Raw genomic sequence first — 72,089 nt, 5'->3', positions numbered from 1 at the left:
CACGAGTGGAAAGCAAGATTTGCTGAAAGCTCGAAAGAAACCATTCAAGAAGTTAGAGAGCGGACTGAGTGGTTCGTCTAGCTCCAGTGGTTCCAGCCCGAGTTGTACTAGAGTATATTGCAGAACTTGCGGAGGGAGACATTCCACAGAGCAATGTCAGGGAGTGACTGGTAGTTGCCATATTTGTAGACAGCCGGGACACCTTGCTAGAGTTTGTCCTCAGAGAAATTCCCGAAAATTTTAGGGAGCAGAAGACCGAGGAACAGACATAGGACACACCTGATGATAGAGTGGCAGGTATTGTTCTTTTATGATTATATTGCATAGGTATTGATATATACTAATGCATTCCCTACGATTATCTTTGACTGAGTTTCATTGAGATATGCTGTATCTGTTGAGTCTGATTGTACTGTAGTATTGATTCCCTTACTTGTTGGGAAAGAAAGATTGATATCGGAGATTTCTGTGAAATATTGTATACTACAGTAAGATGAGAATAAGATTGAGTTAGATTATGATGTACTTGTGTTTTCTAAGTTGACTGCATTATTGATATTAATATGCTGAACAAGTACAGAACTATTATAGATTCCTTTCAGGAGATTATAGAATTCAAACCAGATATGGCTGATGAGTAAAGATTTCACGGTAAGGATTCTAGATTTAGAATTCCTCTGATTTCTGTATTGTCTATGACTCGATTGATACAGAAAGGAGCAGATGGTATCCTTATGTATTCAGTAGATGTACTGAAATCGAGCCTAACATTGGCAGATTTGCCAATAATGTACGAGTTGGCTGATGGTTGTCCAGATGAGATTCCTGATTTGCCTCGAATTGAAAGATAGACTTCAGAATTGAAATGAGATCAGGTACTGTTTGTTTTATTAGAATTCAGTACAGAATGATATTGAATGTGCAGAATGTCACTGAATAAAGTGAAAGAATTGAAAGATCAGTAGAAGAGTACGGGCCAGGAGTTACATTTGATTTAGTGTTTCTCGGTGGCATATTTCAGTATGTTCAGAGATATTATGATGATTTCATGCTCATTGTATCTATGACATTTTGATATACTTGTAGCATCTGATTGATTGAATCGAATATCTGAAGATTGTATTGAATACTCTGAGAACTGTGAATATTGTATACAGATATTATTCAGATATGAATCCTGCTTGAAACAGATTGTATGCAGAATGTGCGATATCTGAAGTTAGTATACCGATTGATTTTGACACAGTTGAGATCATGATCAGTAGATAAGAATAATACCGATATCAGAAAGAGCAGAAATGTCAGAAATGTCAGAAATTTATGTTTGGTCTGAATTGACAGATTTTCGTATACGATTGTTGTTTTGTATCTGCCTGAGTATGTTATTGTTCTAAAACAGTATTTGATACATATTGTATTGTTTGGGGCATATTATGTTGTAGATGATATATAGCAGCTGATCTGAGCGATATGAAGATGTGATTGATTAGACAGAATTGACAGTATTGCCAGAAATTGCAGTTTTATGAGTTTACTAAACTCACCAGATCAGTATAGATTATTGATATTTCGAATCTGATTTGATATTACTGTTGTTCTGAATCCGTATGTGATACAGATTATTGTGAACCGTTGAGATTATATACAGTTCAATCCGAATCAGAGTTGAATTCGAGAACTTCAGTAGATCAGAAATATAATCAGAATGTTCAGAGCTTAATTTCAATAATCAGAACAGAGCATCGATCAGAGTGACATATATGTGACTTTACGGAATGAGAATAATTATTTTGTGATGTCAAATGTTTCAGAATTGTACAACAGAATTTGATATCGACAATCAGAACCGAATACCAGGTAGGTGTTTTTCTTTAATTTATATTATTAACTGATCTGTTTGTACCAAATAGTTCGAATCTGAAATGACCGATAGTGTCCGAAACACACCGTAGTGGATTCAGTTTTCATTTTGGTGACTGAGAATGTATGATATTCGAACAGATAGTTCTGACCTAGACAGATTAAACCAGTTGTGACAGAATTTGTACTGAAATGTCTGAATCGCCAATAAATGAAGGTAGAAAGATAGAAATCAGAAGAGTTATTACAGAATTGGTATATTTCTGACTAGACATGGGGAGTATAATTCGATGAATTTCGTAATGAGATTACTGCAATACTTTCCAAATTGTAAATATGATATGATTGTGATTGACAGATTGTTCAATCTATATTTATTAGTTTGTACAAGATGACGTACAAACATGACCAGAGGACAAAGATTGATGTCAAAGAAATGGTCAGATTGACCAGAATGTAGAACTAGACTATATAAGATTGTGATTTTGATTGAGTTTGTAATTGTGGCAGAACGTACCATGAACTCATTCATATATTATCCACCGACTGACAGATAGCCAGAGCGTACTATCCAGATATTAGAAGATAATTATGGAGTTGTAGTGCTGATGCTAGCACTAGTTAATACGACATATTGTCACCCTATGAATTATAGTATGATAATAGCCATCAGAAGAGTAATGAGATAGTTGCAGATAAGATATTGTACAGTGAGTACCACAGATTTCTTTCATGTAGAGATGATATCTTTGAGGTATATGAACTTTAATCTAAATTGATCAGATATATGACAAAGAAAATGTAGCTAATTCAGAAGAAAATAAAGATAGCTCAGACCAGACAGACTTAATACACCAAGGTCGGATGATGACGATTGGTATTTGGGGCCGAAGATTTAGTATATCCTCGACTGGGATAAACAGATCTGATATCAGCGAAGAATATTGATTTGGTATGAGCTGTTGATTGGTATATACGGATATTGTATAGCCAGTATTTTGCGATTGATTCGAGTAAAATGATTTCGAGTGGTATTATGATTTTATGCTTCTTGAATGACTACTCCGGTCTGGAATCAGAGATCCGTGAAAGGAAGAAAATTTAGAACGAAGAATATTCTACTGTTGCATATACAGTAAAGTCGACGAAGCATTAGAAATATTCCTTGAAAGACAGAATCGGATATGAGATTAAGATTTCAGAATGGACTCATTGAGATGAGTTTTTGATTTAAACTCTGTATACATTCCTTCTGATATGTCTGAATTGATTACTTGCGATTTCGAGGACGAAATCATTTCTTAGAGGGGGAGAAATGTAAGGCTCGAGATTTATTAGTCTTCATTGATGTGATATTCGGAAGATATGAGTATGCATGACATGTAATGAGAAGCACTAAACGGGATTATGAAGTGGGGCATAAAGACTAGACCGCACCCGCGGTAAGGAAAGGACCGCACCCGCGGTTGAGCTCATGAATTGTGGAAGAATTACAGTAGCATGAGCGCACCCGCGCTACGAACAAGACCGCACCCGCGGTTGATGGACAGAGAGTTGGAGATTAATTACAGAAGTGACACCGCACCCGCGGTGCTAGACAGACCGCACCCGCGGTTCTACTACAGTAGAGTCAGCGCACCCGCGGTCGCTGTTTCTGAAATTTTGGATGATGATCAATACGCCTAGCGCACCCGCGGTGTGAGAAATACCGCACCCGCGGTGAAACGTGCAGTAAGCACATTCAGCCATGTGCCTTACATGCAAGGTGATCTATATATATATATATATATATACGAAATCTTCATTCTTCCTTAAGCAAGAAACGAGAATTCCCTCAGAAATCTTCCAAGTTTGATGTGGTGCTAGATTGGAGATTTTATACCAACCAGTTATCAGAATTTAAATCCGAGCACAGTTCTACGATCCTCTTGGCGACAGCTACAACTGGACGTAAGTTTTGTTACGTTTAGACATGATTTGAAATTATGTTAGTGTCAGAATCGAATATGAATCAGATATGATGTTTCTGATACAGTAAACATCGTATATTTGAAGTCAGATTAAAGAATAGATTGGTTATGAAATTGTTATGATTTTCGAAATATATTGATTGAGATTTGAAATCAGAGTAGTGTTGTTACTGATTTTGAATATACCAATATTGAAAATATGAGTTGTACTGGTATTGAGTATGAATTATGGTACTATATTTGTGATGTTGGGATTGACGGGATTATCGAGGTTTCATTGTTATGCTGTTAAAGCATCAGTTGATTTAGATTGATCAGATTCAGTAATAATCTCGAGTGTATCGTGATATCATTGATATGAATTAGATTGTACCTTGTTCAGATATGGATCAGACTATATACCGATTTGAGTATTGATCAGAACAAGTTCTGAACTGAGTTATATACTGATACTGTATTTATATGATTGTCATTATCAGATGTGGATATGGACCGATTGGAATACAAGACTTCGTCTTCGTCAGACCGGGAAGACAAAGGTATAATTCATGTGAATTCGGGAGATATGACTCGAATCAGACTTGGTTGGAGTTTCCCTAAATCACATACTAGATTTATTATTTATATTTGATTATGATTATGTCTTGTTTATAGATTTATATTCAAGCATTGAAATAGGAGAGTCATTGGCAGACTTGCTAAACTAGACGTTCGGTGGTATCGACGCTTCGGATCAGATTCAATCCGATTGTAGACATTCGATACAGACAGGACCGAAGTCTAGGAATAAGACGAACAGTTACCCCGATTGGGAGGGTAGGTGACAGACAGTGACGTCTTATTCACACTGGGATCCCTAGAGTTAGAGTCGAGTCGAGTCACGATATGAATTGAATTGAGTTGCATGCTTATGTTATTTTGATTCCAGAGATTATGGAGTCCATTGTTACTGCATGCTTATTTTGATTTGGTTTCCTAGACTATGAAACCTATTGTTATGAATTTTATGCATGATAATATGCTTTATGATTTATATTGTGTATATGCATGTATACATGTTTTATACTGGGATTTATTCTCACCGGAGTATCCGGCTGTTGTCTTGTTTTGTATGTGTGCATGACAACAGGTAGGACAGGATCGGGGTCAAGAAGATGATGAGAGAAGACGAGTTTAGAGTGGTGACTCCGGATTTATTGTAGACTTGGTTTAATACTTGAAATTTAGTAGTTAAACCTTAAACTAGTTTGAACTAGAAGCATGTTGTACAAGACTTGTATTATTATTACTGGTTTGTATAATAGATTGATTCCATTACCTTCCGCATTTTAAAAAAAAAATTTAGACCCTGTTTATCTTAATTGATAATTTAATCCCAAAGATGATTAAGAAGATGATTAGCGTCCGGGTCCCCACAAGATTCAACTACTCTGATACCACTTATTGGGATCGGTTGATTGATTGAGATGTGTTTAGAAGGGTGGTTGAATAAACACTCACGATTTTAGAATCTTTTCGAATGAAGTGTCAGTTTTGTGACAAACTGAAACTATGAATCTTGTCAGTCAATAACAATCAGTTTAATTGATAACAGTTGCGGAAATAAAGTGACTGAAAGATAGAATAAATAACTGAAGTAAGAACACAAAAAGATTTATGGATGTTCGGAGATTTCAAATGCTCCTACGTCACCCCTTCTATCGCAAGGATAGGATATGCACTAAAATACTTTATTCGATACAAAACTTGTACAGACCCACTTCAGTTTGGACTTAACACTGCCAAAACTGAAACTCTTAGTTTACAAAATATCTCACAGTTCTTCGACTGAACTTAGCACAACTGATCTAGTTGAAGATAAAATAAATAACAAAACAGTTTGTGCTTATAAGCTCGAAAAGTTGTCTCAAATGCTACAAATATATCCGATAAGTGTGAGCTTTTTGATTCTTAAGTAAGAACGATAATTTCAGCAGGGTAACAGCAAGCTTAAGAGAATAGATAGATCGATTGTTTCCTCAACTACTCTTCTCACCTATTTATAGGCTTCTCTTCAACGGTAACATTAAATATAATTTGAATCTTTATACCCGTTGATTGCCACGTCAATATTCCTCTGACATTCGTACACTGTAAGCTCTGAAATGCGGCGTTCCACTATGAGTTGCAGTATGCTTTGTACAGTTGTTGGTTGAATGTCTTTTTTGACATTTGATGACATGTACAGCTGAATGATCAGTTGATAAGCAATCGCTGGTAAGTTCACAACTGAATATATCAACTGATCAGTTTCCAACTTATCAGTTAGTTTTCTTCGTAAATTCATTTCAGCTGGTTTCAATTGCCTTCGATAAACTGCGCATTAATCTTCAGTTAGGCAACTGTCAGTTGATTTATGTGGTTCAGTTACTTCAAGCTACTTTATCAGTTAGTCCAATAAATTAAACACTTAGTTTTTCAAACAACCGAAATTAAATTTCCAACAACTATATTCCATGATATGATTGAAACTTTTCTTGAAATATTTATAGATGGCTTATCTATTTTTGGTGCAACGTTTGATGAGTGTTTGCAGAATCTGAACTCGTTGTTGAGGAGGTGCGAGGAGACAAACCTGGTGCTGAATTGGGAGAAGTGTCATTACATGGTACAAGAAGGGATTGTGCTGGGGCACAAGATTTCTGAGTAGGGGATTGAGGTGGATAAGACTAAAGTGGAAGTCATGAAGAACATACCATCACCGGTATCAGTAAAGCGAGTTAGAAGTTTTCTAGGGCACGTCAGTTTTTACCGACGTTTCATTAGAGATTTTTCTAAAATTTCTAAGCCCCAATCTTCCCTACTTATGAAAGATGTGTTGTTTGATCTTAATTCTGACTGTCTGCAGGCATATGAGAACCTAAAGAAGCGCTCGGTGATAGCTCCTGTTTTGGTGGCACCAGATTGGGATATGCCTTTTGAGGTAATGTGTGATGCCAGTGATACTGCGGCAGATGCTGTTCTAGGCCAAAGGTGGAACAAGGTATTTCACACCATATACTATGCAAGTAAGACTTTAGATGAAGCACAATTGAATTATGCAACAACTGAGAAGGAATTACTTGCAGTAGTATTTGCACTTGATAAGTTCCATTCATACCTTGTTTTATCAAAAGTCATTGTGTTTACTGACCACTCTGAATTTGAGTATTTACTTGCTAAGAAAGAGGCGAAACCACGATTTCTTAGGTGGATTTTATTTCTTCAAGAGTTTTAATTGATAACTAATTTATTTCCCTTCCTAATCATATTTTTTTCGTTTTCTTTTATTATTTGAGTTTTTAAGATAGATTTGTGTTTTTTTGTTTATTATTTTTGAAAAAAAAATTAAAATAATAAACTTATTTTCGTGTTCGCGACCAAAGCGGTAAAACTCTACCACTCGAGCGCGAACACCACTGCACAACTACAATTTACAAAACAGTCAATGCTTGGGATGTAAAATCTTACTGCTCGGGCGCAACTGCCTGTAAATACGACCTTCCCCTTTTCTCTTTCTCATTATGCGCGAACCCTTTTTCCCCAAACCCAAAATTTGTTCTAAAAATCGCCTCCATTTTTCTTCTTCAGCAGAAATCACTCCAATCCGGCTTCAATTGGCATTATTCTCGCTACTTGGCAAGGAATTAAGAGGTCTCCACTCTCTGGTCACCATCCACACCACCATTCATCATGCCTCCAAAGAAATTGAAAGGTACTCTCGGTTCTTCCTCTTCTTCATCATTTGATAGGAATCGCTTTGTGAATGAAGCTGCTAGAGCATGGTATGATCATGCTAAACTTCATAGAAATCCGACGAAAGGGGCTTTCGTAGGTAGATGGAGGATAGAATTCTAGGGCCTGTTGTAGGTTTGATTAGGCGGGGATGGGAGAAATTTGGAAATCAACCCAAAGCGGCTGTTGTGTTGGTTGTTAGAGAATTTTATGCAAATGCGGTGGAAAGGACAGACGGAAAGGCTTTTGTTCGAGGTAAACTCATTTCGTTTGATTCTATCACTATTAACACATTGTTAGAAACAGCAGAGGTTGATGATTCCCAATTCGAGGCATTGGTCGCTGCCCCCAATTATGTTATGATTCTCGAGACACTGTGTCATCCGGGAGCGACCTGGAAACCATTAGGGGGGCTGCCGAGTTGCTTTGATGAAAAAATTTTGAAGGCCCAAAATGGCCTATGGTATCTATTTTTGTCAAGAAGGATGATGCCAATATCTCATAAGAACTAGGTGCAAAAAGAGAGGGCAGTAGTGCTTTTTGCTTTATCCGAGGATTACAACATCAATGTGGGAAATCTCATAAAGTCCCAAATCATGGTGAGTATTCACAATAGCCACATTGGTTTCTTCTTTTCCACTATCATCTTGAAGTTGTGTGCGAGAGCGGGAATTGTCTTCCATGATGACGAGGAATGGCTACAGTCGATGAAGGCCATTTGTGTGGAGGACCTACAGAAGAAGAGTGCGAAACGGCAAATTGACTTTCCCACTCATGAAAGGGATGAAGGTGGATCGAGCACAATCGCACCGCGCCGCCTACAGTCACAACCCCGAAGACGGTTCCAAAATGATAAGATGGATGAGTCTCTCACCTTCATGGAACATTAGAACCGAGTCAATGCAAACTTTAATGACCATTTTGCCTACGTTGTGTCTCTGATGCCCACCATGCTCATCCAAAGGGGAGCTGACCGAGCGGCCATACCACCACCTCCGCCTTTTATTCCCTCATTTCACTTTCAGTATGACTATCAGCAGCATAGGGATTCACTTGAGGTACCACCGCCAAAACATGAGGAGGACAAGCCTTGATCAGGGGAGTTCACTCTTTCCCCTTCTTTTCATTTTTTTTTCTGCTGCATTGTTTTTTATCATCGTTATTTCATTATGTCATTTACATTGCATTAGTTTATGTGTTATGCATCTATGTTTAGTTTGTGTGTTTCAGTCATTTGTTACAATGGAGACATTGCACGCTCTTAGTATGAGGGGGTCAAGGGTCAGTCAGTTGTGTATTGCATGTATTGTCAATTGATGGTGAAGTAAGTACGTTGTTAGCCGATGATGATTTTGGGTGGATGACTTACATATTTCTTAGTCTTGTCACTCGTTATTGATACCCCATCTGGTAAAAGCATGCATTTTGGCTTGAACTTTGAAATTTTTTTTTTAATATTCACACACAGTGGGTTTTGGTAGTTGTGTGAAGGATAATTGAGTTCAAAAATTTGTGGGGGAAATTGGAGGGACATGAGATGTAAGTAAAACTTGAATGAATGTCTACGAGAAGGAGTGACTAACCAGTAGCATGAACTCGAGTAGAAACCCCAATCCTTTTAGACCACTTGAACGCAATTTGACAATACTCTCTAAACATCGTTGTGCAACCATGAAATTCTACTGCATTGTGTTTACTGGTTGGTCACGAATAGAAACGGAACTCAAGAGAGTGAAAACTTGCATTGAATTTTTGATTTGGTGACTCGCATGATTTGAGAATGAAGTTATATGTAGCACAAGCTAGTAGAACCCACAGCCCACACACACACACACACATTTATATCCAAATAAAAATGCTATGTTGTGATTTAAAAGGGGTGTTAATGGATGTTGTGATTTGACTGATGAGATATATTTCGAAGACCCGCAGAGGCATGAGACAGTATTTTGTTGTTTACCATCGATTTGGTTGTGTTAGTACTTTTATTTTGGTGTCTTGTTTCATGTCGTAGTTATGGTCTATGACCTATTTTGCTTGAGGGCAAGCAAAAGATCAGTATGAAGGGGTTGATATGTGTCATTTTTACGTGTTTTATTGCATTAGTTTTGTGTGTGTTTGCATGGTGTGTGTATGCATTTAATCTACATTTTGTTCGTTGTATAACTTTCATATGCATTTGATCGTGGCTCACTCGTATTTGGTGAATTTGTAGGTGAAATGGCCAGGAAACTGAAAAAGGGGGGAAGAATCAAAGCTAGAAGAGAATGTTGGGAAATTGGCAGAAAGGTTGGCACTCGAGCGGCATGATGTTACCGTTCGAGCGCGAAGATTTATTTCAAGAGCATGGAGACAGAGAGGTTGGCGCTCGGGCGGTAGAAAAAAAGAAGAGAAACAGAAGAGTCGACGCTCGAGCGGTAAGATTTGACCGCTGGGACGCGATTGCTGAGAATTGTAAGGAGCAGGACAGAGGAGGCGCTCGGGCGGTAGAATATTACCGCCTGAGCGAGACTCATATTTGGAAAAAAATTATACACCTGATTTCTTTCCATCCGATGAAGTTTACCGATTTTGGGGCGGAAAAGTGGCATATGGGCGAGACTAGGGCAAGGAAAAGAGACTTTTCAGCAGCCACAAGAGTTGGAGGAGAGAAAAAGGCTTGGAGTGAAGAAATTCAAGATTTTCGAGCACCGTCTTCTTGTTTTCGCCAAGCCTAGTATTTCTAGTTTAGAGCTTCTTGTTTAAACATTGTTTTACTTGTTTTTATCATGAATTCTAGGAGCTAACTTTTCTTATTTATTGGGATTTAAGGGGATCCTACCCCGAAACCGTGTTTAGTTAATTTACTTCTCGACTTTTGATTTATTCTTGATTGTGCTATTATTTTCATTGCATTATTAAAGCGTATCTAACTTTAATAATAATCTAATATCACAAGTGAGTTCAAGAGAATAACTTGTCATCTGAACGAGTAGAATAGTCCGTGGATTTACAATTTGCAGAGAGATATGAAGTTGGATACACGTTGATAGTCATAGTCCAGTAGGTCGAAAACTAGGGAATTTCATATAGCGACGTGCAATTCACCTTTGATAAATAATTAAAGGAATTTAATCACTTCACTGAGTTGAATATTTGACTCTATTCAATGTAGAAGAACTGTTGCAATTAGTTGATAAAGACATTCAAATGGAATATACAGATGATACAGCCGCTGATGAAGTTGTTGTGGCATCAATGATTGTAGATGCAACAGTCTCAACAACAGAAGCGGAAGTCCAAACTGAATCAGTTCAGTTATCAACTGAACCATCTATCACTCCAACAGTCCAGGATTCATTAGCTTTGCCAAAACCGATTCCATCCAACTTGGTGTTTCCTGAGTCTTCTTCATGACCGAAGCTACTCTTCAATTGTTCTCTTCTCAGACGACTTCTCAGGCATCCACTGCTACAAACCGATCATTAGGATTAGCCTCATAGACTATCAGTTCAAGAAGACATAGTGGCAGAAATGGCAGAGGATGTAGACCAAGATGCTGCTCCAAATCATCTTGCAGTAGTGGAATTTACACCAAAGGAAAAAGGAAAAGAAAAAGTTCACACTGAAGATTTATCCCCTGAACTTCAACTAGCAGCTGATGTGATGCTGGACAGTATTTTATCAGAACTGACAAATCTTGGTTCCAGTATCTCTCAAGTCAAATCTACTCAGCTGCTATATTATTTGTGTCTAAATATCCTAAAAGATCACACAATGCAAGACTTGAAGAAACTGATGAAGGATGTAGCTGCTCTCTTTGAAATAGTTGAGAAAATGAAAAGAGAAACAGTTATAATACTTATTCTACTCTCCTCCCAGGAACTACTCAGCAGGATTGATTTTGTACACAAAAGTCTCTCAAAGAAAATTGACTTAGTACAATATCAGCTAGCTGAAGTATCTGCTCAAGTCAGTTCAGCAATTGTTTTCCTCGCTAGATCAGCAGTTGTTGAGAAAAAATGGAAACAACACCAGTAGGGACTAGGAGCAAGAAAAGGAGCGAATCAGACAAACCAATTGACAAAGGGCCAGCTGAGAAGAAGTCCAAGAAATGATCAAGTGTCTTAATTAAGTTGCTAGTCTATTGGACATCTGTATTTTTTACATTTTGAAATGTGTGTACGAATATGTACTTATCTCTTTCAAACTCAATTAAAAAACATTCTTGATTATGTACGAATCTATACATTATTTTATCTATAATCAATTTCTCTATTTCAGTCTATCAAAATAATCAATTCATCAGTCCAAGATATCTAAGTTTTGTCATACACCGAAAATGAGAAAATAGTTATAATATTATAAGTTTCAGAGTTTAACAAATAAATCCGCAAGAAAACTGAAGAACTGAACTGATCGGACAAATTATAACTGAAAGAAGATTTAAAACCGATGACACAAAGTTCAGTAAATTAGAACAAAAGACTTCGCTTAGCTGAACTGGAAGAATCTTCATCAACTGAAGTATCCCAAACTGAAATGACATCAGTTTGAACTGAAAATGTCCAGCTGAACTGATTCGCCGATCAGTTGACTCTTGACCAGTTAGCCACGACATCAGTTGTAGTATCAGCTGACAGACTGACAGTTCGTACAAAATCAAAACAGATGTAACAGAGCAAAACAGTCTGATATTTCGTACAACTATCAAATAAAGTCAACAGCTTGAACTAAACGATGATTCAACTGATATTTGTCATTAAATGCATTCAATATGACCGTTGAGATCAAAGACTATATATAGCTGATCAACTCAATTGAAGAAGGTTGGTGAGCATACTGAACACACTATCGTCGATCATCAATCAGTTGTGATACTTTCTTCGAGCATTTTCTAAATCTGCAAATCGCACACTTATGCTCTTATTTTCATTGTATTTATTCGTAGCATTCAGGCTACATGTTAAGAGCGAATCAGTTATTTGTAGTAAGGAATTTGAAAAACTAAGAGTTTTAGTTTGGCAGTGTATAAGTCCAACTGAAGTGGATTATTACAATCTGTTGTAATGTATCAATGTCTTTTAGTGAAAAACATATCCTTGAGATAGAAGAGGTGACGTAGGAGCATTTGAAGACTCCAAACATGTCACGCCCCGAGACCGCAACGTCGGTGACATCTGGCATTGTTAATCAAATAACAATAAGCCTCGTAGCAAAAAACCAAATAACAGTATATTTCATAAATTTTCCATTGTCTTTACAAATGAAGAAAAATACAGAGGTTGCAGAAGCTAAAAGTACGAATATTACTAAGAAAGACAAAGGAACACTATTGGACTTGAATATCCAGAACTTGAATTACTTCATTCTAATTCTTTACCAGCCCCAGAACTGCTTCTGCTCCTTTTCTTCTACAAGTTCTTCATTCTCATCTGGAGATGGACGTAAGGGGGGTGAGCGTTTTGGGAAAACACTCAGCAAGTAGAGCCGATCGAATATCAGAAAACATTTGATACATAATACTTTTAAAACATTCTTCTTTTACATAACATAGTATATCAGATTTGGATGAACATCATTTAATCATTGAACAAATTAGAGTTTCAGAGTTGGATGAACAGAAATCAGATTTAGAACAATCAGAACTTCGAATCAGAACATTTCATAACAGAACTTATCAGACAAACAGATTATAATGATCATGGGCTATCTTTGATCTTGGGCTCCCTCTAGGGCCTTCTCCTGTAAATGGGCTCCCTCTGGGGCCTTCTCCCACAGACAAGCTCTCTCTGGGGCCTTTTCCCTCACATGCTTTCCCGATGCACCATTATCAGATTCAAACAAATAATTTGTCATTCGGAGACAAATTGGTTCGAGCAGAATGACACCAACATAGAACGAAACAGAGAAGCATAAACAAACAAACAGACGGAACGAAACGAAATGATTTGAAGTAACTTAGTGATTTTTGAAATCCACACTTATTCACATCATGCAGTAGATGATCGAATTTTAAAACATATAAACCTACTTACCTGAAAGATTGTTCCAAAAATCTTAGAATGAACAAGTTGGAACTTGACACTGAAAAACAAGTCACTTTGCAAAAATGTTTGCGCCTAATTGAACCGTTGGATCGATCTGAATTTTGGATATGTTGCTCCAAACACGTGTAGGTATATTTTGAACGGTGAAGATCGGATTTAGTCGTGTAAAACAATGAGCAAAACCTTCTGAAATTAGGTAGAATATTTGGCACTCGAAAATTGCAACTTTTGGAGAAAACTTTTGATGTTGTTTTGGTGTGATTTCACTCATTCTTTTGCCACTATTTATAGGGACCAATATGACTTTAGGCCTTCCTCCTCCATACCAAAGGTTGCATGGTTTATGGCATTAATCACCAATGTAACTTTAGGCATTCCCCCTCCATGCCAAAGGTTGCATGGTTTATGACATTAATCACCAATGTGACTCTAGGTCTTCTCCCTCCATGCCAAAGGTTGAGTGTAATTTATTCTCCTCCATGCCATAATTCATCTTCAACGCAAAACAAAAATCAACTTGGTACTTTGTCTCTTTGTATAATAAAATTTTGGGTCTTCACATCCTTCCCTCATTGTTTAATGTTTCGTCCTCGAAACTTGAATTTTCTTTGTCTTTGAAAAGGTAAGGATAAAGTGTGCGCATCTTCTCTTCTAGCTCCCATGTTGATTCCCGTTCAGTATGGTTTGACCATTGTACTTTTACGTAAGGGATGGTGCGGTGACGTAGCACTTGTTCTTTGGTGTCCACTATACGGATAGAGACTTCTTCATATTTCAATTCTTCATTCAGGTTGTCGTCGAGTAGCAGTGGTGTAACCTCGAGAATATGACTCGAGTTGGGAATGTATCTTCTTAGTTGCGAAAGGTGGAAGACGTTATGGATTCGTGACATGTCAGGCGGCAAGGCTAGCCGATAAGCTAGGGTCCGATTCTTTCCAGAATTTCGAAGGGTCCGACGTATATTGGGTTCAATTTTCCCGATTTGCTGAAGCGGACCACTCCTTTCATAGGTGAAACATTGACATAGATCTTCTCTCCGACTTAAACTTCCAACGGCCTTCTCTTCAAGTCAGCCCTGCTCTATTGTCGGTCCTGAGCCGCTTTGAGTTTCTCCCTAATGATGGCTACCTTCTCAACCGTGATATGTACTAGTTCAGGCCCGGTGATGGCTTTCTCCCCGACCTCGTCCCAATACAGGAGCGATCTACATTTTCTTCCATAGAGTGTTTCTTAAGGGGCCATCTCTATTGTAACGCCCCGAATATTTAAAGGTCCACGCGAACCACATGCATATAAATTATTAAATTCTCCTGTATTTTTAATTAAATGTTTTAGTTGCATGAATTAATTATGTTGTGCGTAATTGTATGTTAAAAATATATTTTCTACATTGTTGCATTAAAATGGTATTTTTAAGGAATGTTCAAGTGACGATCGAGGAACGGGGACCGAGGGCTGTAAATGAAATGTTTTTGTTAAATAATTATTTTTAATTATTTAAAATAAAGTTGATGGTTTTTCATATTTTTGAAAATAGGAGGTTTAGAGGTGATTTTATACGCCGGGACGTAAATTTTATCGGTGTTGGCTTTTCAACTAAAATGCGAACTTTTTGGCAACCCGGCTATTTAATCCATAAACTTTTTACCAAAACTTTACTAATATATTTTATTTAATTCTAATTAAAAGACTAATGGGCTTAATTGTGGCTTGATAGGCCTAAAGCCTAGTTAGTAACTTAATTAGAGTTTATATGAGATTAAAACACCTAAAACCCTAAACCTTGCACACAAAACAATCGGCCACTTTTATTTTCTGAAAAATATTCTCTCCCAACTCCACCTATCTCACGGCACACACACAACACACTTGGAGGAAGGATTTTCGAAGGATTCAAGGAGTAAGTAGCCAAAGTTTCTCCCGTTCTTCGTCGTCAACGATTATTCGAGCGTATAAATACGCAAAGGCACGCCATAAATCTCTTTTTCTCATCTATCGCACCATATTACATGTTTTAATTATGTTTGCATGGAAAATATGTTGATCTTTTATGTATTTTCGTTTTTAGTCCATATCATGTCAAAAAACTCATGTTTTCATGATCCAAACTTATGATAACTTTGCATTAAGGGGCTGCCATGTTAGGGGCTTCATAGGGGATGTTTTTCCACTGGATTTAGAGTCCTTAAGGGCATGATCAAGGGCTGGACAGGACCATGTATCATAAGAAACGAAAATTTAGAGTCCTAGTGGGTTGGGACTCTTCGGCTAGGGTTCATTAGTTCTCTTGGCGGCTTGCTGCTGTTAAGATCGCGACCAAGAGACTTAAGGGGAGGATACGAGGCTCCTAAAGTGTTTGTGCAAGGGTAGGAAGCAACTGAGTAAGGGGCCGCACGGTGGAGGAACCCGAGAGGCTAGCCGCGGCCGAGCGCAAGGAAGAGAACCAAGCACGTCTTCGTGCATGGCTCGTGAGGACTGATCTCAGAGGGTCTTAGAGGGTTCGGGTAGGGTTCTAGGAGGGTCTAACAGGGTCTGGATTAATTGATTAAGGGCTGGAACCAAAATAGGAGGAGTTAGAGTCCTATTAGGACTAGAACACCCATGCAGAAATATCAGCAGCTGTAGGGGCGGGTTCCAGGGATTTTGTGGGCTTGAATTGAGTTCAATAAGCCTTAGTTATGTTTTAGGACGCTTTGGTTAAATTTTGGTAAGGTTTGGAGAAGTTTCGAGTCCATACGAGTCAAAACCGGGAATTACGTCTAAGTTTAAAAACGAATTGGGAAACACCTAGTTTAAGCTTTATAAAATTATAAAAAATTATATTTAAGCTTAAATAATTATTATAAGCCTAAGTTTTTGATTTAGGAATTTTATATTAAGTTTTGGTTTAATTCGGGATTAAAACGCATTAATACGTCACATTTAAAGATTAATTTAAAAGTCATCGAATTAAGCTAAATAAACATATGAAAAAATTTATGTAGGCTTAAATAATTATTTGGGACATGTTAGAGTCATGAAATCTAGATAAAAGTCGAAAACGTAAAATGTCGAGTCTAGGGGTAAAACGGTCTTTTTACACCTAAAAATTAGTAAACGTCATGGCAGTGTCCTGAATGCTGTTTTATGTGCTAATATTATTATTTTCTATAGTTATGGATGTTTATGGAATTTTTTTATGTTAAAATGATATTTTAAATCTTTATGAGATTTTATATGTAAAATGATATTTTAAATGATTAAGGAATTTTAGATGGTTATGATTTAATATGTAAAAATGTTATTTTACATGTTTTGAGGGTAAAATGTCATTTTAAATGTTTATGAAATGTTTATGATTAAATTATGATTTTTTTTAATGTCCATGGGATTTTTATGAATTAAGGAAGACATTTAGAAGACGTGTTGCATGCTTGGTTTCAAAAACAAAATATATGTTATGCACGATTTTATAAAGTGATGAGAATGTAAATGTTGAAGGAAGTGAAGTGATTGTGACTAATTCGTTAATGTTGGCGACGTCGTGAGGGTTATGGTCCCAGTGGAAGCCCGACGATCGTGTTTCCATCATTGCGAATATGTGGTAACGGTTTTGTGGTAACGGAAGAATGGGAATATCGTGAGGGGAAAAGACCACAGAGGGAACCCATTTATGGGAAAAGGCCTCCGAGGGAACCTCGACGATCGTATTTCTATTCAATCATGATAGGCCAGGGCCCAGTTGACCGGTGAGAGTGTTGCTGGTGTCCCCCGCCGCCCAGTACTGCGGTTTCACGTAGATGGATCCATCGATTTTCATGTCATGTCATGTCAGGAAAGTCACAATTAACGATCTGAATTCAACAAAAGGGAAAAGAAAATGTTTATGATCATGTTAAAAAGGTTTTATGTCATGTCATGTTGAGGAAAAAGGAAAAGGTTAAGGTTTATGTTATACATGTCATGAAAATGTTTATGCTTAAGTTGATGCATCATTATGAAAATGTTTCTATTTAAAGTTTATGCATCATGAAAATATTTATGAAAATGGTCATGATTGAAGTTTTTGCATCTTCACGAAAACGATATTTTAAGTACAAATATTTTTCACTGTTATATGTTGACTGTATTACGTATTACTTGCTATAAAAATGATGGTGTGTTGAGTCTTTAGACTCACTAGGTGTGATGGATGCAGGTGAGGTTGAGGGAGGTCTTGACGGATTATTTGACTGGACTGATGGCGCACACAACCCGATGACCAGCGCTTCTACTTTTTCCACAATTATGATTGATGACTCATGATTTACGACTATTTATTTATGCTTTTTGAGAGGCTTTTGAGAGGTTTAGTATGGGCTATACTTTTCAAATAATGTTTTTAGGTTGGTAAAATGTTTGACGATTTTATGCTTTAAAATATTTTCCTTTGGATTTTTAAATAGTATTTGGATGTTTATTTTTAAAATGATGTCAAAAATATTTTATAATTCGGCCGATGCTAAGTGAGGTTTAAAAAAAATTTCTAGTACTTTTAAATAAATAAAAAGGGCAGGACGTTTCATCTATGCTACTGTGGTAGCTGTTATTGTATGCGAACTCTATTAGAGGTAGATGTTCAATTCCTTCTTTTGCTTCTCTCATTATCGCTAGATAGACTTCTTAGCCATACTCCATGGCATTCTAAGTCTAAGAAGAAGAAAGGAATGATTTATTTTCCTTATCCTTTCCATGAAATACGATTTATTCTTATATTGGAGTTTGGCATTCTTACCTCGACAATCTACCGTTTCAGGATTCTTGTCCAATCAATCAATTCCCATAGTACATTGTATGAAATCGCCACCGAATATATGCATATCCATACTTATTTTATTCTATCTTAAAATTATCACGATTACTATCTCAAAACTTAAACTAATATAGAATCTTAGAACATAACTCCTTATCATCCTATTGACTCAAGTCCCAATATATTATAACCTAGTTAAAATTTCTTTCAACCTTGCACGGAAGAAACTAATTCCTCAAACAATTCTTCCTTTAATAAATCTTCCTTTAATCAAGACTATGATCCTAGCATGCTTTAACACGAACAAGTTTCGTTGGATGTCTTTTGTTTTGTACTATAAGAAGAGTCATAACTTATTATGTATGCTACACTTTTTCGATGCCCATCAATATCTTACTTTATTTTCATAAGAAAATGATCTAAAAATAATATAAATTTCTTAATAGATATTATTTCTTACCTTCATAAGATATTACAAATCCTACATATTTAAATTTAGCACTTAGCATCCCAAATTTAATGTACATACCATTAATTATTGACACAAAAACTAACTTCTACATCCGAATATCAAAGCTTATATAAGTTTTATCTCATTTTTTCATTAATAATTTATTATCTGAGAGTCAAACATTTCATCTTAAGTCGGAAGCTTATCTTCGATAGGTAAATTTCAAAAAATGTAAGTCAACTTATATCAGATATGTGTATTCCCAAAAATATAAGTCAAATTATATCTAATAGGTACATCCCCAAAAATATAATTCAAAAAATATATTTCAACTTATCTTTGTACAATCCCAAAGAAATGTTACACTTCTTTGTTTTCGTATTATATCCCCATAATACCAGTCTACCCTACCTTATCATCTCTTCGTCATCACTGTTCTTTTTCCACTACATCTATAGGTACTTCTTCTTCCATGTTTTCGACGACAAAGTGCATATAATTATTTTGTTCTTGTAGTCTATCCATAGTGCCATGAAACTTGGCGATATAATGTTCTTGCTTGCTAACAAGGTCTTCATGTTGATGACGAGAGCGGTTAGCAAAATCCTTCTCAGTTTCAATACTTATTATCAACTTTCGGTTAGGGGAAACTATTCGTACCACGTGAGATGGACGTAGGGTTAGGGCGAGCTGGCTCTCTGCTCGATCAAGGTGATGGGTGAAACGATGTATATCAGTTTGAAGTAGGGTTTTGGCTTCCATGAGCTCTTGTTTCTCCCTAGCTAGTTGAGCCTTTAGAGTATCAATCTCACGAGTTTGGTTATCGATCGTAAGTTGAGGCATGCGAAGAGCGGCTTGAGCACGAGTGCGAGAGGCAGTCATTTCTTAGAAAAATCGAATGAAAAAGGTTTAGAATCAAAGTAATGGCAAAAATCAAAATTACCGCATCGGACAAGTAAAATAATTGGATTGAACAAAATCTTTCGTTGGATTTTTCACAAGTGGAAAGAAGGGGTAGTTTCGTATAGATTGAAAGCAATGACAAGATTGAGTTTCGAGATTCTATGCAGAAGAATAAGTCATCCAACTATGGAGACAATTTGAATTTAAGGATTTAAACAAACGGAGACGAGTATGATGTATCAGAATAATTTAATTAAAAAGGCATGGTCATCTGCAAAAATTTGACTTCGTCAAATTTTGTCTATAAAACTCCCAGCCGGATTATGAACCTGGCAGCTCTGATACCACTTAAATGTCACGCCCCGAGACCGCGGCGTCGGTGACATCCGGCAATGTTAATCAAATAACAATAAGCCTCGTAGCAAATAGCCAAATACCAGTCTATTTCATAAATTTTCCATTGTCTTTACAAATGAAAAAAAATACAAAGGTTGCGGAAGCGAAAAGTACGAACATTACTAAGAAAGACAAAGGAACACTAATGGACTTGAATATCTAGAACTTGAATTACTTCATTCTAATTCTTAACCAGCCCCAGAACTGCTCCTGCTCCTTTTCTTCTACTTGTTCTTCATTCATCTGGAGAAGGACGTAAGGTGGGTGAGCGTTTTGGGAACACTTAGCAAGTAGAGCCGATCGAATACCAGAAAACATTTGATACATAATACTTTTAAAACCTTCTTCTTTTACATAACATAGTATATCAGAGTTGGATGAACATCATTTAATCATTGAACAAATCAGAGTTTTAGAGTTGGATGAACAGAAATCAGATTTAGAACAATCAAAACTTCGAATCAGAACATTTTAGAAAAGAAACAATCAGACAAACAAATTATAATGATCATAGGCTATCCTTGATCTTGGGCTCCCTTTGGGGCCTTCTCCTGTAAATGGGCTCCCTCTGGGGCCTTTTCCCGTATTCGGGCTCCCTCTGGAGCCTTCTCCCATAGACAGGCTCCCTCTGGGGCCTTTCCCTCACAGGCTTTCCCGACGCATCATTATCAAATTCAAACAAATAACTTATCATTCGGAGACAAATTGGTTCGAACAGAATGACACCAACATAGAACGAAACGGAGAAGCATAAACGAACAAACAGACGGAACGAAACGAAACGATTTGAAGTAACTTAGTGATTTTCGAAATCCACACTTATTCACATCATGCAGTAGACGATCGAATTTTAAAACATACATAATCTTTAAAACTTATAAACCCACTTACCTGAAAGATTGTTCCAAAAATCTTGAAATGAACAAGTTGGAGCTTGACACTGAAAAACAAGTCACTTTGAAAAAATGTTTGCGCCTAATTAAACCGTTGAATCGATCTGAATTTTGGATATGTTGCTCCAAACACGTGTAGGTATATTTTGAACGGTGAAGATCGGATTTGGACTTGTAAAACAATGAGCAAAACTTTCTGAAATTGGGCAGAATATTTGGTACTCGAAAATTGCAACTTTTGGAGAAAACTTTTGATGTTGTTTTGGTGTAATTTCACTCATTCTTTTGCCACTATTTATAGGCACCAACATGATTTTAGGCCTTCCTCCTCCATACCAAAGGTTGCATGGTTTATGGCATTAATCACCAATGCATACCAAAGGTTGCATGGTTTATGACATTAATCACCAATGTGACTTTAGGTCTTCTCCCTCCATGCCAAAGGTTGCATGTAATTTATTCTCTTCCATGCCATAATTCATCTTCAATGCAAAACAAAAATCAACTTGGTACTTTGTCTCTTTGTATAGTAAAATTTTGGGTCTTCAGAGAACATCCATAAAATTCTTATGTTCCAATCCTTTATCTATTCAGTTTTTGCAATATCATACACTCAGTATTCAATATATATTTCGGTCTATTTCCACACTATTATTAGTTGACTGATTTATATCGACAAACAAGATTTCAGAATCAGTCAAATAAAAGACTGATTCATACTTAAAAAGATTTCAAAAAGCTCGAGTGTTTATTCTACCCCCTTCTAACACTCTAACTGTATCAACCGATCTTATTAGTGTCTATACCTATATTGTTTGTACATGTGTAGATGTATTAATATATGTATTATTTTATATAGAGATATAAAGATATGTATATAAGATAAATATATCATGCATTATCAAAACTTGATTAATACATGATATAATAATAATATGAGAATTTTAATTAATGAAAATTAAGAGTCCTAAGGACAATAGGATAGGACTTGTGTATTCTAAATAAACAGGCTATCAAAGTTTGATAACAGATGAGTTTTACACACAGCATAAAATACACAACACAAAATCCTCTGCTAACAAAAACAATCTCTCGGCCACTGGAAAATTTTGGAAGAAAAATTTCGGTTGTGAGTCTTCCACCGCGTCGCTGTCCGCTGTCGACGTAGCGACTCCGGATTTCTGAAATTCATGTGTCATAGTCTCAATGAAGAAATTGTTTGTGATTTCTTGAGCAATCCAAACAAGGAATATAGTATCTAATCGTGGACTTAATTTGACGATCAAAGGCGGGAGATTCGTTCGAAAGGATATACAAGAATGACTATCTCCGCTTAAAATCCGGTATAGCTTGGTGTCCAGCGTTACATATGCGAAAGCAATAATTCTAAATACCATATGGATGTTTAAATTCATAAGACGCCCAATATAAGTTTCGAGCGTCAAAACTAAAGATTTAAAACTTCTGCTGTGTTTTGGGTGCGAGAAAACGATACTCGAACATAGTAATAATGTGGTTGCCCTTTAACTTGTTTCGATGTTCAAGGATTGAATCGTTGAAACATATGCTTCTACTTTGGTAATTGCTGTTAGCACGTGAGAAACCTCCTATCTGAGAATCCATTTGTACAAGTATCCTCGTACAGATAGCATGCTGTCAAAAGCAAGTCTATAGAGTGTTGTATTGTTGGGAGACTTTGCATTCAGTCCCTGTTGAAACAAAACTTTCTCTTAGCTCCCCTTCTTCCCAAAATACTCTCAACCTTATTTCTAATTAATTGATTTTATTTTTAAAATTTAAAGGCCCATCATGCTTCCGTAAAATAAATTAAATCTTTTACCTCTTTGACCGGAGTACCACTGGGTTATATCCACCGTATTTTACGAACTGCTCCTCATAGTCCAACCACACGATCGCAACTGATGGTAACAGACGCAGATTCCTTCAGCAGTACTTGGCACAACTCTAATTCGTTCTCTACCTTAGAGTGTACAATAAAAGATAAAATTTTGAAAATAATACATGAGAGGGGCTATAGCAAAGATCTCTTTTATTCAAACACAAACATTTATTTATTACATTGAAACCTCCTGTAGAGGAGGAGAAACTTGTTTAGCTACTTATAGTAGTCGAACTTGAAAAACACATAAACTAGAAAGATAAATATTACAATTTATTTGTTGAAAAAAATGAAGAAAATGTTCGATGATCTTCACTTCTTTCTTCATGCCTTATTTATAGAAGGCTTCTTCGGATTTGAAATTCGGATTCCAAGTCTTGATAAGCCTTTACAGATTGTACATGGACCATGTAGTGGTTGAGTGGTCTCTTGAGATAGTCCTTTCTTGAACTGTCTTTTTCTATATTATCAATTTAGAAATCAACTTCTCATCTTATTTTATTTCTCCGCAATACCAGTAGAGATGAGTTTGTAAAAGATCTGTTGTAATATCATTTCTTTTTTCTTTAAAATGTTGAACTAACCATCTAAAAGCTTCCAGCTGATCTCTATTTTTCTTGATTCTTCTATTTAAAACCTTTAGATATGTGTAATACATTTTTTTTAGGTTTCTTTCTGGTGTGGTTTACTGGTTCCCAATTACCCTTATTTATAGTATGAAATTTGGGTCTAGTTTTCTTGTTTGTTTATCAGATTTTCTTTATCTTTAAAGATAAGGAATCCAATGTTCTTTGTCATTTTCCATCGATTATCGGTGGTCCTTACCTTCCACTAACATTGTGGGTTTCCTTTTGGTACTGGGTTGATCACATGTCCACTTTTAACTTTGTCGAGGAATCTTTGGCTTTTTGTATCCTCGAGGGAAATGTGATTGTGATCCTTCCCTACTTGTCCTTGTTTCGGTAAAATGTTTCCGATCAAATCTCGGTTTGAATCCTTTACCGAACTCCGGTTCTTTCTGATTCTGGCATTCAGGGTAGATGTTTTCTGACCATCTTCCTACATGTGCCATATTACAGAATTTTCGGCGAGTTTCTTTACTTGCTGGCAGCTTGCTGTTCCACAGAAAATTTCTTTTCATTTCAAATATTACTTCTGCAAAACTTGTAGTTTTTCCTGTAATTGTATTTAACAGGAACGATCCATTTAAAGAATTTTTGTAAAACTTAAATGAAAACTTGACTTTGTCCATCTCAGTGAGACAGACCCATAAACCCCATGCTCTTCTGGTTGAAATATCGTCTTCAGTTATTGAAGCAACCAGGGGTGTTTCTTCTGTCGGAGGGTCCTTGATAAATTTTTGAATATTTGTATCTGGCCTCCTTAACTTAATGAAATGAAAGGCTTCGTGTGAGCCTTTCCCTGCTGGTTCTGGTGCTGAACTGAAAAAATATAGCTCCAAAACAACTCCTCTGGACAAATAATCGTTATTCGCCCAAGTTTCATGAACAGCTTCCTGAATCCATTTAGGTAGTCCTGAAATTTCTGGAAAGCTGGGTGATGTAATATAAACTGAGGCAAGAGCCCCGAATTCATACCAGGCTTTGACCTCCTTGGGATATGAATTAGGTTTCATCCATACCCTAGGATATTTCCCTGAAACATCAACCCTATTGTTAGCTGGGTTAATGCCAACTCTTGTTTTTAATTTCTCTCAGTTCTGTTGGTAAACCTGAAATGGAGAAATTGCAACTTCATTAGTATCAACCTTAGATTTGCCCATGTCAGTACGAGGCCTAAGGTTGATCTCTCCCTCTTCAATCCCCGAGGTGAAGGGTTGACTTGAGGACTCAAGATAAGGATCAGGAGTCTCAATTTTTGTTTCAGCCGACTCATCTGGAGATGATCCCGACTTAACACTTGTGCTAGGGGTATTTGAATACCCTGCTCCAGGTATAGAGTCCTGTACTCGAAAACTCTCCATTTTGGAAACCAATGGCTTCTCAATGCCTTGGAGAATAGGCCTTTGCATTACAGACCATAACTGAGTATATGCCTGTAAACATCCTGTAATTCGGTAAGAGACAATTCTCTTATCCGCTTGTTGAAGCCTTCCCGCAATTTCTGCATTCAGTGCTAACTTGTTGAACTCGGTTTGAAACATTTCAAGGTGTTTCCTCAAATGCATCTACATCTTGATGATAGCATCAATGTCAATGTTGTCCATCTCTTGTTAAAAATATGCAAGAATATTTTCATGAGATTTAATAATAATTATATCAAAAATATAATTCTGACATAAAGCTTGCCATCTTAATAATCTTGCCTTCTCAGGTTTAGATTCTATTCTATTCCTTAAGAAAGCTTTTACATGTGTGTTATCAACTTTCAAAGTGAATTTCTTTGCAAGTAAAAATAATGGCCATTTTTCAAAAGCTCTTTTTACTGCATAGAATTCTTTCTCGTTGATATGCCATCTGGTGGCTTCTGCATCGGAGAATAAACCACTACAATACATGTATGGTTGTTCTCCATCTGTTGTGGGCTTTGTTAAAACTGCAGCCCACCAATGATCACTGGCATCTGTATATAATACCAGATCATCTTCATCTTGAGAAATAGCCATTTTTGGAAGATTCTTACAAATTTTCTTTAAATAGACAAGTACTTCTGTGTGTTCTTTTGTCCATATAAATCTTACGTCTTTCTTTAAAAATGGACTAAACACTTTCCTGTGTTTTGCTAGGTTTTTAATAAACATTCCAGCAAAATTAACAACTCCCAGAAAACTTTGAAGTTGTTTCTTTTCTTTTAACTCATTTGGAAAATTTTGCACCTTTTCTACAATATGATTTTGCAAAATTATTCCAGACTCATCGATTTCTATTCCTAGAAATTCGATCTTTCTTGTGGCAATGACTGCTTTCATTTCAGATAAAACCAGTCCTTCTTGTTTACAAATATTAGAGAAAATCTCTAAATGTTTGACATGTTCTTCCATATTTTTAGATGCTATTAAAACATCATCAATATAGACAAACATAAATTTAAAATAATCTTTAAAAAAATTATACATCTTTCTTTGAAATATCTGAGGTGAATTAGTCAATCACATTGGTAAAACTTCCCAAATATAATGTCCTTGCGGTGTGGAGAAAGCTGTGAATTTCTTGCTTTCTTCATGCATCCGAATTTGATAAAATCCAGACTTACAGTCGAACTTAGAGAATATCTTAGCATTGCGTATGCAACTAAGCAGATGTTCTCTGCTAGGTATAAAATACCCATCAAATTCCATAATTTTATTAATTTCTTGATAATTAATAACCAATCTGGGTTTTTCTCGTTTTATTTCACCATGATTTCTTACCAGGAAACCTGGACTGCTATATGGTGACATTCCTGCTTTGATTAACCCAAGGTCCAAATGTTCCTTGATTATAATCTGCATATCCCTTTGATCAATTACGTTCATTGGGATAGGCTTGCAATGGACAAATTCATACTCTTTGCCCTCCTTAGTTTTAAGGCAAGCTTTGAGTTTATTTCTGTCCCACCATGCCAAGGGATCTTCATTGTAATTTTCTTTAATCCTTTTCTTGACATCTTCCAATGATACCTTAGATTCAAACTCTACGTCATTCTTATGTAGAGTTATCTTAAGGCATTCTATATCTTCTGGTTGGAGTTCTTGATCTGCTCTTAACTGGAGCATTGTTTCTCCAAACCGTCTAGAATCCTTCATTTTTGGGTTCAGAAGTTTTCCTTCATCACCATGCTTGCTGCGAAACTGGATCGGCAATTTTCTGTAAAATGCCTCTCGTAGTCTCTGGACTATGATTTTGTGATCACAGGGTGTTGTGAACACTAATCGTCTAGTCTCATTTTCTTGAGTATAGGACTTGAACATTTGTAGGAAATTATTTCCTAACAATATGTCAGCTCATGTATCATGAAAATAAATTGGTAGTGTTTTTACCTTGTACCAAGGTGTTTGTCCAGCACCGCCAATCATGATTTCAGTCATCTTAATCCCTTTACATAAGATTAAGATTCTTCTGGAAAAATCTCTTCCAGCAATCTTTGGTAATTCTTCTTCCAAATTATTTGGAAAAACTCCTCGTTTTACTGTACAGATTCCAGCACCTGAATCAATATAAGCAGCAAAATATTCTGCCTTATATTTTTCATATAACATCCCTACTGGAATGTATATGGAGAATGGACTTGTGGTCATTGGATTTTCCACATCTTATCATCTGCCATAAACTTCATTACATACTCTAGTCGTTTTCAAGGTTTGTGTTCCTCGAGAAACTCTAGTCCAAGAATCAGGCGATCTGATTCTTTCCCTGGAATTCCTTGAATATGAACTTCCAATTCTCCGATATTAATCAGTCATTGGTAAGTTCCTATCATATGTTGTTCTAAATAGTATATTGTATTACAAGAAAATTAATTTCTTTTCTTCGTAATATCATATACTATTTCCACTTCTTTCCACCCTTCTGGGCATCTAAGTTTTCCCATGGTTGAAAAGTTTTTCGGCTCCTGTTGAGTTTCTTGGATAGGTGTTTTTCCTCACCTGTAACTAGTAATTCTATCTCCCTGGAAAGATAGTCTTCTTGATTCCAATCTAAGACTTTGATTCCTTTGTATAATCGGTTTGTCTTGTATTTGGATATCTGTTTCCTGTATTAAAGGAAACTCAACTCGTTCTGGATAAATTGTCTGAGCAACTTTTCCAATATCTCAGGTATTTCAATGAACTCATTTCTAATAAACAACTCGGAATGATGTGTATTAGATAGAGCATATGAAATCTGATAAGTAATAGAATATGGTCTATTACCTTCTTTCATCAGCCTCTTTTCCTTGAAATTCTGATGTAATGTCAAGGCTCGGCTGAAATCTCGATCTGCCAGGTTGTAGGCTATCCTTGGATAGATTACTCCTACAATCTTTCCTGCACAGAGATTTTTTGAGATTGTTCCCAGTACTGAATCTTGTAGATTCCCCATTCTTTTATCGTATACAGCAATATCAATAGGTGAATCTATCCCTTCTTTGAAATTAGCCTTTATCATAATCTGGATTGCTCCTATATGAATACAGGACATAGTCCTTGCTACTTCTATCTTTATTTTTTGTAATTCCCCCTTAATTTCTTCAGAAGGAATTAACTGCATCTCCATTCTATTTCCCGTAAGTTCCATCGGGATTGCCATTTCCCTTCTAGAAACTTTATATATTAGATGATGCTTTCTGTTTCTTAGGCCAAGACTTCCTAAGAACTTTTCTACATGTCCTGCAGAGAATCCTTGATATCTCTGTAGACTAGGATTTTCTCTCATGATCCTTTGGATCATGTTATGAGATATTGTTGTCTGGATGAAAAACCCAGACAAATCTTCATGTGTTTCTTGTTGAAACACCTCGTCTTCAGTCAGATTCCGATTCTGTTCCATCAAATTTTTTCTGACTTAAGACTTCTTCTTCTTCTTCATATATATTCTCAATTGAGGCAATATCCTCAAGTCGGTATACCTGAATAAGATCTTGGTAATAAACTGCTTCTTCAATATCCGGGGCTGGATCGAAACGTTTAATAACTCTTTTTTCATTTTCTGGACAGTTGGTCGAGATATGACCTCTTGCTCCACATGTCCAGCAATTACAATATTTGAAACTTTCATTGGCTCGGGTATGAGCTCTTCTGAAAGTTTTCTTAGTAGGTGTTCTTCCTGTGCTTCGAGATGTACTCGATGCTTGGGATGATATCCTACTCCTTGATGGTCCACTTCTTTGTCCCAATTCGTAAGATCCGGCCTTCTGTCTAGAACAAACAGTTATTGGTTTCCAAGAACTTCTTCCACTCCGAGCATAAGGGTGAGTCATATAACTTTTCCTCTTATGCTTCTGTGGTTTACTTCCAATAATTGTTGGAAGATCATTTTCTTTACAACACAAAGGAGTTCTTTTTTTGATACCCCTTAATCGTTTGTAATTCTTTTGTAATACTGCCATATGACACCATTCTGCCAATTTTTCTTTAAGAAAAGAGGCTCTTCGTGCCAACGTATCTGGATTTCCAGGTACGTATTCCCTTATGAGCATTTCTCTCCAGGGACTTGTCATTTTTGCGAAGAAAAGCTGCATAGCTATATCTTCTTCGACTCCTGAATTTTATCTATATTTAGTGAATAACATAATGTATTCATCCACTAAACATATATCATGTAATTCAAGGCTATACAGAGCTTGAGTGTATTTCTTCCTCTTCTCTGCATCTTGACTGTTAAAATAGTCTACCCCTATAAATTGTGCTTTAAATAGGGTAGCCATTTTTCCAGCGATCTCACTAAGAGATTCACCAGCTAGGACTGTCACTTTCATTTCTAATGAAGTCATGTCCCAAGCAATTTTTACTGATCACATAAGACTCATTTCTCAAAGTTTAATGAATCCTTCTTTGTTGAGATCAAGTGTTCCTGCTGTGATTCTCATAGTAGATGTCCAGTCATCTATGAGATCTTCTCTGTTTTTGAAATCTAATACATCAAGGTTAAGCATAACCCCATAAGGATGTATAGGATCTAAAACAGTTTTCCCATAGGGTGTTTGGTACAAGGGAATTTGATTTCTCCTTGTTCTTGTTCCCGCTGGGTGTGATCCTCCGCCAGTATGGAAATCAGATTGGGATTCTCTCATATTTACATTTTGAGATCCCACACTTTCTCTTGGTGGTTCCTGAGTAGATGACCAAGTTATAGCAGGTGTTTCACCTCCTGCTGTGTTCATCTTTAGATCTACAACTTTGAGATTTGCGAAAGATTCCGCAAGCTCTTGTAGATCCTCCAGACCAATCGTTTCTAAGGTTGTCATCAGGTTAATTTCTTTTCTGAAACAAATTTAATCAGATTGATCATCTTTTCTTCTTCAGTCAAAGGTTTTGACACCACTCTGGCCTTACCTTGTTGATGTAACAAAGGTTCAGTACCAAATGATGGTGGTAACCATTCTCCTAAAGTTCTTTTACTAGAACTTGGTTGTTGTTCTAATTTTTGAACTCTTGTTCGAATATCCTTTAATATTTCAAGAATTTCTTCCTGGTTTTTAAGGATTTTTTCAACTCGTTGGGATACAAAGTATAGCATATTGTCATAATTTTGTACGATTTTCTGAATTTCCCTAAGATCTAAAGAGAGCTTAGAGGAGTCTGGTACTATATCCAGAAACTTATTTGCTTGAATCATAAGTTTACCTGAGAGTTTACCTGAGGGTGTTGTTCTCGATATCTAACTAAGGTTAGATGCACTTGTGTATATTCCAAAGTTTTGTAATAGATCTTGTAAATTATATTTCTCGAACCTAAGTTCGAATTCATTTCGAAATTCTCCTCCTCAAACATTTCGTTTCTTTATACTAATAAATTATGTGTTTGAAACAAATCAACCTAAAGCTCTGATACCATTTCGAAAGCGCGGGGATCAATTAAAATCAAATAGGGGATAAGGGTATTTTTGGTATTTAAAAAAGGGTTTTCTCTCTCCAGGGAGTAAAGGGAAAAACTTGTTTCAAAAGGGGACTGAACTCCAATTCACTCTGTATTGTTTGGGATGATTCTGTTCCCACATTCATTCAACTTTTCTCTTTTAAATCATTCGTATTTAATGCCTTACATTTTATTTATAAATTATTGTTATATAAATAAAATGTTTTTAAGTTTGTAAATAAAATGAAGTATAAATAAACATAATTGCAATGTAATTAACATTAATCTAGTATAAATTGATCAATATGAACTACCATTTTCTTGGTAGTATTACCAATTTTAATTAAAATATTATTTGTATAAACTAAAAAATATATAACCCACAAATTATTAGCATATTTATAACCTTTGATTTGATACATAATGTAATTTTCAAAAAACAAAAAAAAAAGTAAAAATTAAATATCCGAGTGAGAAATGACATCTTTGGATTTATTATAAGGGCACCCACATTGGTTGGTTAATGGGTGTTAATAACACCCATTAATTTTCGCCCACCAATGTGGGCGCAAGAATTAATAATCTTGGCTGACATGGCAGCAAAAAAATTCATCAGAATGAACGGCGTTATTTCGAAATTTGCGACGGTTTTTCGTAAACCGTCGCAAAGTTGCGACGGTTTACGAAAAACCGTCGCAAAGTGAAAAGCGTCTGTTTTTTTTAAAAAAAGTCGCTATTTGCGACGGTTTTTTAACACCCGTCGCTATGTGCGACGATTTTTGAAAACCGTCGCTAATTATCACCAACGGCTATTTTCAAACGGCAAAATTATGCACCAACGGCTATATTCGATTATCGTAATTCGTTTTTTTTGTATTTTGTGTTTTTTTTAAAGAGATTGTGTTGAATAATATTTTAAATAAAAGAGTCCAACTTTTTTTTCATTTCTTAATAATATTTTAATGAATATTGGAATTAAGTTATTTTAAAATAATAATACTATTTATTTTTAGTAATATTTGTTGTAAAATTTTAAAAATATTAGAAAGATATTGAAATATTAAAAATAAAAAAAAATGAGTAAGTGGACAGTGGGACCCATAAATAATGAAAGTTGAAATTAAATGAATGTGAATGTGTGTTAATAATGGGGAAATGTTAATGTAATGAATATGTGGCTCGTGGATCCCATCATTTTTGATGAGATGGAGAGTTATTAACATGGATTAATTCCGACGGATGCGGATGACCTAAGTATATATTTTAATTAATATATTTTTCTCTGAAATGAGTGACAATGACACCTGTACTAAAGCTCGAACATGTGACCGCACACACTCTTAGCATCCGACTGACTTGTCCACCTTTTTCATCTACTACAATGAATGGCTATCTGTTCGATATTTAACATGCCTCGCTACTAGCTTAACCAAACCTGGCCTCAGGCTCAACCAGATACCCACCCCTAGCCTTAAATCGAGCCTAAGCTCTTTATGAGATGGGTGTTGCACTAAAGTTTGCACTAGTTCATAAATCATTATTATACAATTTTTTGTATTAAAAAAATATTAGAATAGTTGAGGATGTTTAAAATGGCTGAGCCTAAGCTCAACATATTATTTAATTGTGTGCTGAATAGGGAGGTATACATAAGTTTTATTTAAACCCACATTTGATGTTAACAGATGAATTGTAATATGAAATTCGAACAATCAATGAAAATCAAAATAGAAACTATTACTCGGATTCTGTTACAAAATCGAAACTAAAATTGATAGAAATCTGGATCGAAATCATATCAAAGTTGTAATATATTCACGTCGAAAAAGTCGATTTTAGAATTATGATAATTTACCATGTATACTTTCATCCAGACCTGAAATTAGATCCCATGCTTACCCCTCAGCTTAATTAATTAATTAACCAAATTCAGAAATGTGAACACAGCACCACCCAAACCTGAGGCTCACATCCCTACCTGACCACTTTTCCAGCTATTTTTTGGCTTTCGGGTCGCCGAGGTTTATCTTCTCTCTAGGCTCATTCATTCTCTAAACTGAGCTTCGTCCTTCACTGGAATTCACAAAAAATTCCTTTTTTTTTCGGAAGATTGGTGAATTCGAATACTAATTGAATTGTTGAGAATAATCACAACGGTGATGTTCTTGTATCTTTGTAATTGTCTTTTAATCTTGAAATACTTGCGGCGTTAATTGATTTAATCTAAGATCGCGATCGCGGGGAGGACATTGGTAAGAACTCTGCATCCGAGTTGCTCAGGGGAGAACTTTGAGGAATTTTAAAAATTTGTCGATTCTCGAGTGAATTTAGGAACAAAGTGCACGGAGCTGGGTGAAATTCCATACTTTTTTTTTGTTAAGAACCTTTTTCAACCAGGTGAATTTGGCTGATTTAGCGGTTTTTGTTGTGAACTTCCTGGAATTGGGTTTTTCGTCTGGTGTTTTGCATGGATCGTCAATGCAGGAACTGATATCTCGTCAATGCAGGAACTGATATCTTAAAAGCGATAAATCCAAGACTACATTTATTTTGTCAAACAAAAAAAAGTTACTTTGAAAAAAAAAATCTAGTTTGGGGTTTATTTAAGCCTTGTAATTTATTTTTAACAAACAATATGCTCTTTGAGTGACGGTTTTTTGTTGTTAAATTTCGTAAACTTAATCTGAATCGATTTTTGCGGGCAGAGTGTGACCGTGCAGAGTTTTTTGGATTCAGGTTGAGTATCAATCATGGCGCAGAGTAATTGGGAAGCTGATAAGATGTAAATAAATTTTATATTTTTGGGTGTTTTCTTTATTTTTTCCAGTTCTGGCTGAATTCGGAAAGGAAACTTACGTATTATCTTCTCGTTTATTCTTTTTGCCAGGCTTGATGTCTACATTCATGATTATTTATTGAAAAGAAAATTGCTCAATTCTGCCAAAGCTTTCATGACAGAGGGAAAAGTTGCTACAGATCCTGTAGGTAAGATATTTTTTTTTTATCTTCCATTATGTAATTTGGTTTATTTCTGTTTAAGAGACTGTCTAATTTTTCTTCTTATCTTTTTTATTTGGCTGCTACTCTTAGCCATTGATGCCCCAGGAGGATTTCTTTTCGAGTGGTGGTCTGTATTTTGGGACATATTCATTGCAAGAACAAACGAGAAGCACTCAGAGGCAGCGGCTGCCTACATAGAGGTTTCTCATGATTTTGCGATTTTTTCTTGGTGCCTTAGCTTTCGGTATTGCTATCCATGTTATGGATATACGCACAATAAAATTTCCATTGCATATGTCAGACTCAGCAAATCAAAACAAGGGAGCAGCAACAACAGTTGCAAATGCATCAATTGCAGCTCATGCAGCAGCGCAATGCCCAAGCCCAATTACAGCGAAGGGATCCTAATCATCCTCCCCTCGGCGGTCCAATGAACTCTGATGGGATGATAGGACAGCCATCTGCCAGTGTATTGGCTATGAAAATGTATGAAGAACAGATGAAACATCCCCATTCTATGGATTCGGAGACATCACCTGGACTGATTGATTCAAATAGGATGGCACTTCTGAAGTCAGCTTCAAATCAACAAGGGTAACGCCATATATGACCTCTTAAATTTCACGTTTTAAAATTGTTTTTGTACTGTCCCATTGGATCCTTATTTTCTTTTCCAAGCGGTTGATTCAGACAACTGGTACAAGGTAATTCTGGGAGCATGTCTGCAGCCTTGCAGCAAATTCAAGGACGTCCTCAACTGGCCCCTGTAATTACTAAACCATCTTTTCTTGTTGGGCCCGTTTTGTTTTGATCCCTTTTACTTTCTTAACTTAATGTGCTCAACCTTGTAGCTTTTTGTGTTTACAGGACATTAAAACGGAAGTTAACTTGGGTGCAACTCAAAAGTCTCTACCCATGGATCCATCATCCATATATGGTCAAGCGATTCTGCAGTCAAAATCTGGACTTGGTGGTGCAGGTAATAGTTCTGAATGTTCTACAAGCTAGGTATTCTTCTCAGAGTGTGTTACGCTATTTTTTGTGGTTTGTGGCAATGGTTATTGCTGTACAGATGCAAGGTCAAATTGAAATATTGATGGTGGTGTTTAAAAAAATAGGTTGCGGGCATTGGTAAATCAATTTGATAATGACTATTTTCTGGCATAATGGATTAAAATCGCAGTGAACAAAACATGTTTGTCGGTCTGGATATATGAATTCTACTGTTGACTCTTCTCTTTGGAGTTTTGTCTAGGAATGATGCAAAAATTTGTCGCGTAGATTGCAGCATCTAATGATGCAAAAACACTTGCAATTACCTAAGAGAAAATTTTCATGATGATTCTCTGTGATCATTTGATTGAGAATCAAATGCAATAGTTACCATTCCTTGAAACATAAAATTGGGTTAGAGATGTTCTTTTGACTTGTGACATACTATAACAAATTCATTACCGGTGCCTAAAGAGAGACCATTACATCACCATTTCCAAAAATAGCAAAAAATTGTCTATTGTATTACAGCATCTGATGATGCAAAGACACTTGAAATTCCCCAAGAGAAACTTTTCATGATGATTCTGTCTGATCATTTGATTGAGAAATCATTTTGTTTCAGGTTTGAATCAAGGTGTCACTGGTCTACCATTGAAGGGCTGGCCGCTGACTGTGAGTGTGTTGTAGCTTATTTGTCTGTCATCGTTTTAAGGATTAATTTTACATTGTGGAAATTATGTTTATCATAACATGTAGGGAATCGATCAATTGCGGCCGAGTATGGGTTTACAAGTACAAAAACCAAGTGTACAGAATCAGAATCAGTTTCTTTTTGCTTCACAACAACAGCAGGCTCTAGCACAAGCACAGGCGCAAGGCAACCTTGGAAATTCTACTAATTATGGTTTTGGAGGGTTACCGAGGGGTAATTTTAATGTAAAAGATCAAACTCCCAGAAATGATGGATCTATTTGCTCTCCAGCACAATCAAATTCACCAAAGGTTATAATCTTTGAAAATAATGATGGTTGGCTTATATTCATGCATGTGATCCCAAAATATCAATGTGTGCTGTAACCATTTAGGTAATAATGGTCATTGGTTTAACATTCTTTTGCTTGCTAGCCATGTTCTATTCGTGAAAATATATCTGCTGCTAGAATTAAAGTAAACCCAAGCTATCATTCATGCCCATATAAATAGGTTAAACAATTGGACTTTGTGAGCTTATCTGAGGCTGACTGGGACTCAAATATTATAGAGTTTGATGATCATTGGCTCCAATTTACCACATTGAAAAAATATGGCTGTACTCGACACTCGAATTCGGCTCGCATTTTCTTCGAGTCTGTAATCTGTCGGTTGAGGTTGTCTCACACAAGATTTTAGTAGTGAAAGGAAAAGGTTACAGGTTGAAAGAATCATATTTCTTGGTACAGGACCTAAAAACTGTTTTAATAATTTCACATAAGAGGACCAATATGTAACAGCCAACTTACTATGCTTCTTAAAAATTTTATCCCGATGCTTCTCCCTGCCCTTTATTTCCAGTTACTATGTCAAATACTCAGGTGTTTTCTGTGGCTAATTTAGATGTTCTTGCTCTTAAAAGTTTTTGTTTAAAATGATACCTGCTTCATTGGGCATCCCCCAGTCCTTTTCTTACACTAGACGAATGTGGAATTATTTTATTCATGAACTTGTTTCTGATGAATATGCAAGTTTAGGTCAGTTCTGCTTAATTGGTGGACAGATACTTGACTCTTTTACACTTCTTCCATTGGATGTGTCTCGTAAAGCCTAAAGAGGAGTAGTGGTATGCTAATTTAGGTGATAGTTTTCCACCAGCATTGTCCTTGCTACTAAATTCCTTCTTTATGAACAGATGAAAATGACCCAATTGCAGCAGTCTTCCTCTCAACAACAGGATCAGCAACACCAGCAGCAATTGCAACAGGTTAATTCTTTATTGTAAAGTTGATGAAAGTTTGTTGGATGACCAATGATAAACTTTACAAAAATGTGCTTCTATTTGCTGATTATATAGCTGCACACATAACAAATACTATCACCTTGTACTGACTCTTTCATAGGCTTAGCGATCCTAGATTTTGGTTGAGATTAGAAAGCATATGACATGTTCTTTAACATGAAACAGAATAACAGGAAAAGAAAACAACACTCTTCATCAGGGCGTGCCAACAGTACTGGTACTGGAAATACAGTAGGACCCTCTCCTGGCTCACCACAATCAACACACACACCTGGTGATGGTATAACTACTGCAAGTAGCCTTCAGCATGCCAACGTGTCCAAGAGCATGATGATGTATGGTGCGCAGATGGTACTGGTGGAATTACATCATCTACAAATCAACTTGTAAGCCCAGATCTTTCTTGTAGGCTTCATTTCCGTATTTTTAATATTTCTTCCATAACCTTCTGGTTGACCTACAAATTTTGCAGCAGGCATAATATTGATTCTCCCACATTGAACAACAAATTGTATGTTTGAAGATGTATCATTTTCTCGGGCCCAAAGTGTTGCGGAAGTTTAAAAATTTTATTTTCATCTTACAAAAATAGCTTTGTTACTCTTTTGGTTTTAATCCAACAATAAGTTGTTTATCGATCGTTACCTTTAGTAAATCAATCATTTGACATCAACTATTTCGGGATTAATGGAGATAGCTCTTAGGAAAACTTCTCTGTTCCATGGCCAATATTAAGTCCATGGTTTATTGTTTTGTTCATCTTCTAGATTGTACTTTAAAAACTAGAAGATTTCTTGCGTTGAGAAAAGAAAAGAAGACGACGGCAGCACCGGCGGTCTCACGGTGGTGCGGCGGCAGTACGATGGCGTCTCGAGATGGTCGGCCAATTTTCTTCTTCAAGAAACAAGGTGGCCGAGTTTTAGAGTAAAAGATAGGAGAAAAATTTTGTCAAATCTTATAGTATTGTATTTTGCAACTTGTGTGTTGTGTATATATTATTATGTCTAAACTCTAGACTTAATAACAATAAATCTACACGGATCTTCAGAATCCTAGACAAATTTGACCAACTAGGACACCTACTAGTCAAAACTCATACAGAGTGTTTTGACAGACTATGACTTCTATTAGTTAGTGTTTCTGTTGGATATTCTAAGCGTATTAATCAAACAATTCATGATCATGGTATCATCACAATCCCGATTGACGATCAGATATAATTGACGTGACGATTGTAAACAGGTCGTTATAATGAAGTGAAGTCCAACTTTTCGAAACCACTTAGTCAAAGGTCAATTGGTCAAAGTCAACTCTATAAAATCCAACTAGTCAAAGTCAACTATCCACCGACTCAAATTTTTTATAGCTGTCAATATTTGAACACCTTCACAAAATTCAAGCAGTTGCCCTCTTCTCACAATTTTAGCAAATTTTAGCAGTCGTGCTAACTCTTAAAACTTTCAAATGTTGAATCCGCTTATAAACTCTTTTACAAGCCAAACGTTTGATATCCATCAAAGTTCAATCACCAAATTCTATTCTTGAATTTGACTTTCTCAACAAGAACGCAGAAATCAATAATTGTGTGACCATCAATGGTTCGGGGTACAGTTAGTCGTGGGATCACAACTCATGTGATTCGAGACAACACATGTTCCTTATACGAGCTTACTCTAATCAGTCTCATTCTATGCATCAACTCATTGACCACGTTCCTTTGGCCATTTTCCTTTTGGGCATGACTTGCATGTAGGAAGAGAATTAATGTCTCACAAGTCAAACATGTCCTCGCTCACTAGCTTGTGAATCTTTTTTCTTTGAGAAATATGTCTAGTGTGTTATAATGTGCATGGTTTATTTCTTTTGTTCTTCGGAGCTCGTTTCTTGTTGGACTTGTTCTTCTTGGAAGGGCTAGAACGCTTCTTTCCCTTATTTAGTGGCGCTTTCTTCATCCCAGACAAAGATTCCACTAGAAGAATGGACATTTCTTTTCTTTATAGTGGTCTCATAAGTCGTAAGTATGTTGACCAACTCTTCAAGGTTGACCTCAAGCTTATTCATATTGAAATTCACTACAAAATTGTCAAATGAGGATGGGAGCGACAGAAGTAGTATGTCTGTAAACAACTCGCTCGGTATGATCATGTCCATGCTCACAAGCTTTTTGATAAGCACCCATATTTTATGATTGAACATCTCCATGTTCCTGCTAATGAAAAGTAGTACACAAAATCACAGATGCTAGTTTCAAGATCAGTCGACTTTTATCCTTATTTAGTTAGTTTAATCAACTGGGAAAATGTTTAGAATATACAGTAACTTTTAAATGTGTTTCATGATCGTCATCATATGTACGAGCTCATTGTTCCTAGTATATTCAAAGTTTTTATCTATGCAAACTTGCATAGGTATACAGATAAAGCAAATGACAGAATGAATAAAATGTAAAATATTATTAAAATAAATATCGTATTTAAAATAAGATTCAATAAAGCTCGAGACTACACTTGACTTGTTGGGTACCTACTTTAAGAGCATTGTACTTAGCTATGCTATTCTTGTGTGGCTAACTGTTTTTGAGTATCCAATTGATATTTTCATATGATTGTGCCAAAGCATTTTTGTCATATAAAGATGTTTCAGCTTTCTTGTATTGAGCTGGTATTATGGATTAACTTGTGAAATTCGATGAGTCTGATGAGGACTATGTGCTACGTTGCCATTTAATTCATAGTTTCTTATCTTTCTAAGGATGACTTGGAGAATTTTGGAGACATTGGTTCCCTTGAAGATAATGTCGAGTCGTTTTTATCAAATGATGGAGGAGATGGAAATTTATATAGCTCTTTGAAACAAACCCTGAATGTGCACAAAACAGAGACCTCAAAAGGTGCTCACATAAAATGTACCATGTTTGAATCTGCTGTTTGGTTAAATGTATTTTGTGGTGAATATCAATTTCATCATTTACAGCTTAATCTCAGGTTTTACATTTGGGGAAGTTAGTTGTTTTCGGACTAGGAATAAGGTGACCTGTTGCCATTTCTCCTCTGATGGGAAGTTGTTAGCCAGTGCTGGGCATGACAAAAAGGTATAATCCTGTCGTCCAGTGTTCATGGGGCTGTATAACACAAAATGTTATTGCACACCACTTGTTGTCTTCTATTGTTGTGTGTCATTGCATTATGTCTCTTGATTTTCAATATAACACAAAGTGTTAGTGCACCACATACATAATATTTCAATTATATTTTAATTATACATCTGTTATTACTTGCATTAGGCTGTCCTTTGGAACATGGATACCCTGCATACAGAGAGCACGCCAGAAGAACATCAGCACTTAATTACAGACCTCCGCTTCAGGCCAAACTCTACTGAACTTGCAACAGCTTCATTCGATAAGTCTGTGAGATTGTGGGATGCAGCTAATGTATTAATCCCTCTTGCCTTCACTTGTCTATAAGTTTATACTATTGAATGAACTTGGTGCGACGAAAACCATGAGATATGCATTATCACACTTGCATGTCATTTATTTCTCAGTTACTTTCACCTTCGAAATTTCATCTGCCGGAGTATGCTGAATCGAGTATCCATTATATTAAAAAAGCCTGTATTGCATTTTGCAACTGTAATTATTTACTTCAATCTTTTGTGCAGCCAAGCTACTGCTTGAATGCTTACACTGGGCATCCTTCCCATGTCATGTCCCTGGATTTCCATCCTAAGAAGAATGACCTTTTTTGTTTCTGTGATAGTACTAATGAAATTCGCTATTGGAATATCAGTCCATTTTCATGCACTCATATTTCAAAGGTTTGTCGTAGAATAGCCATATTTGAATTTTATTTTTCCTGCCATAAATACTATGTTTTTTCTACAAAATTGGTTTGCATCATTTTGGTTTTGCCTGTCTTTGTTGTCACAGCAAGGAGGCAGTGCACAAGTTCGATTTCAACCAATAAGCGGACATCTACTAGCAGCAGCATCGGATAAGATGGTTTCCATATTTGATGTTGAAAATGACAGACAAACACACTCTTTCCAGGTTTGTATGCATTCTGACATGTTTATTTTAAGGTTATGCTGTGAATGTCTTTGTTCTGTCGTGAAAGTCTTTTTTGTGATTCATTAGGGGCATTCTGGTGTGGTGAACTACCTGTGTTGGGATCTTAATGGTGATCTGCTGGCTTCTGTTAGTGAGGACAGCATTAAAGTTTGGTCATTGGCCTCTGGAGAGTGCATTCATGAACTCAATTCCAATGGAAATCAGTTCCATTCATGTGTTTTTCACCCAAGCTATACAGCCCTCTTGGTCATTGGCGGACTGCGAGTAAGGCGATAACCTCTCTGACACACACACATGCACGCACACACAGAGTCACTAATGATCTATGTAGCACGGATACCTTAAAAAAAAAATTTTTGAAGTATCGGATACGGATACGACACGCGGATACGCGTGTCGAATACCACAAAATCCGTATCGTTGACTTTGTTTAGGGTTGACCAGCCGGATACGTTTTGGACACGGCGAGGACATGTCACGGATACAGCATGGATACGTTTTTCGGATACGTTTGGGCAAAATTGCAAATATTTAAAAGTTTTAGGGGTTAATTAAAAAAAATTAAAATTTCTAGAGACTAAAGAAAAATAATTTAAAATAAATTTGGATGGGCTTTTAAATCCATAAATATATATGTCCGTCTGTTTCATTCCATTTCTATAATTTTTACTTTTCAATACTAAATTTATATAAATATAAATATATATAATATTTATATATATTTTAATGATTGTCGTATCCTAGGCGTATCGTGTCTAATATTTTCAAAATTTGATGTGTCCCCGTATCCGTATTGTCACGCCCCGAAACTCGGGATTGACACCGGCGTTGTTCATCAACCACACAATCGAAAAACAACCAGCCTCATAGCACAGTATAAACCGAAACCAGTTTATTTCATAAATTCGCAAAAAAAAACGATTGTCTTTACAACTGAATAAATTGCGGAAGCGTTTACAATTAAAATAAACCTACTAAAATTCTTAAATCCTTGCAGCAAAATTCTCGAAATTTAAATAATTTCACCAGCCCCAAAATTGATCCGACTCTTCTTCCTCAACCTGTTCCTCTGATTTATCTTCGGATTTATCTGGGAAGGTTGTAAGGGGTGAGTATTTTGGGAAATACTCAGCAAGTGGGGGCCGTTCGAGTACACAACAACATGCATATAAAATTCGAAATACGTACACACACACACCATGCATAAATTGACTCATACCACATTCGTATCCTTGACCTGACACTGAGATTCCTCTACTTTCAATGGTTTACTGACGTCAGTCCCTAATTTTTATTCCTCTAAGGGGGCGAGGCCGGATCGGTTATATCCCCACCGTATGAGGGTCATATCATAGTTGGGATTTCCTCCCATATCAAGTTGAATCCTCACAGTGTCAACACAAAACTCATGCACAAATCGTAGCCAGAAGGGGTAGAAGAAGAATTGTACTCGACCGAAATTTCGAAAATACAAAAAATGCATACACCGGAATTACACATTTAAAACAAGCCCACTTACCTTAGATATCGTAGAAAAACGTGAATAGAGGGGAATCCTGCACTGGAAATTCGAACCCTAGCTTCGGGGTGGGACTGCAGCAGCGCTTCGCTTCTTCGCACACTGAGAGAGCAAGCTCTCGAAAATCCTAAGAAAACTAGGAGAGGAGCTCGAAAATTTGGAGTAGAAATGGTGTGAATTTTCGAGTCATAGGCCCTCCTATTTATAGGGGTTGGCTGCTATCTCGATCGAGTTTATCCGCGCGTTTGAATTGAATCAAATCTTCATCTAGAATCGTGATCTAAATCTAAATATTTATTCCTGATCCTGGATGATAAATTTCGAAATCTTGATATCCTTCCCTTGGATAAATTTCGAAATTATGCTATGTTCAGCCTGAAAAATTTTGACTTCTGTGTCTAATTTCCAATATTCAGTAGACTTTTTATTTCCCAATTATATTTCTTAAATCCCAAAATTTTGCTGACTTAAACTCAAAATTTAGTAGTATTTTTCCACAAATAAGATTTTGATTATTTTCCTAAAATTCTGGTAGTTAAATCTTTCCCAAGCTGCATTTATCGTGTAAACTTTTCCCTTTATCTATGATTTTCGAAAATTCCCTAATATTCTTTCAATATTATTTTCGAAAATCCCATGATAAAATCCTCAAGATTTTTAGTTCCAAGATTGGGTTATCTTCTTGCTTAAATCTTTATCCATGTATATCAAATCTTAGATCTATATCCGGTATAATTCTGCATATCTCAAATTCCGAAAAAAATATATCTCAAATTCTTGAGTTCCAAAAAAAATGTTACATCACAAATTCCGAAGATCTCGCAAATCTTGGTACAAAATATTATCATGATAAAATCTAAAATCTTGGATTTTACACGTATCGTATTAATCAGACTATGTTTGTGGATTTCAATCGTGTCCTCACTTTTGTGTTTTGTCTGATGAGCCGCCTTTTGGTGACAGCCTATGTTTTCCTGCCAACTGATCCCGCATCTATGTTTCGTAATTTATTATCTAATTTCTTGGTGATAAACTCAACGTCAAGTGTTAGGACTTAAGCTTTTGACAAGATCATGTAAATTGTACAGAAATTCATACTGAACAATGACCTAGGATCTGGACTGAGAATGTGCACAACTGCACATTAGATTCAATTCGTCCCACTGGAAAAAGGAATACTAGAATCCCTTCCTAAAATCTTGGATTCCTCCAACAAGGGCGACCCAGGAATTGTGAGAGGGGCGGAACTTGCATTTTCTTTAGACATTATGCATAACCTTTTTAATGTATCATAGACAATGTTATATTCCAATAACCCCCTTCCCCTCCCCCTCTTTAACTTGGTGTAGTCTCTGGAGTTGTGGAACATGGCCGAGAACAAAAGCATGACAGTTGATGCCCACGAGAACATAATTGCTGCGTTGGCACAGTCACCTCTGACTGGAATGGTCGCCCCCGCAAGCCACGACAGTTCTATTAAGTTATGGAAATAAAAGTGAGAAAAAATTAACAAGCAATTGGGATTGTTGACATGTCTTGGGAACTTTTAAGTTATATAAATTAACATAATGTTTGTGAAAGTTTAGCGAGTTGGAAGCACATCGACCATGCTGTTTGATGCAAGATCATAAATTGTGTAAAAGGATTGATATCTAATAGCACATTGTTGATTTCTGCGTAGCTGGTTTTCTTTAATATTGGGGAAAAGCACTGATGATATCCAAACAGATCAAAATATTTATTCCACCCCTTCGAGAAAAATATATATATATATAGGTTTCCCTTTTGGATATTATTATGTGTGGACAAACGAGGGTGCATGGTTTTGGCGGGAGACAGAAAGATTCCTTTCTCATTTCATTGGAGCAAGTACTTTTAAGAATAACACATTAATTGCATAAAATATTGTTAGAGATTCGCTATCATATGTAGTGTGGGCCGGATTTGTCTGACATCAGGAGAGTTGTATAATATAAAATAACTTAAGTTTATATTTAATTTTTTTTATTAATATTAAAAAAAAATTCCCCTTGCGATATCCACCAGCATAACATAAACCTCTAATTTAGAGGACTACGCTGCCTGTATCACCATTGATTGTGTGTTGTGTGTGTGATGTAAAATTCGAGCAAAGTACCAAACAAAATCTTGTATATATATTTTTTAAAAAAAAAATGATAGTAGCAAGGATAATTAGTTAATGCATCCTTTTTTCTTTGCTTTTTCGATCTTTATATTTGTGATTTTGGTTATTTCTAATAGTAAGATTTATATTTATTTTAGTTTGTGTTTTTATTTTTTTATTTTGATTTATTTTATGACATGAAATCAATATGGAGTCAATGTGTCACATCTTACATGAGTACTCTCAATTCAATTACTAAAATTGTAAAATCTAAATTTTGATATTATAGGGTACCAAAATTTCAAATTGATAAACATATGGACAGATATTACAAATTTTCTTTGGCTTTATTTTATTGATGCATTGAATGCTTATTAAATTGTGGATATTTATTGTACACGAGCTCGGGATCGTTTGTTAAGTTTATCGTTCCAAGCTCGAACCCGATTTCGAGTTTGACAATTTAATCAAGTCGAGCTCGAGTTCCGCTCGTTTATGTGGTTGTGGTTCGAGCTCGGCTAGTTTTTTGGGCGTGAGTGTACAATAACTCAAGCATTAGAAGACAACTTGAATTGTCACACATCGATATTTGAGTAAAAGAGAAGATATTGAAATTCTATTATTAACACCATATATTAAATAATTAAAAATAATTATTTAATAAAACATTTTTCCTTAATTATCTCCAGTCTCCGTTCCTCGTTTGAGCGCGAAAAACCGTTAAAAACACCTATGCATGAAACTTTAATAAACCATGCAATAAAACACATATTCATGCCACAATCATGCATTAAATGCATTAAAAATTATTAATTAAAATACCTAAGAAATTTGATAATTTTCATGCATGTGTTTCGCGTGAACATTTAAATTTTTTGGACGTTACATTTATTATCTCTTGACATATTGGTATTGTCAATCTTCTTTCGTCGTACAATGTATTAAATTCTCTTTAAATGTTTTTTTTGCTTTTTACGGCTTCAGGACTTAACTTTTGAAAATTTGATTGACTTTTAATATTTTAAGAAAAATTTATGTCAATAGGGAGTTGGTAGAATATTGTGCTTGTTACTTTATCTAAAAATCTTTGAGTGGCCCGAATTGTCGTATACATCTTGATCTGTTAATGTCTAAAAAGTTATTGTTGAACGGACAGACTCTGAACATATATTCGATAGAGCGATCCGACTTGAAACATACACAATTGATAATCTTCCAATAATGTCTTCAACTTAAGCTTCTGATATAACAATGAGCGATCTGACTTGTGTAGCGGCTAGATTCTTGTAAATTATACACATAATAGTTTAACCTAAAACAGCTCGATGTTGCTATTTTTCATTACCAAAACCTAGGGTAAAACATATTCCAAAATAGATATTTGAGTTGCTCATCTATTTGCGGGAGTGAGAATGACCTTCTTCATTGCTTATCCATTAGATAAATTTGAAAATGGAGTTAATATAGGCTTGAAGTGGACATATTATATCCATCAAGATATTATGTGTGTTTGAAATCACGATGATTTTGTTATTGTTCATTTCTCCTAAAGTTTTGTCAATATGACATGCTCACAAAACATATTTAGGGAGTGTTTTCATTCTCTAACAATAAATGTCATTTATTTTTAGACGTTGCAAACATTCTCTTAAATTATTAATCGGCAGAATGGGTGAATAAGTGTGGATTGATTAGCTTTTTTATTATATAAAAAAACACCTGAACCAAATAAGTTGATTATCTTGTACTATAAACAAATAAGTGTCTTGGTATATTTTTCAGATTTCCCAAAATACCTCTTTTTTAATATGGAAAACTAAATTTTTGTAAAGAAATTAGAAAACCTGTTAAAAATTTAATTTTTCAAATTTAATCTATAAATTTTAAACAATAATATTCATACCAAAAAATCGACTAAACAGATATGCAACGTGTTCATAAGATCAATGAATTTAATAACAAATAAAACAAAATCATTAATAATTAAAAGCGTTTGATATAAGGAAAAAATTTGTACATTAGCTAACAACTATAACTTTTGGCCTAATGATAAGCATCATCCTAACAATTAGTATCAGAGTGAAGTTATGAATTGTATTTCAAGAATCATATTTCTATTGGGGAGAATTTGGGTTAAACATGCATGAGTGATGGTAGTATCAGGATGAATGACCTTTTGAGAAGTTCTTGTACGACAAGCTTCTGACTTTGCGCCATTTAATATGGTTGGTTAGATAGACCATAAATGAGTGATCAAATCTTAACAGGTACTACTGGCCGTGCTGGAGACAGGGGCCGACGGTATGAAAAATGTATGACTGATCTATAAAAAATATGAGACAACACCAACAGATAGACATGTATCTCCTCATAATTATATCCTAAGACCTATTAGCAGGTACACTCTGCGCTGCTACGAGTATAAATAAATAAAGTTTTACCTTGACAAACAATTATTTTTGAAATAATGGTAAGAGTTTGATCTTAAAAATATATTTTACAATGTATCGTATGATAAATATATTACAAATTTGACAGAAAAGATATAAATCCTCGAAAGGAATTAGTTTAATTAAGAATTTTTTTACAATAATCGTTATCACTTATAACAATAAATGTCTCTTAAAACATAGTAAATAAAAGTAAATGGATTTAAGGAAAAATAAATTAATCACGAGAAATTAAATTTCTATAATTGAAAACTCTTTGTAAATTAAGTTCTCAATAAAATCTGTTACGTAATATTTATATTTTACATAATATTTATATTTACAAAATTTACATGAATTTGGTTCATCTAATGATAATTTAATTAAAAACTAAACAATTGAGCAATTTTTAAAAAGAACTGATAGCCAAAAGTATCAATGAATGGGGGGTGTTTAGAATTTAGTAACTTGGCCTCACGAAATAACAAATTAATTATTAAATAGGTAAAAATTGCTAAATAATTCTCAAAAGCAAACAAAATGTACTTTCAATACTGATGTCAGGAAAAAACAGTACTTGAATTTCATGAACTCATATGTTTTTTCTTTAATAAAATGTTACGGAACATTAAAAATATGATACTAATATACGATATTTAAATATAAATTGTTACAGATCTGATACTTATATATGATTTTTGAGTAATCGAATATATATATATATATGTGTGTATATATATATAACATATATATATATATATATATGTGTTAAGGAAATTATCTAAGAGTTCTGATGATCAACAAAATCAAAACAACACTTAACTGTTTCAGGAAACAACTGCAGTCTTCTGTGTATAAAAGGAACCAGTTCAACCGTATAAACTTACAACCGCCCAGTCTTCAACCGCTTGAATTTCAGACCACCTACCATTCAACCGTTTGAAACATAAGAAGTTCAAACTTCCCAACCGGCTGTTCGAAGACTTTAAATCGAGTCATTAAAGAGTTATTTATTGCTCACTTAATGAAAGACATTCTCTGACCGGTTCATGACATTAAATGGTTTTGCACCGCTACAAGTCAACCTTGTCCTTCACGAGTCTCAATATTTATCTGCATTTATGTCACTATCCCAGAAAGGAAAGATTACTTGTATCCTACAAATTCTAATGGTAAAAACAGTTGCCATAAAAGAATACCCAGCAGAAACTCTTCAAGGAACGAGATTCAAAGCTATGCTAGCAAAGAAAACATTAAACATTTGTTGAAGAACATTTAATGTATTTGTAGCTGATAGTGTAACGTTTCTTTGATATTTTATTAAATTGTTTTAAAGTTTTAAATACATTTTTATTTCATTAATTTGTGTTTAAATATTTTTATGCATTTTATGCATAATTCATGCATGGTAAGATTTAATTCATGAAATTTTAAAGGTTCATTCATTAAAGATTTTTAAGTTTCATTTCGAGCTCGAACGAGGAACGGAGACCGGAGAATTTTCAGGAAAATTATTTTAATTACATGATTTGTTTTTAAATATTAATTTAAGATGTTTTAAAGGTATTTTTCAAGAATTGGGATTTATTGGGTATTTTTAACCGCAAGATTTTAATTTTTATCGGTACGCAAATTTTAGCGAATCGGGTAACTTTTTGAGGGTTAGGCTGATATTTTCAAAAACTTTTCAACACGAAATATTTTTCGGGAGTATGTTTGGAATTAATGGGCCAAATTTTAAGCTCGTTGGGCTTAAAAATCTTTTAAGCTTTTAATTAACCATTTAAGGAACATTATCTAGTTGATTAAAAAATTTATTTAAGGTTACCCTACACCAACTACCCTTCCCACCAACCGACAACCGTTTCATTTCTGATTATCCCCTCTGCATTATCTTCCACAGCAGCATAGCCGTCGGTTCCATCCATTTCCAACTTCATAAAGCTGAAGGTTTCCTCGGTCATTCCTTGTTCTTGAAAAAGAAATCATTTCCGGCAGTCGTCTTCGATCTTCTCGTGCCATTTCATCTAAGGCACGCCACGTACTTTTATTTCTGCATCTTATGTGTTTATTTGTAGGTGGAATTCTCGGTTCAGCATTATTCATGAAGAATCTTTGGTGTTTACATATGTTCTTGCATCTTTTGATCAACTACTCACGTCTTTCCCATTTTTGTGCAAGGGGCTGTCAAGTTAGTGATGTTAGAGGGTTGTGCAAGCTGTGTTTAATGATGTATAGGTGCTGGAGATTCGGGTTTCCAAGCTCGAGGGAAATTCGTTCGGTCAAGCGCATGTGAGGGTGTGTGAGGTCAAGATCGAGAGATTTGGTTTGTCGACGGTGCGAGGGCTGAACCAAGACTTGGACCAGGCCCTGCCGGTTCTGAGACACGGTTTAGAGAGGCTTGACCGCTGCTGGAACCGTCCTCAAGGCCGTTTGATCGAGTGCAAGTGCGAGGGGCTAGGACTCGGATGATGGGTTGTGTTGTTTCTAGGCTTTCAGCAGGTTTCAGCCTGCATGTAGCTGGGGCCGTGAGTCTAGTGGGTCCAGCAAGGTCCTAGGGTGGTCTAGGTAAGGTGGAGTCGAGGCTTGAACCGTCGGTGGTGAGCTGGGACGTGACCTTGGAGATTAGTGCACAAGGGTTATTTAAGTGGGTAGGACCGCGAGATTCATTCAAATGATGGACCATCAGCCGTGGATATAAGGGTCTGAAATTAAGATTTTAGGACCATTATAGTGTTTTCAAGATATGATAAAAAGTTGGGAAAAATTAGGTTAAGTTTCGAGTCGATCCAGGTTAAAACCGGGACCTCGGTTATAGTTTTAAAACAATTCAGTTAAGTCATGAATTGAGCTCGAGTTTAAGTCTAGGAATGATTATAAATATGTTTTGGGATTTTAAGGAGTTTGGTAAGCTTCGGATCAAAATGATGAGTTTTGGATTTATCCGGGATTTAATTGCCGCACGAAACGATAATTAAAGAATTAACTGAAACGCCTAGATTTAAGCTTAATAAAATTATGGAAAATTGTATTGAAGCTCAAATAATTATTAGAAGTCTAAGTTTTTAATTTGGGAATTTTATGCTAAGTTTTGGTTTAATTCGGGATTAAAACGCATTAATATGTTATATCTAAAGATTAATTTAAAAGTAATCGATTTAGGCTAAATAAAAATATGAGAAAATTCAAGTATGCTTAAATAATTATTTGGGACATGTTAGTGTCAATGGAATTAATAAAATGTCAAAAACATGAAATTAGAGGTCCAGGGGTTAAACGATAATTTTTGGATTTTCAGGGGCAAAATGGTCATTTTGCACCCCGGGTGAGATTTTGGTCCTGGCAGCGCCCTGAGCAAAAATTCATGATATTTTAAATGTTCACGCATCATGATTCACGATTTTTAAAAATTTATAAAAATATACGTTGTATGCTTGAATTTAAAGGAAATTGCATTTATACATGAATTTTATAAGTGATGAAAATGATAATGTTTTGATTGACGGGAATTAGTTGTGGCTATCGAAGTATATGTAAATGTTTAAGATGTATATGTAAATGCTGATGATGAGGCCTAGGCACAGTGGATGTGTGATCCTGTCACTGATGTTCGACAGCCGCCAGGTACCGCGGTTCTATGTATGATGGATTCATCGTAAATGATGTACGATAGTCACCACTTATGAACTGAATTCACCAATGATAAATGATGAACGATAAAGGATTAATGATAAATGATGAACAATAAAGGATGAATGATGAACGATAAATGATTAACGATGAATGATAATTAACGATGAGCTGTTTTGACACATCATGATTTTACACGACACGTTTATGTTCATGTTTTAAAGTTCATGAAAGGTATGTTGGCATATGATTTTACACGACACGTTTACGTATATGATGACATGACATGCTTTAATACGATATGATTTTACACAACACGTTTACCTTATGCTTTTAAGTTCACGAAAGATAGTTGAGTATGATATTTTTCACTGTTGTGTGCTATGTATATGTACTTGTTATTCCTGGTACAGGCGTGTTGAGTCTTTAGACTCACCAGGCGTGTGTGATGCAGGTGAGCTAAATGCTGAGGAGACTGGAGGTGCCGAACTCTGAGTAGGCAGACTTGGTGGGGTGACACGACCCGAGGACCACATGTTTTCCGCATTACGATTTATGAGATTGAGAAGAGATGAATATTTTCATACGTTGATGAATTTAAAATTTTTACTCGTTTATGTTTACGTATGATTTTGGATGAGTTTGGTTAATTTAAACTGCACTATTTTTACGGTAAGATAATTTCGATTATTTTAAATGTTATTTCGAAAATGCGAGATTTTATTTTAAAAAAAAATGTCGAGTAAAATTTTAAAAATGAGTGAGACGTTACAGATAGTGACGCATCATCAGGTTAACATTACTCATCTCTTTCCGATCGTTGGAATGACAGCTTATATAAAAAGAGCTGGAAGTATGCAAGAAAGACAACGACGACATACAAATCGTCAAGCTTTCAACAGTGTGATTACTACAAGCCTGCATACTTAAATAATCTGAGCGCAATCAAAGATCACATATCTCATCGCTCATCAAGAACACACTCAACTAAAAGATATGTGATCATTCAAAGATCATATTCGTGCTAATAAAACAGATTGTTTACTAACATTAGTAATTTTTTTGTTATTTGATTAATAGTGGTATCAGGTGAACCAAGAGTTCTTAAAATCCATAAGTGTAAAGTGATCACTAAGAGTTTCATAACAGACAATGTGATAAGACCTGATTGGAGTGAGCTGTTGCAAAGAGTTTTGTAAAGCCAAAGTCTTTTAGTGGAATCCTTCCTATAGAGGAAGAAGAGGTGACGTAGGAGTGTTTTATCTAAACATCCATAAAAATCTCGTGTCTTTATTTTTCGCAAGCTTTTACATTTCAAATCATATCTTGTTGATTAGACTGCCAACCGGTTGAAACTATCATTAGAAATATTGAACCGTTTTCCGCACTTTTCAAGTGGTTCATATTTCTAATCGTTTGAGAAAAACTTTCAACCGCCTAAAAATGGTCGAAAACAAATTTTAAAAGCAAATATTTTTCAAAGAGTTTATTCACCTTCATCTAAACTCTTTTCCGATCCCAACAATATATATAACAAATATTGATATTAATATATTTGTCTTTTCGAATAAAAATAAGTACAAAATATTGAAAATGCGATACTAATATTAGATATTTAAGTATCAATTGTTTTAAATCTAGTAATAAATAAGATTTTGAATATAAAACTACAACAATTTTATTAATATCAACATTTGATACAAATGCTTGAGTAGTCAAAAATCATATAGTATTATGTCTGAAATAGTTAATACTTAAATATCATATATTAGTACTATATTTTCAATATTTTTTACTAATTTTCATCTTAAAAGACAAATATATCATTAATAACAATATTTTTTATACACGTTTGGATAATTAAAAATCATATATTATTATCATCATATCTGAAATACTTGGTACTAAAATATCAAATACTATTACTATATTTTAAATATTTGGACCGATTTTCATCCGAGAAAATGCATGTAAACTTAGGGAATGCAAACACAATTTTTTTGTATATTAGGGAATGCAAACACATAATTTTTCAAAAAGAAACTGAATATAAAAGTAAATTTGACTATTTGAGCATGGAGATTTTAAGCAAAAATCTCTTCTATTTTGACTTAGCATAGGTTCCATATTATTTGATTATACCCGTTGATTTCTCAAAATCTGGTTTTATTTATTCTGGTGTAGCGTCGGCATTATAATTTATGAGTAGGTCTCTTGTGAGATGGTCTCACGAATATTTATTTGAGAGACGGGTCAACCCTACCGATATTCACAATAAAAAGTAATATTCTTAGCATAAAAAGTAATCTTTTTCATGAATGACCCAAATAAGATATCCGTCTCACAAAATACGACCCGTGAGACCGTCTCACATAAGTTTTTGTCATAATTTATATGTTGTACTTGTGTAGCGTAGGCATCGACGCTAGCTCCTGTTCGTGAAAATATAAGGTAGTATGATACTCAAATTTAAAAGATGAAACCCAAAAAATAATCATATGAATTGTGAATTTAAAGAAATATTCGAATAAATGATTTAAAATAATTTGATATAAAAACTATTTGAAATTTTTACCAATAATAATAAAAAATTATTATATATTTGAAATCTTTAACTTAAACAATTATTTGAAATAATTCGAAGAAATATGAAATTTATCATAAAGATTTAATAATTTTTTTTAGTTATATATATATGTGTGAAATCCTTAACTTCAATATATACTAATAAAATATGCACACACGTTTATTATTTTTAATTTGATCAAATAATATTAAACAATTAACACGAAAATATTTTCAATTTAGACTATTTGTTCGATTTAAAAAAGAATTTTTATTTATATTTTTTATATAAAATATGAAATAACTTGATGAGGTTTTTTAGTAGGTAAAAAAAATAATTATAAATTAAATATTTTGTTGTCTTCTAATATAGTTATTCTAACGGTCTCTCACTTAATAAAATAGCATAGATGTATATATATTATATATGACAACGTGTTTCAAATTTAAGAGGTTGAAATGAAAAGTTAAATATATTGTGGACTGAATTGAAATTACACGAAAACAATTTTCTCCCTCTAATTTGTAAACCAATATCTTCCTCTTCACCTTCCTTCCTCCGCCATGAAACCCCTTTTCCACTAGCTTCAGTGGACGTGTTGAATTCGATTACACGCGCGTAGAAAATTGAGAGGGATGGGAAAGTATATGAAGAAGTCGAAAATACGCTGCGACGTTGCGGTGAAGGACGTTTCGCAGTCGTCCCTGGGTGTTCGTACCCGCGCCAAAACCCTTACCCTACAGCGCCTGCAGTCCTCGGCTGAGTTGCTTCCCCCGAATCCGGACCCGTGTTACCTCGAGCTGCGGTCGCGGCGGCTTGAGAAGCCGACGCTTGTCAGGCAGAACATGCAGAATTCTGAAAAGGTTTCTTCTCCGAAAGATTGTCTAAATTGCCCGGAGAAAGAGGAATTCGGAAGTAGAAGTGTGCCCAAGGAAGAAGAAGGTGTATGCAGAGGGTTTGAAACGGGGGATTTGGAAATTGAGGCCTCTTGTGGGGAAAATAATTTGGAGTCCCAAGCTAGGGAAAGGTATTTGCTTTTTAAAATATTCTATAATTTTTATATCCATTTGATTCTTTTGTTTCAATTTTATGCTAAAATAGAATTTTTTTGAAAATTTTTTGTGGTGTTAAATGTTTAATTATTATTTAAGGTTGTGTAATTAAATTTTCTGGTGTTTTCGAACTATCTTCACTGTTTTTCTTTTTCTTTTTTTTTGTATGTATATGTGTCTGTGTGTTCTTTGATATATAATCTGCGAAAAAATACAAGAATATTATTAAGGAAGATATGTTTGCAGAGTGTTTGTTTTATTTTGGGAAATGGGTGTTAATGGATTTTGTTTAGAAAATGGCATATTTTCTTTCTTGGGGAAGAAATATATGGAATTAGCTCTGTTTAACTGTTTCTTTTTTGGGTGTTATAAAAAGATTTCTTGCCTTTTGGTTGAAAAATCTCTTTGAGAGGTCCGTAAAATCCATCCACTCTTAGAAATGAGAGTTCTCTCATTTTCAACCCATATCAGTATTTGATATAACATTGTTGATTTATATTTCACAAAACCTTTTTAGAAAATTATTCTTGTTTGTTTTTGGAAGCTGGAGAGCTTCTGATTATCTTGGTTTCTTGCTTGTGTGTTTTGTCTTTTATGTAGATTTAAATAAGCAGTTTGATAGCTTTGTTCTTGTGTTTCTTCTATTATGTGTATGAATAACTGTATGTATGATAATTCTGCATTCGGGGCAGGAGCACTAGAGAAAGCACGCCACGTAGTTTGATCAGGGCTGCTGACACTATCATCACACCGAGCTCTAGCACGAAGTCGGCAACTCTTACTCCTACCAATCAAAGGGTCGGAAATACTCATGTCGGAAACATGCCTACAGACGACGAACTTGAGGGATTTTTCGCCCAAATGGAGGAGGCTCAGCATCGACACTTTATGAAGAAGTATGTTGGTTGTTTCATCTGTTTCAACACTATAGCTCACTTGTTATGATCAGCCAACTAATTCTATATATTTTTTTATGACTTGCAGGTATAACTTCGATATTGTGAATGACTTACCCCTCCCAGGTCGCTACATCTGGGAGAAGCTGTCGCCTTAGTGGAATAATATTCGGTGATAACAGTTCCCTGCAACTCTTGGTGTAAAGTGGAACAGAAGCTATGGGAGACATCTAGTTTAGACTTATTGTAGGATACTAGAATTGGCGACTTTGCATGCTAACCATTTATCAGTACAAGTGTAACATTTGGTTTTCAGGAAACTCACATCCTTGTAACTTTAATGTTAAACCATAGTCTCTGCTAATTTCACTTTACTGCGACATTTTCCATTCCTCCCACTGGCATGTGAAATCGCTTTCTAATTTTTTAATCTGGAACTCGATATGATGTTGAAATATTCAAAATTCATATATCTATTACCGTATATTCTCAATATCTCTATTTTTTTTTTTTAAAATAAGGTTTTAAAGACAATTGTATAAACTTTTTTTGTTTTTCTGAATTTTTATAGGGGTATCGTTACAATTTGTGATTTGGGAGAACTGAAGATTTATGAAATCATTCGAGATCTAATTGTTTGATTTGGATATGAAGGATTTCAAACTTGTTCGAGGAAGAAACATAATGGTTTAAGAACACGTGAAGAAGTGTAGCGAATATAGTTCTGAACATAAAGAAGCATTTAATATAATGAATCACTCAGGTACAAGATTGTTGGCTTGTCTAAAGTAAATTATGTCTTGCTTCACGTGGGACATTGCACAGCTCTGTAACGTCTGCATCCAATCCAAGCGTAACATACATGTCATCAAATATTAGATTCAATCGAAGGTCCCATATACACTTTTAACTTATATTATTACGTTGCATTTATGTGAATATATTTTAAATACATAGATTTCGATTATATTTTTATTTCTAACAATTAAACAACACATGAAATTTTAAGTTACACAAAATATAATTTATTTCAAATGTCTTCGTTATTAGATGAAATTGAAATACATCGTAATTTAACATGAAACACTTTGTAAACATGGAAGATGTGAATTTGAATTTTATGATATTGCTTTCTAAAACTACAAAAATAAATTTGAATATATATGAAATCTGTATATTTGAAATACATCAATCCAAGCAACAAATATAAAATACATAATTTATAAAAGCGTTTAAATAACTTATAAACGATTAGTTAAAAAGAAAAGAAACTATTTATTATAAAATCAGATGAGAAGAAAACAAAAATACTCGAGGAGGACAAGTGAGCATGAAATTAGGATAATATTTTGACATTATTTCGTCATAAACAGAATATAAAATTTATATGAAATTGATACCCCAAGTTTCGGGTGCTGATCATCGAATTGACTTGCAATTCCACAGAGTCCATTGGAAAGCTGGTCGTTGTAGAGCAGGCAATCCACTGCATTTGAGTGGCACAGACAATGTAAAGCTCAGAATACTTCTTTCACTCAGCATGACCAAGAAAAGAAAAGAAAAGAAAAGAAAAGAAAAAACTAAATTTATAACGAGATTACTTCATTTGGAAAAATTCAGAGTAGATGGTGCAATAGCAGCAGCAGAAACTCAACTACTTGGGGTCCGCATAAATAGCCATCTGATAACACTAGTAAAAGAAAAGCTGAAAGCCACAGAGTTGAGTAGAAATTTCACAGATTCATCAGAAAAAAAATATAAATTCAAGTCTTTTCACAACTAAAAACCTTCTCACGAATCATCCAAAGCTGAAACCCTGAGTAGAAGCATACAAAGACCTAAGAACATAAGGTAAGAAACATGATCCAAAAAGTAAGAAAGTACCCAGTTCTGCTCTCAGTGTTAGATTGAGAGACAAAAGAAGTTGTGGATCTTCTACCCAGACAAATCTACAAATATATCACAAGCGAGAACAAATTATAACTAGAAAACTATCACAAGAAGTACACAACCACCACAACTTTTTGAGTCACTATGCCAATGCGATTCTGTCAGTTATCAATATTTCTGTTAGGCGAGAATTTGCAATATCCATCTCAGGTGCACCTTCAGTATTTTCAACACATACATCTACATCTACCATCCTGTAACCGAGCTTAATCGATTATCTCCTGCCTTCAATTCCCCATACACTCACACTTGTTCATATCCTCATTGTTTTGTTCTACACCATCACATGGTACAATGATCTTCTGGTCCTTATTTTTGTCAACAAGCTCGTCATTGTTCTTTTCTACTTTGCATTCAGGGTCTGCAATGTTACCATTCTCATCAGATTCGAATAGCCTTTCTTTGTTCCCTACTTTCTCATAAAAAACAGCATTCTTGTCATTGCCTCGGGAAAAACCACACCGATGAACATTCTCTTCGCAGAATTCGTCATTATTTTCCTCCATTGAATGTGAATACTCACGACTATCACTTCCATCATCAGATTCATTCTCCACTACCTCCTCGTGGTCCTCCACCCTATTTCCTCCCCTCCTCTCAAGGCACATCAACCTCCTTGTCAAGCCTCCTATCTCTCTCTCCATTAAAAACAATCTTTCCTTCAATATCATATTCTCCTCCTCCAGCTGTGCAATATGAGTATCCTGATCATCCACTCGATTCTCCAACACATTGTGATACTCAATCCCACCAACACCGACACTGTTAGGGTTATAGATCATCTCAAACCGGCTCAAATCGTGGTCCAACCTCCTCTCGACCTCAACATGCTCCTCCACATCACTCTCACTCGAGCCTCCATCATCATCCTCTTCATCCTCCTGAGTCTCCATTTCATGTCCAGGTGATCTTAACCTAATCAACCCCTTCATTGATCCATACCCATCGACACCCCACTCTTCCTTGGCCATGTCTACTAAAACCTCGCGGGAAGGAGAAAAACTAGGAGTTGGTAATACTGCAGGCGTGACGGGACATGGAGAAACCAAAGACGCTATACCACCACTCTTCTTCGCCCTAATTAAAAAGGAAGTAGTGTTCCTAGGTGCAAATGGAGCATACCTGCTGTTACTATAACTTTTATTATAACCCATATTAATGTTCATATTATTATTCTGATTAAACTTCTTTTTGGGGAAAAACTTCCTAGTCTTCAATCGGTTCTGATACTGCAATTCATTCAAAGTAGGCAAATTATAGTTACTAAAATTCAAGTTTCCATCACCACCACCAACCATATTGACACTACCAGAAAGGCCACCACCACTATTGCCCACCATCAGCGATTTATGTTGCTCCTTCCTCCTCTTGTCGTTGGGCTTAATAATCCTGTTGCCCTTCCAGCTGCTCCTTGGACCCAAGAGATTTTTGAAGGTAGACGGTGGTAGGTTCACAGCACCGACGTTCGGATTAGGCTTGTGAAACGGCGGTTGCGGCTGCAGATGCGGGGGCCACACACCGTAGCTCCGATTGATCGACAGCATCTGTTGATCAGAATAATAATCGATCGGATAACTCGATCCAAATACCATTGGAATACGTGCACCGTGTTTACAGCGGTTCGATGAGATTACCTGAGGCTGCGACTGCTGAAGTTGTTGTGGGTTCATTTGATTCATATTCATCAGGTTAGCATTCATGTTCATCAACTGCTGATGTTGATTCATCATCATCGCCTGCTCGTTCATTTCGAAGTAAAAACCCTAGAATTTGACAAACTCGAGAATCAGCCGAAGCAATCGGATTCGTAAATCCCACCAGAAAAACCGAAAATTCGATTATTTTTTTCAGTTCGTCTCACAAAACTCGTTTGACAAAGAAATGAAAATCCAAACCCCACGCTAAAATATACCAAGAAAGAACGCAAGATTTTGAAAATCTACTTCAAGCAAAAAATAAATTTCAAGATCTGAATCGCGTTAGGCGCAGAATATTTATGAATCATTCAATTTCTTTGTTAAGAATCCAAATTCAGGTTTCTCATTTCCCAGTCAATTTGATTTCAGCGGAGAACTTTATGTTTTATTTCGTAAACGATGAGGATAAAACAACGAGCTTGGGCTGTTATATAGAGGAACGTGCAAGGAATTAACGGTCTCGATCAGTGGATGAGAAGTGAACGGTTGAGATTGAAGACGCGTGGTTTGATGAATTCCAACCGCCATTAAGATAACGACGTCGTGTTCCGAACTCGTTCTTTGGGCCGGAAAGACGAAGATGCCACGGGTCTTCACATTTAAGTGGAAAATAAAATATAATTTGATTTTTTAAAAAAGAAAATGCAATTTCTTTTCATCTTCACCAATAAAAGTATAATATTTTCGATCTGCTTTAAAATTAAAAATAATAATAAAACCCTACAAATTAGAATGTAAATGAACCAAATTATCTGTGAGCTATTCAAATCTTGATTCGATAAAAGCTCGTTTGAGCTCGTTTAATGAGACTCATTAAGATAAACGAATCAAGTTTAAGCTTTACAATATTCAGCTCGTTAGCTCGTAAACATGTTTGTTATTAAGTTCAAGAGTCATCTCTTAGATAAAAAAATAATAGATTTGATATTTGATTTATTGATTTTGAACATTATTTATGAAATATATAGAAAATCTATTAATTAATTTATATATTATAATAAATTTACAAAAATTAATAAGAATATTATATTTTTTCTCTAAATATATAATTGATGGATAGTGCGGGCAACTGCGAGGGTGCTTCAAACACAATATTCTCAATGAGCTGCAATAGCTCTTGTTCTAAGAATGTATACACCGATGAATTAGGTCGAGTTTGGTTACAAATCAAGCGTAAAACACTCGAATTAATCATTCGTTAAGAAAAAATGAAGGATTTTAAAATCTAAAGACTTGTGTAAACTGATCGACTGAAATACGGGGAATTAGTTATGACTTCTATCAGTTCAGCTATGGATAGAACTGAACTGATATCAGCTGAACTGATCAAATCAGTTTAAGAAACATAGTTGAGCAGTTAATACACAAAATAAGTTTATGGATGTTCGGAGACTTCAACTGCTCCTAGGTCATCCCTTCTACCACCTCGAGTATGATTCACTAGAAAACTTTTATTTATACAATACCTTGTACAAACCCACCCAGCTTTGGACTTACCCACTGCCTAACTGAACTCATAGTCTAGACTGAAGGCATCACCTTCCAGCCAACACTTGTTTAACGTCTGTGTGTCAAAGACTACATACACAAGTTTTACGTCTTGTGCAAGACTATATATGAGTGGTGGTGTGTGTGTGTGCGAGAGAGAGAGAACTGATCTCTGAAAACAAACCGAAAGGTGTTCTCACACACTGAGGGAAATAAGCTTATACACTAAGCTGATATAACTTTGAAGTGTTCATTCGACTGGGCTAATTGCTTCTTTGTAAGCTAATATACATTAAGCGTGCCCTTTCTTTTCTCTCTTGTTTTTCACCTCTCGTTCATATATATTTGTTGATGGTCTTGGTCTGTATTTATAGCAGTAGTGCAACCGTACATCAAGACTCATCACATGAATGCGTTCCTTGAAATTTGTGTCTCGACTTTTCCGACAGCCATTCTGGAACATTTTGTCTTTAAACTTTGCTGCAACGTCCATTATTGTACTATTGATAGTACAGATGATTTAGTACCTTTGTGCACAGCTAGATCTCATTGAATAAGCTTGTCGAGTTCTGCAACTGATTGGTTCTAACTGATGCTCTAAACTGGTCGTTTGAACTGATCTTCAGTTGGGTTGATGAAATCAGTTGAACTGGTTTCACTCTTTCAGTTGAACTGGTCAGCGGGACTTTTCATCAGTTGAACTCTTCATCAGCTGGCCGGGTTTCTGAAGGTCTTCTGCTGAATCTCCTATCAACTGGAAAATCAGTTGAACAACTCTTGATACTTCAATTGTACTGGTTCAGTTCGATCAATCAGTTGGCACTTTCAGTTTGCGTCTCGATAAGTGATCAGTTCGAGTCCTGATCAGTTTCAGTTTCTGCGTACTTAGGTAGAATCATTAGAAACACAATAACAAGTTTTGTTAATATCAAAATCAAGATTACGAACATGAAATGTTCCAACAATAATTTACTTTTTTAATTAATTTCATGAAGATTTAAATGTATAATTCATATTTATAAAAGGTCGTTTAGGCTCGATAAAAGCTTGAATAAACTCGTGAGCCATGAATACATTCGTTAAATAAAGCCCAAACTCAGTTTTGATTATAAACAAGTCAAGCTCAAACATTCAAGAGTTTGGATCGACTCGATTCGATTACATCCCTACCTACAAAGATCCCTTTGAAAAAAGAATTTATTTGGGCAATATTTATGTGTAAAAAACATTAGTAAATAAACACAATAAAATTCAAGACATAATTTAATGTTGGTCTTAGGTGTGACATCTTGGGATACAAATATGAAAATAGAGTATAAAATTGGACACCGAAATATACGTGTATATCCCTTAAAAATTATTTGGGTAAAAATCATGAGCACGATAAAAAATTTCCCTATAATATTTTGTAGGTCACTTTTAGAGTAGATGCCCTGCGAGCCAACGGTAGGCTAGAGAATTATCGACTCGATTGTAATTAAAAATCTTTATTTTAATATAATTTACATTACATGATTTCATTTTACTTTATCTATATACAATGCAATTAGCATAGATAAAGTCCTTGATTTTACTTTAATACAAATGAATAGTAATTCGATCTTGAAACTCATTTGTAAACACTGTATATTCTAAATTCGTTCCTACTCGATTCAGCCGCCTAAAATAAGGATAAAGGCTTCTTGAGCTTGAGACTAGCATCTGTGATGTTGTGTACCGTGTTTCATTGTAAGGGCATAGAGATGTTCAATCATGCAGATGGATAATTGAAACGTCTACTACATAAAATACTACTAAATTTTTTTTTTGTAAGCTCATTTTCGAAAATTATATCTTTATGCATGCATGCAATAGTATCTGAAAATTTCACATTTTAAAATAAAAGTAATAAACTAATAGATGAAAATACTATATTTTGAAAATAGACAATTCGTCAACACTTGACATACATTTTAAAATAAAACAAATACGACACACGTGAAGTTCTTGATAACCATCAACGTAATAAAAAGAATGAGTATGAAAATATCTATCCACTACTAACTCAAAACATAATGTGCGGAAAATACAGTCCTTGGGTTCGCGTGTGCACAACCAACTTTGTCTACTCAGTATTCGACTCCTCCAATCTCCTGATCAATATATGTTTACCCGCATCAATTACACCTAGTGAGTCTAAAGACTCAACATACCTGTAACGTTATAACGAGTACATATACATAACATGCAACATTGAAAAGTACTGTAATCAACATACATTTCATAATCTTAAAAAAAGTGTGAACATAAGTATGTCGTAACAAGCATAACGTGTCAAAAAATGTCTCAACATATCATCATATACGCGTTCATTTTCTTTATTTGAATTCAGTTCATTAGTTGTGACTTTTATATCAACTCTATCGTATCAGCTCTATTCGATGGATCCATCTACGTATAAACGTGGTACCTGGCGACGGAGACATCAGCAACAGCATTATCCATCCACTGAGCCATGACCTTACATATCATTGTATACATATTCGTATTAGTCACAACCGACTCACATCCTTCAAAACATGTCATCATTTTCATCACTTATCAAAATCATGCATATAGGTAATTTTCCTTAAAAAATCAAGCATGCAACGTATTTTTCATAATTACATAAAAGTCATATGCATGATAACATAAACATTTAGAACATGTTAAATCGTGTTTAGGGCGCTGACAGGACTAAAAATTCGACTTGGATGCAAAATGACCATTTTGCCCCTGGGAACCTTAATTGACCATTTTACCCCTGGACCTCAAAATTTTGACGCAAACCCAACCAAACACCTTAAAACATCCCAAAACATAGCTATAAGTGTTTCCTAGAGGTAACCTCGAGCCCGTTTCGTGACTTACACGACTCGTTTTAAAACTTAGACCGGGGTCCCGGTTTTAACCCGAATCAACCCGAAACTTAACCAAATTTTTCCCAACTTGAAACGTGACTTTAACCTATGCAACTAGCCCCTAAATCACTTGTTCCAGAACCCTTAGGACCTACGAACCATGCCTGAAAGTTGCTGGAAATTTCCAGCGCACCTTCCACGAAACCTTAATTTTTACCCTAGTCTCGATTTCTCGACTCTAGCCCAAATCGACAAGGACCAGCCCCAAGACAACCCTTCCTAGACCATCCCTGGACCCTTCTGGACTGACAAGACCGTATCCCTCAGCCCCATGCATGCCATAAGGTGCAAACACCCGAGAGCCACCCAAAAAACTCCAACCGAGACCAACCTTCACCCCTCATGCTCGATCGGCTTCGTGACCAAGTCCAGCAGCGTTCGAGCCATCCTATACCACGACTAAGACCCACCAGGGTCTAGTACAAGGCTAGGAACGGCCCTTGCACAGCTGCTTACTCACTTCTTCCGATCTAACCATAACAAGCCCTAAATCGAGCACAACCCGTCGGCCTAGCCTTCCACTCGACCGACCTTTGACTCCAGCACTTAACATCTTGATTCTCGACATTAAAAGCCCCCTAGCAACCCAAGTCGGCAGCTCCTTTACACAAGGACAAGAAAAACGTGAGTATGTAAGAAAAGGATGCACTTTCATGTCAAAGATTTGCAAAAATGATACCACATGATAAATCAAAGAATTCCTCATGCAAATACATATACATCAACATATAAATGGCGTGAATGATGAGAAAAAAGGATATATGGCGTGCCTTAACGTTTAACCGCTCGAAAACTTAGAAATCCTTGCATAGAACGTGTAACGTCTACTCATTTTAAAAGCACGGAAATAAATTTTTTTTAAAGCTAACATTTTCGAAAATAAACCTTTAAATATTTTGCATGCATGCAACCCTGCTGAGAAATATGTCATTTAAAAATTAATCGTAAGCATTCGATGAAGAAAATACTGCAATGTAAAAATTGCCAACTCGGCCCTCAATCATGCATGAATAAAGCAAAACAAGTAAAACCCTGAAAATCAACCGTGTAGCATAACAACGTATAAAATCAATCATGTCTACTTAAAGCTCATAAAAACGTGATGTGCGGAAAAGTGTGGTCCTCGGGTCGTGCACGCACATCTAGTCCTGCCAACTCAGAGTTCGGCTCCTCCTGTCCCATAAAAAACATGCTCACCTGCATCACACACGCCTAATAAGTCTAAATACTCAACACACATGTACCAGGAGTAACAAGTACATATACATGGCATACAGCAGAGAAAAATATCATAATCAACATATACTTTCATGATCGGGAAAAGGCGTGTGCATAGCTTAAAACCTGTCAAGCATGATAAGGATCGTAGCACATAATTGTGACCTGTCAAAACAAGATAATAATCATAGCACGTATCATCGTATCAGCATATACATGTTCATGTTCTTAATTTGAATTCCGTTCATTAGCTGTGACTTTCGTATCATCATGTCAGTCGATGGATCCATCTACGTGTAACCGCGGTACCCGACAGCGAGGATCATCAGCGACAACATTACCCGCCCACTGAGTCCCGACCTTACATGTCATCGTGTCATCATATTAGTCACAACTAAATCACTTTATTCAAAAACGTGTCATCATATTCATCACTTAAATAAAAGCATGTATATACATAATTTTTCCTTTAAACCAGACATGCAACGTATTTATCGTAATTCCATGCAAATCATGACCATGATGCATAAACATTTAAAAACATGATAAGATTGTGCTCAGGGCGCTGCCAGGACCAAAATCTCACCCCGGGCACAACATGACCATTTTGCCCATGGAAACCCAAAATTACCATTTTGCCCCTGGAAACCTCTAAATTTCTCGATTTTGACTTTTTCTTACCTTTATCGACTCGAGCCTATCCCATAGTATCATATAAGCTTAAATTTGACTTCTAATATTTTTCTTAGACGTAAACCTGAGCCTTTCTATTTATTAATTTACTTACTAAATCGCAAGGTGTTTTAATCCCAAAATAATTCAAAACTTAATATTTTAATCCCAAACTTTAACCATTGCCTTTTCATCTCTAATCTACTGTCTATGCTCCTAATCAAGACCCGAATCATGCTTGAACCACATAAAACGTGAACCCACATCCCATGAAGTAAACGGCCCAAGGAGATGCGTTTCGACATATAAACGCCTCTAACAACTTCATGCTTAAACCGACTCGAACCAGGCCCTAGACTCGACCCTTAGACATAACTTAAGACCATGGTTAAGCCCTTTTTAACTCAGAACCAGCGCCTAAGCCCCAAAAAATCAGAACCATGACAGCAGCTACAAGAGACTCAAACTGTGCAGCTTTCATGTTTCTGGTTGTACAGCTTTCTCCAGCCAACCAAGCCCCGAACCACCTTAATTAGGCTCATCCTAGGACCCTTTGAGACTGCCTAAATCATAGCCAAGAGCCCCAACCCAGCCCCAGGACGAAACCATAAGATCAAACACCTACAGCCCCTACATGCACCCCAATTCTGTGCAGCTGTAGTTTTCTAGTTCCAGCCTTCTATACAGCCAACCAGCTCATGAACCACAACACCAAAACTCATCCTAGGACCCTAAGACATGCACTAAACCATAGCCAAGAGCCCTGGACCAGCCATACGTTGAACAACAAGATCCAACACCTACAGCCCCTACATGAACCTCAATTCTGTGCAGCTGTATTTTTTCCTAGTTCCAGCAACCTAGCTGCCACTCCAGGCCATGAACCATCCTAACAAGACTCATCCTAGGACCCTTAAACAACTAAAATCCACAGCCCCTTGCACATGAAATCATAGAAACATGAGTTATCATTAAAAGGATGCATGATATGAAACAAAAACCGAAAATCCTTCATGCTGTAGATTGGATCGAGAATCCTTCACACAAAACACACATATCAGCAATATATGACATGAGTGATGCAAAAATAATGGTGTAGGGCATGCCTTGATGATTTATGCTAGAAAACCTGAAGAATTTCGCGTCAGGGAGGCGCCGGAGGAGCGGGGAGTGAACCTTTCTTGAAAGAAAATGAAATGGAGGTGTTGGCTGCTGGTTTTTGCACGTAAAAATGCAGCTGCTGAGAGGGGTGGTCGGCTGATTGTGGTAGAATAGGTTTAGGTTTAGTTTAGAGTATTATTTAATAGATAAAAAAATGATAATGGGCCCTAACTTGTCATTTAAGAGGTTAAAAAGATATTTAAGCCCAATAAGCTTAAAAGTAGGCCAATTAAATCCAAACACACTCCCGAAAAAATATTTCGTGTTGGAAAGTTTTTGAAAATATTAGCCGAACCCTCAAAAAATCCCCTAATTCGATAAAATTTGCGTACTGTTAAAAATAAAATCTCATCATGCATGAATTATGCATAAAATGCATAAAAATAATTAAACACAAATTAATGAAATAAACATGTATTTAATGCTTTAAAACAATTAAATAAAATACCAAAGAAATTTAATAACTTGCATGCATGTAGTTCACGTGGACCTTCAAATTTTCGGGACGTTACAGAACATGCACCGGAGAGGCGGGGGATGGTTTTTCTTTGAAAACCTAGAGAGAAAGCGAGGTGGCTACTGAAGAACTTTTGAAAACCTGTTGTTGCTGCTTTGGGGACTTAGGTTAGGTTAATATAATAGCACACTAATGAGTCCTTAATAATAATTAAAGTGATGAAAAGGGGTTTTGGGCTTATTAAGCACTAAATTAAACCCATCAAGCCCAATAACGCTACCGAAAAATATTTCGTTTTGGTATGTTTTAAAAAATATTGCTCGAACACTCAAAAAGTCCCCCGATTCGCTAAATTTTGCGTACCGGTTTAAAATATGACCCGGCGATTAAAAATACTCAACCAAAGCCCGTTTTCGAAAATCACACTATAATTAAATCTAATTATTCAATAAAAATATTTTTCATTATTATCCCTGGTCTTCGTTACTCATTTGAGCACGAAATGCAACTTAAAACCCAAATGCATTAAATTTTAAATAACCAAGAAATAAACACCTAACAATGCAATAATCATGCAATAAATGCATAAAAATTCTTAAGCACATATTTGAAATAAAAATCCTATATTGCATGCAGTCAGGTTACGTAGTTCGAATTTCCTAGAGCTTACAGTAATCATACGATGATTGTACCGAACAACTCTCCCTCAAACTTTCCAAGTGGTTATCATTCATCGAGAAGAAAAGTCTATGGTTGTGATTGTACATGATTAGTCCTTACGACCCGAGACAACACTGAGGCTCTACATATTAGAATTGTGCTTTGACTCGTTTACCGACTCCGCGAGGGTCACAACGTGGCAAGGTTGGGTGAAATTGTGAAATGTGTAGGAGCCAGTATTTTGTAGTCGGGGATTCACCGCTTACCTACGAGTGTGGATATCCTATGTGATCTAACGAAATAGTAGTGCATTAAAACTCTGGCCAGAGTGTGAGATGTACATTAGGAAAAGAGTTCTCTAGTTATGCATGCGATGACACTATGAATATTTCATGATTGTATACAATAGCTAACGAATTAATATAAAACCCTCGATGAGCCAATGGTTGCATATTCGATCGGGATATATGAGATGAAGGTACCGTATTGTACGTTAATCATAACCGAATGGTTCTTGTAGGCACTATCAGTGATACCTAAGGAATCATGGGACGATAGTACTAGACGTTCTTACCATGATTCGATGAGTTTTATCAGAAAATGATTTCTCACATTTTTATGATCAAATGTTGGTGGATAGAATGGAGCAAATTAGGATAAGCCCGAATTGAGGAGAATATCCTGAATCACAATTAGTTATGAACTCACGGCTAGCTGTATCCCTGAACCATTGAGGGTCACACAATCACTGGATCATTTTGTTCCCGTTGAGAGAATAAATTCAAGGAATTGAATTTATATATAATTATGAGATAGCAAATTCAACTCCTTGAATTTATGATAATTAAATTTTGAGAGAATAAATTCAAGGAATTGAATTTATATAAAATTATGATATAGTAAATTCAAAGAGTTGAATTTATGATAATTAAATTTTGAGATAATAAATTCAAGGAGTGGAATTTATGAGATAATAAATTCAAGAAGTTTAATTTATGATATTTAAAATTCGGAGAGAATAAATTCAAGGAGTTGAATTTATAAAATTTGATAATTTAAATTATTAAACTCACAAGTTGAGTTTATTAAAATTAAATTAAATATAGAGGAAAATATGTTTAATGGGCTTGTAGCAGTACAAGTCTAACACACCAAATAATTAAAATTCTTAATGGACTTTGATATAATTAATTATATTAGTTGGACTAGTCCAATTAATTAATCAAGCCCATTAATGTCAATTATGAAACAAAAATCTACAATTAAGGTAATTATGTTAAGCCTTTTGTTTTAAGGAATGAAAGCCATAACCCTAGCATCCACTAACCTCCATACTCTTCCTTGCAATTTTTGAAAATTGCACTAAATTTGCTCTCCAATTTTTCGGCCTCCATCAAAGAAAATTTGGTTTGAGCCACCTCTCAATTTTTGCTCTCCAACGTGAAAAATATCTTCTATACTTTCTAGTGCAAGTTAGAAGAGGAACAATTAATCCAGAGATTGAAGAAAGAAGATTTTGAAGAAAGTTCGTAGGGAATTCAACAAGAGCTACATCCGCTAATACCGAAGTTGTTGGTGCCGAGTGATTTAGTCACTAAAGGTAAATTATAAACTCCCTATGTATGTTCTTTTAATTTAAACCATACGAGTGTTAAAGATAATATTTTGAATGTCAAAATAAATTTTTTTATACTTTCGCTGCGTCTTGGACACGAGAAAACCGATAAACCAACAGTTAAAACCTCTCATTATGTTTCCAAAATGAACAAATTCTCTTACTACAAGAGAACAATACCTCGCAACTACTATAGAAATACATACTCAAAGAAGAAGAGATGCTCGAGAGAATAGTTGAATGAATTTTGGGATGATTAAAATGAAGGAAATGAGGCTCTATTTATAGAGCTCCCTCAACGCTTCGTATTGTTAGATAGCCACAAACCACCAGCCATAAATGTTGTGTTACAAATTAATTTGCCGATATTTTTTCCACTTGGAGATTTGATTGAAAATCAAACATATCTCCACACATTCTTTCAATCTTGTCATTCTCTATGGTTTACGTTTCTTCTAGGCCACTTGAGAATCTACATCACTCAAACTTATCCACTGACTTGGTCAGAAAATCAGATAGATTGTCCTTTGTACAATTTTATGCATATCTACACTTCCTTCTTCTACTACTTCTCGCACAAAATGAAATTGAATTACAATGTTTTTATTCTTGGAATGAAACGTTGCATTCCTTATGATATGTATTCTGACTGTCACAAAACAAAGGAACCTTGTCTTGTTTGTATATGATATCCTTCGATCACCTTTTAATTTATATTGTCACCTTGCAAGCTTGAGTAGCTGTCATATATTATGCTTCTGTAGTAAACGCCACAACTGTTTGCAATTTTGAAACTCCGCTTACTGCTCCCCATGCAATTGTAAACACATAACAAGTATTAGATTTTATCTTATCAGATCACTTGCATAATCTGAATCGACATAGCCTTTGAGTGTAAAATCTGATCCCCATAAAATAATGCAGCATTTGAGATACTCTTGATGTATCTAAGGATCCTCTTAACATTGCTCCAATGTTCTCGTTCAGGATTCGCCATATACCGACTAACTGCTCCAACTGCTTGAGCAATGTATGGTCTTGTATAGATCATGGCGAACATCAAACTTCCAATTACTGATGCATATGATATTCGAGACATATCCATTTTTTTTCTTCACTGCTACGACACATCTAAGAGGATAACTTGAAGTTAACATGAACATGAGTTGAAATTGCTTTACTATCTTGCATGTTGAAGCGTTGCAAGACTTTTTTCAAATAATTATTCTTGGAAATTCAAATACTTCTGTTATTTCTGTCTCGATGAACTTACATCCCTAGAATCTTGGTTGTTGGTTCAAGTCCTTCATATCAAATTCTCTAGCCAATTGTGCTTTCAATTCTTGGATATGATCTTTTTTGGGGTCTGCTACCAACATATCGTTCACATACAATAACAAAATGATATAATTATTATCAGACCTTTTGAAATACATACAAGGATATGCATTAAGTCAGTCGTATCCAAGGTTCATGATATATGAACCAAGTTTCTTGTACCAACACATCGACGCCTATTTGAGACCGTACATAGATTTTTTCAACATACAAACCAAGTTCTCTTTGCCTTTTCCCGCAAAAACTTCTGGCTGGTGCATATAAATTTCTTCTTCAAGATCTCCATGAGGAAATGTTGTTTTCACTTATAGCTATTCTAGATGTAGATCAAACACTACTCTGACTATTGTAAATCAAACTACATGAGAAAATATTTCATTGAAGTCAATGTCTTTTTTATGAGCATTACCCTTTTATCACCAATATAGTATGATACCGCTCCACTTGGTTATTTTCATCAAGCTTGATCTTATTGACTCATCTATTATCAATGGTTTTCCTCCCTCGTGGTAGTGTAACAAGATCTCAAGTTTATTCATGTTTGATGCCTTTAGTTCTTCTTGCATTACTGTCATCCACAAAAATATATTCGGGCTTTGAGTGGCCTTATGGAAAATCGATGGATCACCATCATCTGATAATAGAAAGTATACAATATTGCTTTCAGTAACATAATCTGAAAGCCAGCCTAGTGGTCTTCTCTCTCAAATTGACTGTTTCACTTTGAAAACCTCATAGTCAACATGTTATTGTTCCTCGTGATCCAATACTGCTTCACAAGAAATTTGATCTCTGTCTGTCTCATTTTCCACCTGAATTATAGTAGTTTCTGAATTCAGTGTGAATTTGTCTCTCTTTACTTTATCTTTCTCGAAGATAACATCCCTGCTGATGACAATTTTGTGGACAGTAGGATCCCACTAGCGAAACCCTTTTACTCAATCAGCATAACCCAATAAGCTACATTTTTTGATTTTGAATCCAACTTCGATCTTTCTTGATCATTGTACAGAACATACATAATACTTCCAAATGTATGCAAATGAGAATAATCAACAGGCTTCCTAGTCCACTTCTACATCAGAGTCTTCAGATCAATCGTAACTGAAGGAGAAGGATTGATGATATAACCAACAGTCTTTACTGCTTCTGTCCAAAATGACTTGGTTAGACCCACAGTCCTCAACATGACTCTTGTTTTGTCTAACAAGGTCTTGTTCATCAGCTCTGCCACTCCATTATGTTGAGGTGTTTAAGTCGTCATGAAATGTATTTTGATGTCCTCATGTTGACAAAATACATCAAATTCGTCATTGGTATATTATCCTCCATTGTAAGTCCTCAGACACTTTATTTTGTTTTAGAATCAAGTTCAACCCATGCGTTAAATCTTTAAAGATCTAGAAAACATATGATTCTTCTTGATTGGATACACCCAACATCTCCTAAAGAAATCATCAATGAATAGGACAAAGTATTTCGCTCCTCCTAAAGTTACAATCGGTGCCTGCCAAAAATCTGAATGAATCAGCTCCAATATACTTTTTCTTTGATAGTAGAAGTGCAAAATTTTAATCTGTGTTGTTTACTGGTTAAACAATGCTCACAAAAAGGGTAGACACTTTTGTAAGCCCCAACAGCAACTTCCGTTGTGAGAGAATTTTCTACTCTTGTTTTAACATATGTCCGAACTTTCTATGTCATAACATTGTTAATTATTATCCCGAACCAATCGATGCAGCAACTAGTTCAACTCTTTGTTTGTTTTTTTCGAAAGTACATAAAGATTTGCAGCAATGTTTTCCTCTTGATAACCACAAGTGCGTCTTTCACAATTTTCATGATCACATTCTTGATACGAGTTTTGCACCTGATATCATCCAGTTGCCCTAAGGACAAAAGATTCTTCGTCAGCCCCTTCACATGTTGTACCTCATGTATGGTGTGAATGATACCATCAAACATTTTTATTTTGGTAGTACTGACCTAGCTATTTCCAAGGCATGATTATTTCTCATGAATACATATCCTCTTTGTACGTCATATGCCACATAGTTGCTCAATCCATAATCCATGTGTCACAAAATTTGTATATGCATTTTGCAACTGTTATTGCTTCGCTGAATAATATTTCACCACTGCTAGAAGTACTAGCCACATTTCCTTGAGAATCCTTCTCGATACTCATATACTCT

The 72,089-nt window shown here is 35.5% G+C and overlaps 3 protein-coding genes across 4 annotated transcripts; 2 read left to right on the top strand and 1 right to left on the bottom strand.

Moving 5' to 3' along the window:
- The first annotated feature begins 32,361 nt into the window (after nucleotides 1-32,361).
- On the top strand, nucleotides 32,362-43,675 carry LOC142530738 (transcriptional corepressor LEUNIG_HOMOLOG-like). Its single transcript, XM_075636547.1, is given in 19 exon segments — nucleotides 32,362-32,949; nucleotides 33,128-33,203; nucleotides 33,309-33,406; nucleotides 33,512-33,621; nucleotides 33,723-34,015; nucleotides 34,112-34,187; nucleotides 34,289-34,400; nucleotides 35,040-35,089; nucleotides 35,174-35,419; nucleotides 36,303-36,374; nucleotides 36,576-36,752; nucleotides 36,755-36,796; nucleotides 39,162-39,300; nucleotides 39,395-39,501; nucleotides 39,694-39,843; nucleotides 40,074-40,229; nucleotides 40,342-40,461; nucleotides 40,549-40,746; nucleotides 43,351-43,675. Coding segments are annotated over 18 exon segments (2,322 nt in total). The 5' UTR covers nucleotides 32,362-32,949; nucleotides 33,128-33,171; the 3' UTR covers nucleotides 43,495-43,675.
- A 9,550-nt stretch (nucleotides 43,676-53,225) lies between these two features.
- On the top strand, nucleotides 53,226-55,092 carry LOC142530316 (cyclin-dependent kinase inhibitor 3-like). The gene is made up of 3 exons (XM_075636097.1): nucleotides 53,226-53,778; nucleotides 54,496-54,699; nucleotides 54,788-55,092. Exons 1-3 carry the CDS (start codon nucleotides 53,387-53,389, stop codon nucleotides 54,855-54,857), a joined length of 666 nt encoding a protein of 221 aa, XP_075492212.1. The 5' UTR covers nucleotides 53,226-53,386; the 3' UTR covers nucleotides 54,858-55,092.
- A 1,327-nt stretch (nucleotides 55,093-56,419) lies between these two features.
- LOC142530315 (uncharacterized) lies at nucleotides 56,420-58,762 on the bottom strand. Of its 2 annotated transcripts, XR_012816121.1 has the most exons (3): nucleotides 58,284-58,762; nucleotides 56,806-58,193; nucleotides 56,420-56,766 (listed from the first exon to the last, which is right to left on the bottom strand). XR_012816121.1 is itself a non-coding variant. In XM_075636096.1 (2 exons), the coding sequence occupies exons 1-2, from the start codon at nucleotides 58,395-58,397 to the stop codon at nucleotides 56,877-56,879; spliced, it is 1,431 nt and encodes a 476-aa protein (XP_075492211.1). In that variant the 5' UTR covers nucleotides 58,398-58,762; the 3' UTR covers nucleotides 56,420-56,876. The 2 variants fall into 2 exon arrangements, 1 of the variants encoding a protein (XP_075492211.1); XM_075636096.1 differs by having other exon boundaries at nucleotides 56,420-58,193.
- Between the last annotated feature and the right edge of the window lie 13,327 nt (nucleotides 58,763-72,089).

This window comes from Primulina tabacum, chromosome 17 (assembly GCF_025594145.1).
Source record: "Primulina tabacum isolate GXHZ01 chromosome 17, ASM2559414v2, whole genome shotgun sequence".
NCBI lineage: Eukaryota > Viridiplantae > Streptophyta > Magnoliopsida > Lamiales > Gesneriaceae > Primulina > Primulina tabacum.
Note: the sequence above shows the minus strand (reverse complement) of the source record. Positions and strands in the feature narration are given on the sequence as shown.

What these genes read in the sequence shown, in the direction of transcription:
- LOC142530316 (XM_075636097.1), top strand. Translation starts at nt 53,387, where the DNA reads ATGGGAAAGTATATGAAGAAGTCGAAAATACGCTGCGACGTTGCGGTG. An exon ending in GAGTCCCAAGCTAGGGAAAG is followed by an intron (nt 53,779 to 54,495) that starts GTATTTGCTTTT and finishes CATTCGGGGCAG; the next exon opens with GAGCACTAGAGAAAGCACGC. An exon ending in CATCGACACTTTATGAAGAA is followed by an intron (nt 54,700 to 54,787) that starts GTATGTTGGTTG and finishes TATGACTTGCAG; the next exon opens with GTATAACTTCGATATTGTGA.
- LOC142530315 (XM_075636096.1), bottom strand. Translation starts at nt 58,397, where the DNA reads ATGAACGAGCAGGCGATGATGATGAATCAACATCAGCAGTTGATGAAC. An exon ending in TTCAGCAGTCGCAGCCTCAG is followed by an intron (nt 58,194 to 58,283) that starts GTAATCTCATCG and finishes TCTGATCAACAG; the next exon opens with ATGCTGTCGATCAATCGGAG.